Source organism: Agelaius tricolor, unplaced genomic scaffold (genome assembly GCF_023055355.1).
Source record: "Agelaius tricolor isolate 1412-34295 unplaced genomic scaffold, bAgeTri1.0.p SCAF_7, whole genome shotgun sequence".
Taxonomy (NCBI): domain Eukaryota; kingdom Metazoa; phylum Chordata; class Aves; order Passeriformes; family Icteridae; genus Agelaius; species Agelaius tricolor.
In genome coordinates, this window is record NW_027269267.1 from 17,733,980 (window position 1) to 17,805,217 (window position 71,238).

Genomic DNA, 71,238 nt, shown 5'->3' on the forward strand with positions numbered 1-71,238 from the left:
AAAAGGAATAAAAGCCCTTTTATTCTCAGCATTTTAGTAATTTCAACCTAATCAATTAAATCAGCATAAACTACAACCATTTCCAGTTCAGACTCCACCTGGTTTGCATGATGTTGTACATTGTCACTGTGGATAGAATTTTCTCAGGAAGGAACCCATTTCCCAGGAAATGAGTGCAAATGTACATTCAATAACACTTTCTCAGACACTGATGGGAGCACACACTTTGAGCTCTTGCTGAGCATGGGTTTCTGATGCCAGGCAGCCCCTGAGGCCAAGTCAGTGAAATGATGGTGGTACACTCTGCTCTGAGCCATCTGCAGTGACATTCTCCTCAACCAGTGACTACTCTTTTCCTTACCACTTTCTAGAAAAGAAACAGGAAAGTCAGATTCACAATAAATGTTTACAAACAAGCATTCCTGTTTCCATTTTTAAATCACTGTTTACTCACACTGTCCTTCCTTTTTATGGTGATAAAATTAATGTTTTCTTCTACCTACACTGGCATCACAAGTAGTTTCATCTAGCTGCCTAAGAAGAGATAATCTTTATTCTTGAATTTGTAAACAATTAGGTATCTAAGAGAGACCAGCCCAGCTCTCTCTTTCATTAGGAGGTATACAAACTGTACATTCTATATTCTATATGACAATTCTAAATGCAGTATTCTTAAGTATGAGGCCTTCTTTGGGGGAGATTAAACTGAGACCCTAATTTCCATCTCTTTTCTTCAGACAGTATTTTTTAACCAATATATAGACACCAATACCCAACCACGGACACCCATTTTAGTCTGAGCCACCTTCACCTGTCAGCCACCACCTCATCAAAGCCACCTCGGCAGTTGAATGAAAATGAAGGTAATGTGGGGAAAGAGCAGACTAGCTCAGTTCATCTGCTAAATGTGGTCTCTTAAAAAGAAAGTGGTGAGGTAAATGACACCTAACTAGCACCTAAGGTAGTGTCTGCATCTGTAGTCTCTACAAGCTGTAATAACCCAGGTACACTGTGTACATAGGAGAGTGAGAAATCTTCTGAAAACTGCAGTGCACAGAAGTATCTCTCAAAGCAGGCAGCTGTGATGGAGAAACCACTGATCTCTAGCTTTGGACAACCATGCTGCTCTCCTGATTTTTCACTATTTCCTTTTCCAGCTACTTAGCTGTGATGAATTGTAATGGGAGCCGTTCTGGGTAACGCAAGTGAGAGTGGGCTGAAGCAGGCGAGCTGCTCCATAAATTGGGCTGTTTGTTACAGCTTTTAAGTTGCTTAAACAGCCACACTGATGAAATGTTGGTAACCATCTGCTACAAACATTTGTAAATAAATATAAACCAACCTAAATATTTCCTGGCTTGTTGCTCTGTTTCAGGCATGGGTCTCTTGTCTGAGGAACCTTTTAAAATTTACCTGTAGTTTATGTACAGGCCTAATTTTTTCAGACTGTTTAGCTACCTGGGGGGGATTTCACTACACTGTTTTTTGGTACCCCTCTATGCAAATTACACATGACTGAATGGAGAGGAAAGATGCTTAATTCTGAAGGCAATGATGATGATGATTATTATTGATATCATTTATCAGTGTCAAAGCAAACTGTTAAACTTTGAATTCTTCATGGAAGACTGATTAGAGAAATTAATTTTAAGCTTTCTTTACATCATTTTTTTCTTTTAATCTGAGCAAGTGGGATCTCCTTACAAAAGGAAGAAATTTGAAAGCATTTAGGAGCCCCATCCAAAGCTCAGCCGTGTTTGTCTCTATAGAAAGAAGGGACAGAATTTTGAAAGTCTGAATCTTTAGCTTCAGCCTTACATGAGGGTCAACTGTGTTATACACAACACTCCTCATTTCAATGCATCCTATTCAATACTTCCTCTCTGGCTTGTGATCACATAATATCTCTTTTGTTTCCATAACAGATGCTTAATGGGAAAAATATTATTATGAAAACTGTACTAGAAATCAGCTACTGGATACTTCTTCAAGCATCTACCACAAAAAGTGTTACTTGTTGACTGTCACTATGATTTTGCAACAGACTGCCCCAAGGAAACAAATGCTGCTCACTCTCAGTTCCACTTTCCTTTCTGACACCTTTGTCTCTGCAACAAAAACTGCCTCCAAGCTAAGAATGCTCTAAGCAAAATCCTCAATTTGGGGAGAGTGTTTAAAATATGATGAAGAAAGGAAAGGGCTTCTTGAAAGCTAGATTTTTCTGCTAGGGTATAACTTTCTGGCAAGGGGTAGTTAAGGTTTACAACATAATTTTACAACTCCTCCAATACAACAAGGACTGTGCTCATTTTAGACAACTTTTCTCTTTTATTGATGACCTACATTGAGTTATCTCTTATGTGAACAAGACTTCTAAATCAACTGGTCAGATGTAATGTAGAAATATCTTTCCATGTTTAAAAAAAAAAGTTCAATTATTCCTTTTCCTCTAGAGAACTAGATCAAATATGAACATAGCTGTATTATTTTGCACAAACCAGTGATCTTTTTATTTCTTTTTTGCTTCCACATGATTGCAATGCTTCTGAAAGCTGCCAGGATGCATTAAAATAATTCATGAATTTATAATAAGGGCCTTGGGTTCCACACTGCAAGTATTTTGCAGTAGAAAGGATACACTGCCAAAGGATTCATCCTTGTTAATAGCATGCTCTCTACTTGTGAAACATTGGCCTTTCAGACTTGAGCAAATAATTGAATGTCCTTTTGGCTCTGTTCCACTAATGACCCTCTGGAATAGCACAGAATCCTAAAGTCAGAGAGTAAATGGGGTCCCTTCTTACTGGTCTTCTAAGTGTATTTGATATCCTGCAGTATTAAATAAATCATGATTAAAAAAAAGAGTGAGGCTTGCACGTGAAAAAAATGTTCAGGGGGGTAGGAGGAGCTACTTGTTTCTTTTACAGTGATTTGAAAAAAAAAATTAAGATTGGCATTAATGGTGTGAGAGTGGAAGTGTGTGTGTGTGTGTGTGTGTGTGAGAAAGTACCGGAAGAAGCAGTTGGATGTGTTAAAAAGTTATGTGGACAGAGAGGAAGAACAAACTGACCTAAAGACAAGGTATCAAACAAGACAAAGAACAAGTCCAGGGCAAAAAAATACACAAAGGCAACACACATTAATGAAATTCATTGATTTGTGAAAAGTGAACCAAAATAGTGAGGCAAAGCATCCCAAACACCACTCCCTCCCAGAGAATATAAAAAGTTCAAAATCAGTTCACTTGCCAACCAAGAAACCCAGACGGACAATGAGGAATAACAGACAGCATCCTTATTTTCTGTATGATCCCACACATGATCTTGGCCAGACCAATTAAACACACACATTTTGGTATTTCCCAGCATGTGGGTATGAAAGCATAAAAAGAAACAGTCAAGAGTTAAAAAAGATATTGTTTATAAAATCACATTCCCATTCCATGAGAGACTATGAGCCTTATCACACTCATTTGATATGGACTCTAGTTCTTCAAAATCTGTCAAAACCTCGAGTTCCCAGGTAAATGATGCACATATCCCCCTGGCAGAGAAGTGTGCTGTCACTGCTGTTCTGCAGCTTTGTGGAAGACTGAGGGTTGCACTGCAAAGATTGGCTTCACAAAGCCATGGCAATAGAGGTGGTCTAGGCAGCTTGAACAAGAACTCACATGGATAAAATTGTCACAAGTGGACACAGCCAGCACAATATCTATGCATCATTTAAATTCTTCTCGAGCCTTTAAAACTAGAGAGTAAATGGATTACAGGCTTTGACTATCCCCGTTTCATCATCTTAAAACACTTCAACCAAAGAAGAAAATAGCAGTAAATGAAGACCTTATGTATTGTGTGATCCCTTTATGGAAGTAGCAGAACATGCAGTATATTTTCTTTAAAGCAATAGAGGAAGTTATACTGAGTCTTCCAGAATGACTTGAAATGAAAGCTTAGTGTAATACTGTAGAATCAGTGTGGAAGTTTGGGAGATTTATGAGTTTGACTATAACATGAAAAATTCTGATTTCAGGTTGCCACCTCAGAGTCAGAGCAGTTTCCAAGTTTTCATGAAAAGTTTCTACATGCTGAAAATTAAGACACTTGCTGTGGAAGTCTGTATCTCGTGGCTACGCAAAGCAATGTGCCAGTCTGGGAAAGTCAGACGTTGGAAACTGGATTATCTCCTTGGTGCAAAAGGCAATGCCTCCTGAGGTATGTTAGATCAGTCTCCATACACAGACCAAGAGGCCTTACAGGATCACCAGTTGGGCCTGTCTCAAAGCAAGGACAGAAGTGGACACAGATGCCTAAATGAGGACTTCAGTGGATTTTGGATGACCAAACTACATACCAGAAAACCTGCTGCAGTGTCTTCCTCAGAATGTCAGACTTCCCCAGTGTCCTATCCAAAGTCATGCCCCAGTGTATTAAAAAAAAATCTTCATCCTGGGAAATATTGAGTAGTTCTGCACAAGCCTGTCCAGATACTCCTTCATATAAGGGATGGATACAGCAAACACATTAACCTGCCACATCAGCCACTTGAGAAACCGCAGTGGCAGCAGCACCTGCTTTCTTAGGATTGCCAAGGCAGGAGCAAGATATACATGAGGTGTGGTATCGAACAACTCTTTAAAGTATTGATGCAGTCTCAGAAATCTCAGCCTCCTCTCCTTTCCCCTCTCTATTCCTCTCAGCCACTTTCGTGTGAGGCTAAAAATTCAGGTTTCCTCACACACTTCCTTCAGAAACTGTTCAGTTCTTTGCTGCAGTATGGCAGAGTTTGTAGCAGTGGAGCAGGAGGAAGCATTAGCAGTCATAACAACTTCTTCATAAATGTCTGCAGTACAGCTATTTTCTTCACTTTTGGGGCCTCTGAGCACTACTCCACTATAAACATGGATAAGCAGAAGATAAGAACATGACCTAAATAAGAGAGAAATCTGCTGCTCACTAACACAGCCAGTGCTGCCAGCCGGTTCGTGCGTGTCCTATTCAAATGGCTCCTGTGTCTTGCACCAAGCTGAGGCTAATAAATATGGTAGCTAAGAGGAAGCCCTCACTGACTGGAATCTACCATACTCCCTTTCCTCATTTCTACATATCCAGATACTTTCAAAAGCAATTTTTTATTTTCCAAAGCAAAGGACACGTTTAAGGCATGGTTTAGACTGTAATTCTCATAACCAGGCTGCACATTTCAGCTTCAAACTATTCCTTCAGCTCTGAAAATTCAGCTTCAGGGATAAACCTCCATGATGATCATTTGGAGCTGTGCCTGTCACACATGTGACCTGGCATCTGTGTTCCTGGGAGCCATATGTGTCTGTTGAAAACCAACTGTGTTTAAAAGAAGAAGACAGGCAAACTGGTAACCCCTACAAAGAAAAGACAGAGGAGTAAGGACACCAGCCACAATCTGATGATTTAATAGCACCTAGCAATCAGGCTACTAGATTGCACTTAATAGTATTTCATCAAGAGGGATTGCTCACTGTAAAAAAAAAAAATAAAAAAAGAAGCAGAGCAATGAAAACTGTCCTTTGTGGTCTCATTTATACTTCCATTGGTTCCACTGGGACTAGTGTTCTGCATGAATCATGATGGGACACTGATTGCTTGGCCAATACTCAGACAGCACATCAGGGAGGGAAGGGAACTGCATATAGGAACGTAACATCCTGTTTGGAGGCTTAAGAGGCAAAAATCCAGCAGCAATCACTTCCAAGGGTAGTAACTCAGTTCTTATTGCCTTCATAATGACTCCACAGTTATTCAGTCGATGAAAATGTAGCCTGATATTGAGCATCAAGAAGATAAATTATCAGTAAAGCAAGTCTTACACACCCTACTTCAGTAGAGGACTGCAAAAACACAGCATGTACTCTTAAAGTATGTTGCCCTCCTCTGTAAGGTGCTGAGATGGCTGAAAAGGAGGCAGGAGCAAACCCTTTCTTTACAAAATACCATGTGAAGAAGAAAAAAAAAGCTGTTACAATTTAGTAAGCAGATTTTCCATTGCAATTATTGAATAGTTCATGTTATAAAGTTCATGTTACCCATCATTTTGGCTGAGAGTGAAAACACAACAAAATTATTTTATGAGCTTCAGATTTGGCAATAACAACATGGATGAAATGCCAAATGCCAGGAGGTTATGGCAGTAATTTTTGTATAAGACCCACTATTACAGACAAAACAACTATAGTCTAATTAAATAAAAGCAAGCAAACAAACAAATCCACCAAAATTGACATAAACCATAGCAGTCAAACTCAAGCAAATTTAATCTTGTTTGATGTAAGCTTCCTTCCTGCCTCTCTCCCCAGCTCCAGGCAGTTCTCTTCTGTGTCTCAAGTCATGCTGGAAATAACTTACAAAGCAAACTCTTGGCTGAAGACCCCAAATGTCTTATGGTCAATGAACATATCCCCCGAAGACTTGCCTTACATCTAAAATGGAATACAATGGATTCTCCAACTATATGAAGGATTCTCCAAGTATAGCAGCTAAAAAAAAATCCATCCAAAATAAACCAGGGGATTATCATCAAGCTGGATATAAGACAATGAACAAAAGCTAATGAACAGAAGACTCACTGTGTCATGCTAAAATTAGACTGCATTGATACTTGCACTGTCACGGGTTTGTGGAATACTCAAAGGCATATTATTGTTGTAAGCATCATATATATCTTTATCAATTTGATAATTAGAGCTAATTCAGTACATTTCTAGTTCAATGGGTAAGTGACAGGATAATGTCATAGAGGAAAAAATGATGGAGTTGGTATTAAGAGGCACACATAATGCCACTTTAAACACTGAAAAAAAAATGTGAACAGCAAGTCTTCTGAAGTTCCTGAAAGAAACAGCAGGAACAGAAGGGACAGCATTACCTCTGTCACTGTCCCCCAACACAGGTGCTCAGCCTGAAGCCAACTCCCTCAGTCACCTGTACAGCCAAAACCAGCCTTGTTGGCAATAGGAGATGCACCAAAGTGCCAGAACAGGAAAAGAGATGGGAGCACAGAGGTGGGAATGAAAGGAGAGGGTGGGAGAAGTTGGTGTTTAGATCATCTGAAACTGACATGGAATAACACCTTAAACTGTTTAAAATAAGCAGGGTCATTTTGAGAGAAATAAGGAAAGATCATATGAGTGGCAATCCCAGCAGGCTTGAGAACATTGCATTCTCTGTCTGAGATAGGGACAAGGAGGCAGGACAGGCTGTGGAAGACAGAAAGCTTCTGCCAAGTTGCACCTGGCTAGAGTTTCGACCAGTGCTTCCACCAGTGCATGTAGTACAGGTCTCACATGCCTTATCACAGCACCCAAAACTCTGTATAGCAGAGTCCTTCTGCCCAGATGTAATGAAGAAACTCCAGGCTACAATCTGAAGAAATCCAGCCAGGTAAAAGAGAGAAGGGAGAAAAGTAGTGGAACAATTGCCCTTGTATCACTGTATGAAACTATACACTGTAAATGAGCAGTAAAATCTGAAAAAAAAAAAGAAAGGAAGAAAAAAGGAAAAACAGGACTGAAAAACAAAGAAAAGAATCTGAAGCTGAAGCTTCAAGACATTATGTGTCAAAAACATAGGCATTTCTTGAACTATCTGGGTAGTTTGATTTCAATCAACTACGTGTTTGCAAAATATGTAGTTTGATCCATATGCAGAAATATTTCACTGAGCTGGGAAGTGACAAATGATAACACAGGTGTAACTCCTTCAGAAATTCATTTTGGAGCTCCCATTACCATAACAATGCTAATAAACTGGAAATTGCACAGATGAAGAGAAATAAAAGTTGGTTGCCGGCTTAAATTATGATTGAGAAGTCTCAAAGCCCCTGAAGTGTACATGCACTCAGAGAATCATCAAATACACAATGCTGAATTCAAAGATAAGCGAAGTGCTGATTAGGAAAGAGATTGTTTATGAAAGTTTTCTGAAAAGCAGGGTATTTTAGACCATGGAATAACCTCTCAGGAAGGAAGCAGAACTGTAAAGCCTGGCAACTGCTGAGGACAAAGTGACAGCCTGGTGTAAGGGCAAGAGTCTCTGAGGTAACAGATCCATGCACAACTGTTCCTGTGCTTGATGAAAGGCAGGTTAACATGAGAACGGGACAGCTGCTCAACGAACATTAAATGTGACAGGAACAAGCCCCTACAACAGCAGCTCTCATTTTCTACATGACCTCTAATACTGCAATTGCCTGATCCATTCAGCTTGGTTTCACATACGCCTCCTTGTCCTCATGCCACTTCACTCTTACAATTATAACCTCTTCAATAAAAACAGGAATACATCTGCAGTTTTCCTCAAGTACAATTGACTATAGCATTCCTTGAAACGTCAGAAAATTGGCTTTCCTTTCAGACCATGCACATTTTTACACAAAAGCATTTCCAGCCCCAGTTTCTGCTGCCATAGCCGTTTCGTAGCCAGAAGAATGGGCGCTTATTTAAAGTGTCAATAATAGAAAGTAATAAGAGCGTGACACATCCTGAGGCACTGCGAGCTGCTCCTGCGGGAGAGCTGCTTTGGGAGCACGACCCTTTCCCGGGTTCTGTCGGTCACTGTCACACCATTATCGGATGAGCTCGGTCAGGGCACTACTGTTCATTTACTGCTGGGAGTGGTGGTGAGCAGCGACGATGCTGAGAGCTTTAGGTGCTCGAAACATTGTTTTTACAATAAGGGGCTCCCTTCGGCTTGCAGACATATCGCTCTGTTTCTTCCAGCTAACTAATGAGTTTTCAGCCCACCTCCATTAGAATTTTAGCACCAAACCAATCCACAACAAAACCAAAACCGGCCAACCAACCAAACCCCCAAACGGAGCTGTTTCAGCACGCAAAGCCTCTGTAGACACATATGAATAATTTTAAAACCAAGCATTAATGAAACACAACACCGCTAAATCCCTGTCGGCGGCTGGTCCTGCCAATCTAATTGCAGCTCGCAATCAAGGTGACTTTAGAGGAAAAACTTCCCCTTGCAGGAACAATCCCCTCACAGGGTCGGTCCCCTCAGAAGGACAATCCCCACACAGGGTCGGTCCCCTCAGAAGGACGGTCCCTTCAGAAGGACAGTCGCTCCCCTCACAGGCTCGCTCCCCTCACAGGCTCGCTCCCCTCACAGGCTCGCTCCCCTCACAGGCTCGCTCCCCTCACAGGCTCGCTCCCCTCACAGGCTCGCTCCCCTCACAGGCTCGCTCCCCTCACAGGCTCGCTCCCCTCACAGGCTCGCTCCCCTCACAGGCAGCCCCACCACTCCCGCCCGGCGGGCGCCGCCTCAGCCTCCGCCCCCCGGGCCCGCACGTGCTGGAAGCAAACACGGCACAGCGCATGCGCGGCTCGGCCGCCCCTCCTTTACCCCCCCCTCGGCTCGGGGCTGGCGGGGCCGGGGGAGGAGCCTCAGTCTCCGGGCGCCTGATTGACTGATGTCATTTCCCCGGCTCCGTGCCGCGGCCGTCCATTGGCTGCTCTCGGACCGCTATCTGCACCGCGCCGCCTGGTTGGCTGTTGCCGCGCCGGCCGTTGCCTTATCGCAATTCGGGCCACGCGGATTAGGGCATCTAAACCCCACCTCTTGCTCCAGCCCCTCCTGCCGCCAACACCAGCTCCGCCTTCCCCGCTTTTCACGCCTCTCATTGGTCCAGAACGGCTTCGCTCCTCCCTCCCGCCCGCGCGCTGAGCTCTCCGATTGGGTGACAGCCGAGCTCTCCCCGCTCCCCCCTCCGCGGCCGCTGATAAAGTTTTGTCCGGAGGCTCTCGGGCCACGCCCCCTCCATCCAGGCCCCGCCCCCCGCCGTCCCGGCCCCGCCCCTGACCTGCCCGAGGGGGGGCGGCCGTTGAGGCGCGCGCGCGCTCGCGGCGGCGGCACCTCCCGTCCCCTCCCGACCCCTCCCTCAGTCCCGCTCGGCGGCCGCGGCGGCAACATCGGCGGTACCGCTGTGGGCAGAGGTGCCTGCTTCTTCTCCGCCTCAGCTCCGCTATCCCCGGGCACGGTGAGCACAGCCGCGCGGAGCCGGGTTCTCCTCCCGAGCCGCCCGCTCCGCTCCGGGGGAGCCGGGGCGGTGCAGGGGCCGGCGGGGAGGCGAGGCGGGATGTTGGGAGGCTGCGGGGGCTGCGGGGCTCTGCCCCCGCCCTGGCACCGCGGAGCCGCTGCGGGCGCGGCCGCCGCTCGTCGCGGCTGGCGCTGGTCACGCTTGTCACCCGGGACCAGGCTGGGCTTTAGCATCGTATTTCATGTCTGTCATATTGTCTGGGAAACTTCTCCAGCCCGATACAACTTCGAGCAAAAAGGCAAAAGAAAAAAGCCTGAGCCTTTTCATTTAATGTTACGGCTGCTGGAAAACACAGCCCGGCAAGTTCCTCTTAAAATATAATTGCAACATCACTCCTTTGGAGGAAGCGAGACCTGGAACATAGGACCGCAGGGAAAGCACTTAATCTCTCCTTTTGTGTAACGTGGGAAAAGACTGGGCTTTTCTGTGCCGTAGGACTCTCCGCTGGGAGGTTTGATGTCTTTTAAAGTATTCCGAGGCTTTTCAGAAAGATTTTAAGTGCAAATTGCTCCTCTAAGGCTCTAATCGGCTGAATTGGAAATGAGGTTGGGTATTGGAAGAGTCTGCTGTAATGTTTTTCTGTCATTTTGGGTAGAAAACCCAAATAAAACTGTAGGAGTGCTGGATGTGGCTGGTCTGAAATTGGGGTATATTCACTCCCCAGCCCGTGGTTCTGACACCCCTTCTGAAACTTGTGTGCGCTTTCTTCTGCCTTGGGCTTGACTGACCTTGCTCTGCAGAATCCTTTGTATCATTGCTACTTCTAAATCTTGTGTAACATCTGCCTGTGCTATAGAAATATGTACTGTAGTTAGGGTTTTGGATGTCCGACTTGCTTTCTGCTTGGTTTTTCTCAGATCTTTTCGAAACTCGGGGACTGAGATTAATGCTTTTCTTTTTTCCCCTCCTTCCAATTCAACAGATGCAGTTTATGTTGCTTTTTAGTCGCCAGGGGAAACTGAGACTCCAGAAGTGGTATGTCCCATTATCTGACAAAGAAAAGAAGAAGATCACAAGAGAACTTGTTCAAACAGTATTAGCCCGCAAACCGAAAATGTGCAGCTTCCTCGAATGGAGAGACCTGAAGATTGTCTACAAAAGGTGGTTCTGTCTCACTAACCTCGTAATTGCCATACATTACAAACTGCGTATTAAGTAGCAAGAAAATAATGAAGGTTGTTCTTGTTTTGTTGTTGTTTTTTTTTTTTTTACTTCCCTCTGCTGGTTACAGAGAAGACTGACTTTTCTCTTGCATCTAATTTGATAACCAAGCAGGAGTCATTCATGTGTGGAAAATCACTCATGCATTTAGAAATGTACTGAAGAAATGAGCTTTCCTCCTATTTTTATAAGGAGTGGCAGTTCTTCTTGGTAGTCTGTTTAGATTCACGCAGTACGTACATGCTTCATATTTGTACACATTTCAGATTTAATAAGTGATAAAAATTTCATAAATATTTACCTCAAGAAGTGGCTTCATAAATCACCTGAAAATGTAACTTGCTTTTAAAGGCTTCTAGAAATAAGGACATAGTTTTTCATAGTACTTGGTTTGGGTGTTGCTTTTTTTTTGGTTTTTTTTTCCCCCATGTATGTACAGAAAACGATTTTTCATTATTGAAAAAATCATGGCTAGCTTTCTTTTGATGAAAGTAGTATATAATTTTCTTCATGATAATTTCATTTTTCAAGTGTTCCCTAACCTTTCTAGGAGTATTTGGCAGGCATTTTTTACCTTTGTGCTGATCTTTGGAATGTATCAGAGTGTAGTGGTGTGAGAATAATTCTTCTCCAGAAATAACAGTAATCCTCCTCCTGATGTGGTATGCTGCATCTCTTCCAGCTAAAGGTGGTGCTACAAAGCCTTGAGTTATCTCTCTCCCTAGTTAGTTGTAAACCTGAGAATGTTTATGCATTCCTGTTTTCTCGTGGAGATGGTAGATAGTTTGTGCCCCACAGTAAATATTGTTGTATTCCCTGTAGATGGGACAGAAAGGACTGGAGCAGAAATGAGCGATTTGTAACTCTTCTCCAGGATAAGAAATGAGTAGTATCAAAAATGTTTAGATGTTTTCAGTGCTGCTCTCATATGTACATTGGTTTGTGTAAAGGTATGCATATGAGTATTGCTGGTCTGCCTAGTGCATGCAGTTCTTCAACACGAGGAGAAAAGAGGAGAAACAATGCATGAAGCTGTACTAATAGCATACACAGTTTCTTCTGCCTCTTGATTGCCTCACAAAATTCCTTGAACACATATGTAGACAAGCTTGCTCAAACATTTGCTGTGCTTTCTTCCGTATTAATGCCTGCAAGTGCCTTTTCATGGGACTAAATCAGAAAAATGAGACATTAGTAGGCCAGTCTGTTTCCCTCCTTACCCAGTCTTGAACGGCAGTAGTTGTTCTGGGGATGCTTCCACACAGCTGCTTTCCCTCCCAGTTTGTTGCTGTTAGCTACTCCTTGCCATGTCCTTTTGTGTCTAGGGAGCTGGTGGAAATTGGGGTAGGACTGTTTGAGTTGCTCAATGTTGTGGAGTTCTTGCATCTCAGTGGTGTGTTGTGCATCCTGTGGTCAAGGAGAATGAAGAAATTTGCTGGGAGACATCTATGTCTGGCTAAAAATGGTCTAAGTGCTGCAGTCTGTCTGCTGGACTGCTGGTGTGCACAGCTGACTGCAGTAGCTTATTTCACTCTCTGCAGACCAGTCTGGCACAGAGAGCCTGTGAAACTGCTGAAGATGAGCTTGTACCAAGCTAATGAACATCTCAACTTTTTTTTTTTCACTGAAACATCACCAGAAGGACTAGGTGTAAGAGGTGATAGTTTAAATGTCTGTGTCTGGTAACACTACCAGCTCTTAGGTTTGTGGGACTTGTTCCCATCATTGCATCATAGTTAAAGATGATGAGCACCAGCTAGATTTCTTTGTAAAGGGTGACTTTTTGTAGCTGAGAAGGTGGTGGCTCAAAGCAAAACACACCAAAAGGAACTCTGTGGCTTGAGAAATTGCAAAAGGTGCTCGCAGTTCCTCTTGAGCATCTCTAGAGGATCTCTGCTAAGATTTGTTCTTGTCTGATCTATTGCTGGGAATGATCTGAACCTGCTGGTGCAAATGTTTTACAATATAAGTTCTGAAAGTATGTGCCTATTGCTATTTTGCATCTTAAATTCTTGAAATTTAAGTGCTGTTTTTGTTTTTAGAGTGTGTTTGTTGTTCAAATGTAGGAGAATTGAATCTGGATATTGCAGCTCAAAGAATGATTGGCAGTATCAGAACTGTATTCAGGGTCTCATCATACTTTTTGAAGGAATAAAATGAATTTAAATGCAGCAGTTGGCAAGACAGTAGCTTTGACTTCCTTATGATACTTAACATTTATTAAGACTGCTGGGCTATTTTGATTTGCCTCCTTAGCTCTGTAGCATTTTGTCTTTATAGGATGCTTTCTGAATTTTCAAGGAAATAGATCTTAAAATTCATCTAAATGTAGGTCATGTAGCTTTTATTTCCCTCTGGTTTCATACATGTACCATTTATAATGGTTGCAACACAGGCTCAGTCTTTGCCTTCTAAAGTTTTTTTCCTTCAGCACTACAGAACACAGACAGAAAGGTGCCCAGCTTTTGTCATGGTGTGTGAATTGGCTTCTATGTATTCTGTAGCTGCTTTGGAAGATAGTTTTTCAGGCTGATAGACACCAGAAGATTAAAAAGAGAATGGGGGCTTCTAACTTCAAGAAGCATAGAGATTTGAAGTGACTTGCTGGGAAAATAAAAAATTAAATATGGGAAGCCAACCACAATTAGGGTTTATGAAAATAGAGGGGGAGTCATCTGCAGACAGCTGATTAGAAACTTAACAAACACAGCTGATGTGTTTGCTCTTCACAGTTTGTCATTTAAAAAGTAACATAGTGGTTTTGGAGCATATAGAGTAGAAGTTCCTGTAGCTTTCCCCCCATGACAGAAAAAATGTGTTAAATGTTAAAATTTCTAATTTTTTTCTTGGAAGACTTCTTCTGTTAACCATTTTAACTTCTGGCAATATGAGTTATTTTCACTGTGTAGTATATTGCAGTTAAAGTCAGAACTTGAAGAAAAATTTATTTTATATAAATTTTACTTTGTTAGCATTTGTTTAGCTTCATTCATGGGACATAGTTTAATTATTTAGTTATTTGACTGAGGATTGTGGCTTTGCTTTTATGTGTCAGTTTGGAACTGTATTTGGAGTAGGATATTATGAAACTACAATAGCTTTTGCTGTTCTTGATGTGGCAGTTGTCTTTTACTTTTGCACCACATAACCATAATCAGAGGTTATGTTAAAGACTTAAAACTGAGTAAGTTTTAAAACTTTCTTTCTACTGTCCCTCCACTGAAAGAAGCAATGAAAGAGCCCATTGTGCAGGTACTGTGTCTCTTAAAGTGTTGTGAACTGAAGGTACAGCCATGTGGCCAGTGGGATGTGCCCAGCTTGGCATGATCCCTGTTTTTTCTTATGTATCACTTAGCAGCCAGTCGTACCTCTTGAAAGTATTACTATGATGTTAGTTAGGTAGCTTTGTAAAACTGGCTGAATGCAGTGATTTTAGTGAATTAGATACTTGGACTTGATAAATTTAATTAGATCAAGTCTTCTTTGTACAGAGTTTTAGTTTGTGTGGCACCAGGAGGACCTCAGTATCAAGAGGCAACAGCTTTTTCTTAGAGAATTAGCAGAATCAAATTCTTGTTCATTTTGAAGCTGCTGGGGGCTATGGCCTTGCTGAAATAAGAAACTGGAAAAGTGCTTCACTTTGATAGACTATGTCCTGGAGCCTCAGAAATTAATGTTTTTTTAAAGAAATGTGTAAAGTTGTGGGACAAGGAAAAAAAAACAAACTTGGGTCAAGCACAGCTTATTAGTTGTCCCAATTTTCATTGGGTTAGCTATCAGGCAACCATAGATTCTTGGGCTCATTAAACACTTGTCTGCCTCCCCATTGTCATTTAGAGTTCTGTTCTGTTCCTACCAAGCTTTGTAAGCTTTTAACTTCCACAGTTAGGATGTACATGCAAAGTGACTTAGATGCTGACAGACTTATGGCTTGTTTGCAGGCTTATCTGGTGCTGAACTTGCAGGGATGACTTCAAGCAGGTGTTCTCTCATCCAGAAAGAGAACACCACTGTGCTGGTAGGATTTGTAAGTTGTGCTCTGCCCACAGTGACCTGATCTCTCAGCAGAGTTACTGAACTTGGCTGTGAGAACAGAAGAGGAGAACTCTGCTGAAATATTGCCTGCCTGTTTTGAGGCTTCCCACTGCTGAATTATTGCAACTCTTGAGGGGAAGATGCATGGATTTGTTTCCTATCAAAAAAGAATAATCTTGAGGCCATCTGTCTAAAGGCAGGAATTTGCATAAGTATTTATACCTGCTGTGTACCTTTTTGTTCTTTAATCCTGTATTACATTTTCAGGTGATTTGGTCCAAACAGTTTTTGGTCTCTCTGGTTTTGGTCCCCTTTCTGATAGGTGGAGGATATTTGTCATTAAATATTTTCCTAAATGAGGGTAAGCAGCTGAATTGAGTCTGATTATTATTTTAATAATGTTTAGTGAGATAAAAAAAAGACCAGAACTACAATAGGAATAAAAAAGGCAGAATGTTTCTTACAGACTCCACTTTATTTACTTCTGGGTATGTACTTTTCTATCAGGGTTTGCCTTTTCATTGGGTGCATCTGAAAGGTTTCTATCAGGCTCATTAGGAAGAAGCTGTTTCTGCAGAGCAGAAATCTTTTTGAGCCCGAGTAATCTACTTGTCTTTGTGTGGATACTGTCCATGTAAACTTCTGCACTTGGCAAAACTTCCAGTGTCTGCTGTGGATTATTAGTGAGCACTTTTTTTTTTTTTCTGAAGCCCTTTCTACAGGGGAAAAAAATTAAAATTATGCCTCTGAGAATTTGGATCTGAAGCATTCCTTTGTAGTATGCTCATACCCTTTGGTATGACTTGTTTTTACTCTTCTGCCTTTTGCCATTCAGGCTCATTAAATCTGCATTTGTTTTCTTTTGTTGAGTAGTGATCCATTAGTCGTGGTTGCTACTTAAAAAATAAATACCAAAATATTCTCTGCTTATAATAATAGATACCCAGGCCTCCATTTTGTGTTGATATCCACTGAGTAGTTTTTGTTTCTTAGTCTTATTTCTCCAGAACTGCAGTTGGCAGGGCTTGAATGTGCAGTCTACTTGCTAGCTGCCAAATACAGTCTTTTGAAAGTATGTTTTGTGCTCTCTTAAATGAGGACACTGAGAGCAGACCATGATCTGAGAAAGTATTTTGTGTTGGACTCCCTCTCTCCCCTCCTCCCTTCTTTTTCCATAAAATAGTTCTCTGTGCCAAGAGAGACTCCTATGTATTAGAGGAGCAGAGAGGGAATCCCATGTGGATAAACTTAAAATATTTGAATCAAATTTGATTTGATAAGGTCTGCTGGTACATGGTTCAACTTGTGTTTAAGCACTATAAGGAAACAGTTGAACTGCACTTGATCATAATCAGTGCTGCTCTTCTGCAGGTGATGAAAGGCTTTGTTTAGATGGATTTGGCCTGAGTGCTGGTGATTAGTGCAAATAACAAATAATGTGTCAATGCTCTTTTTTGCTACAATGAAATATGATAACATGGAGCTTGACTTAGAAATTCCTCAGTAAGTTTGAAAGCATGTTTTTTCTTTATAATATTTCTTTCCAATACTTTTAGAAATAGTTTAGGTTCCTTATACAGATTGAATGTTGCAAGCTACTACAATGACTGTAAATGTCCTTGAAAAATTAGTGAGGCATAAACAGAACAATGCAGAATCAAAAGAACTGTGCTCAGATAGGACTTGTGATGAGTTGATGCATCCCCGTGGTGAATAGATGAAAGAGAGAGGGAATGAAGGTGTCCTTCACTGGAGGTGTCTTCCTCTCTTCCCCCATCATGTTTTGTGGTAGGAGAGGCAATAATATTTTATAGTAGTTTAAAGATTTTGTATAAGAGCTATTCTGATTAATCTTTCATGTTGAAGCTGTAGCAATTTGATTTGGAGCAGAGTGGGAGAAGGGGAGACATTTTCAGATCATAAATGGTACTGGATAGGTGTCTTGGAGATAAATTTCAACATAACTGAAAATACAGCAGGGTTTTTTCAGAATTTCTAACTTCTAAAAGTCTGACAAGTCCCAGCTGATAAAATATGTTTAATGTTTAAAAGATGGATGGATTTCTCTGTATGGGAAACAACTATGCACCTTAAACTAGGTATTCATATCTGGATGACTTATTTTTCAGTAGGCTTGGCTGCACAGGAGTGCTTAATGGGGCCAGTTGTCCCCTCTAGAGGTAAACAAAAGCTGTTTCTGGTTTATGTAAATTAGCAGTTACAACAGGTGGCACTTGAAATCTGGTTTGTGCCATGTGTGACTGAAAGGCATATGGTTTTGGCATGTTAGAAAAGACTAAATGGGATTTTCAGCTTTCATTCCTGCTTTGTTTTTTTTTTCTTTTTTTAAATTAGATTTCTTTAAACTTGGCTTGAACAAATATATAATAGAGCACAGTAGAATTGGATGGTCTTTTTGTTAAAGTGGAACTGGATCATATCTGAAGTTACGACTTCCCTGTCTTCCAAGATGGAAGTGGATTGCTAGAAACTATTTGATGGCCTCTCATCTATCTGATGCTAGGACAGTTAGTAGGGATTACATTGTTGACTTAGTAGTAGTTGGGGTGGATGACTTTGGTGTTGGTTTTGGAGTTTTTGAGTTTTTAAAATTCTCTATAAAGACCAAACCCTAATTGCTAATTCAGTCTATCTTTCTTGAGGCGTTATCTATGTATAGTTTACATGATGAAAGTTTAACATGGGATCAGTTGATTAATATACTGGTGTATGGATGTTACAGAGAGAAGAGAAGGTATGTCATCTCAGAACTCTGTCATGATGCCACAAAATCAAATATATTTAGTTTTCCACCCACCTCTTTGGCTATTTTAGTTCTGTCAGCTAAAGGATGGCCAAGAGTGAAGTCATGCTTGACTCAGAGACATAGCTCCCATGTACATGTGTGTGTCTTCTGGTCTGTCAGCCATTCTTTGGTAGGACTTGCTTGGTTGTGATTTGGATACCAGTATGCTGAACTTGAGTATGAAGGACTGCTGAGAATATGATACTCCTCAAGTGCATTCATTTTGCTTATGCTTGTATGCTAACATCAGGATTATTTTGTTATTACAGATATGCAAGCCTCTATTTCTGCTGTGCTATTGAAGATCAGGACAATGAACTAATAACTCTGGAAATAATTCATCGCTATGTAGAACTTCTTGACAAGTATTTTGGCAGTGTGAGTTAAGTTTCTTTATGTTTCTTCACTTCTTTTTATGCCCACAACATTTTTACAAGAACATAACCAACTAGGAATTGAAAGGTGTATTTAATACATTTTGTGTGGCTTGCTTGGCCAAACTAAGCTGATGGTTGCCTCTATTAAAATACAAAATGAAATTATTGATTTGTAGAAGAACTTTCATTAATCTGGTGTTAATTGCCTGTATTTGTTTCATTTCATAGTAGTCTGGCTTGGGGCAGGTAAAATCTTACTCTTGGCAGGAAGCTTTTCTTCTCCCTGGCACTGCTTTAGTGTGAGCACCTCTTACATCTGCTTCCAAAGGAGGCAGTTGGTTGTGAAGTGGCAGGAATGGTAAGGAAAGGTGTGAGAGACATCTGCTTACCCAGACAGCAAACACAAACTGCTACAGTAATGTACATGAACACTCCTGGAAAAACTGGTGCTCATTCTGCCTTCCTTCGTAGTCCTTCTGACTATGAAATGCAGACTGAACAAGAAATCTGAGATTATTTATTTTCATATCTTTCTGTAAGATTGTGTGAGCTGCCTTTGCATACTGCAGGCAGCAAGAGAACTTTTATAGGCAATGTTCTTTTGTGTCCTGAGGAGCTGTCTTACAGACTGCTGTGAATTGAAGCCTTTTTAACAGTGAAAGCTTTTTGCAGAGGTTGCTGTAGCTGTTTTTAACTGAAGAAAAAATCTGATTTTTTTTTCCTCCAAGGTGTGATTTTTATTATTGCCCCAGTCCTTACAAGGTTACAGCCTTAGGCTAACATCTTGATTTGGTAAAGTTTGGTGAAGCTGTGAACAAGTTAAGTTCTGTGAGAGGATATACCTCAAGTGAGAGTATCCTTCCACTTTGCAATAATGCCTGATGTTCTTTTTAGGTCTGTGAACTTGATATCATCTTCAATTTTGAAAAAGCCTATTTCATTTTGGATGAGTTCCTTTTAGGAGGGGAAGTTCAGGAGACATCCAAGAAAAATGTTCTTAAAGCCATTGAACAAGCAGATCTTTTACAGGAGGTAAGCACATCCAACTTCTCTGGCCTAAGTGTCAGCATGGTAGGCTGGGACTCAGAAACCTCCTGTTCCTCTAAGCTTCTAGAAGGTATTTTTCAGCATGCTTAGCATGTAGTTTCAGCTAGTTGTCCTAAGTGTGCCAGTAGGATGATGTTAGCTGCTCTTTTCGTTTGGTTTGGCATGTTGATGTTGTAACCTACTGTGACTTCATGTTCTGCTAGTAAATGCAAGTGGCTGTTCTGTGTTCATACCTAGATAATTGTAGATCATGTTAATTTAACTTAGTGTTGTTCATGTGTCTATCATTCTTTCTTTTTATTTATTAACCATTAATTTTTTTCTCATACCTGATGCATGTTCACTTCTTTACTTTTTCATTGCTGAAATCCAGAAGCTAGACTCTCTTCTTTGAGACTTGCTCAGGTATAGTTCTGATTAGTTCTTAGACCTGCTTTTCTGCTATAGGCTGCTTACTGTGGAACATTTCCAAGCTGACAAAGTAGTAATAGTAGTGCCATAGAAACATACAGAATAAAGTATAAGAACATTGTTTTTTTCACTTTGAATGCTTTTGTTGTTTGTTATTATCACTGAAGAATGATGGATTGCATGTCTACCATTTAAAAAAAAAAAAACTATTTGATGTGAAGGGGTTCAATGGTATAGAAAAACATATAATTTCTCCATATTTCTCCATCCTATGCTGGTTATTTTGGGTTTATCTGATTTTGTTCAGTGTTTTTTTTCCTTACTGAAATGTACAAAGTTAAGGTCCTTGAACGTCTGTCTGAATGGGAATCAAAAATTCTGGTGTGCTGGGGGAATCATCAAGACTTGTGTGCAAGTCAGTGAACATGTTTTAACAGGGATGGTTCACCTTTATTTTTTAAAGTGTACTGAGGTTTACTGCCTAGATGCTAGATCCAAGTTGCTCTATTTCCCCCTATGTGAACTTTCAATTTTTTATTTTCTCCTATGAATTAATTGCTTAATTCTTCTACAAGCCGTCTGTGTTCCACTGGGTAGTCTTTTGTTGGACGTAGTGTTAGTAGGATGGGGAAACACAAGGTATGCTTTACTCTGGTAGCTGTTTTTTTTAATCCCTTCAGAATACATGCAGATCCACTGCACATTAAAGTTCTTGTCATGAACAAGGTCAGCCATTACACACAGATTTGCTACCCTATTTTTCTAGAAAGGAAATACATGCACTTATTTACTGCTTGTGTTATGATTCAGTTTAAGTCCTTCTTTACTCTTTGTAGGGGATTATTTTAACCAGAAGTCCTGTTGCAGGTTACAAAGATGGGAGAAAAATAATCTGTTCATTCTCTTAAAATCTTTTGTTCTTTATATGAAAACAGATGTAACAGATTAGTTATATATTCCAGTTTGTCTCCTGCAAATACAGTTAATTGTACATAAAGTAGAATAACTATATTTTTCTCATTGTTACTGTTTTTGAACTTTATTTTCACTACTTTTGTGGGGCTGGTCTAAAGAAAAAAATATATTTCTAGGAATTCTTACTATTTTTCTTTCCAAGCAACAAACATTCTCTTTTTACAGAGAATATAATTTCAGATTAATATAACTTCAAGTTAAAAGTCTTTGGCCAAGGGAAATATAGCTTTTCCAATGTGAGACTTTTCCTTAACCCTGGTGGCTTTACTCTGATTACCCTTCCTTTCCCCATCTTTAGGAGATTTTCAGTTGCCAATGTTTATTAAATAATTCTGATTAACTTGAAATGTAGCCGTTTATCACAGCACCACTGGAATCCTACATTGGGCTTCTGTGTTTTTCATTCTTAGTTGTATTGACTGTTGATCAAGTATAAAACTACTCCCTATACCTGTATTTTAGTTTATAAATCCTGTAAAAGTCAGGGTTTATATTAAATTGAACTTCCAATTTGGACTATTTTCTATGGAAATTTGGTTTTGTGTCAACTGCTGCTATGTAAATTCTGGGTTTGATGAAGAGAGTTGTTAAAATACGTTTCTCACATGTGGAGAATTTTTAGTATTTTGAGTTAGTATCTGCTTCTCAGAATACTTTAGAACTACCAGACTGAAATATGGTGTGATTCCAAATGCAAAACATATTTCTAGCAGGTTTGTCATGTGTTTGTTTCTGACCATTCAGATTTTAATTATGTGCAACAAAGTAATTATTTGGCCCTGAATACTCATATTGCCAATATATATATGTACATATGTACACACATACATATATATCGATAAATACACAATATTATTAATTAAATACACAACAAAATTAATTAATAATGTTACAGGCATTGGTGTCTGAAGTACCTTAAAGATGAAGAGCTGTAAAGAATACTTAAACAAAAGAAAATCATTACAGATCCATTAAGTGACTGTTTGTGTAATGTTAAGAGGAAATAGACTAAGGCACGAATTGCTGAGTAGTGAATTAGTTCTTAATAGCCTTGCCTACTTGTATTTTCTGTTGAAGTTTCCCAGGATGTACTTCTATGTCTGAGCACCTTCTTCAATTTGTCATAAAGTTCTTGGTGCTGTGAGCTCCCTTCACTAACTGCTACAGTTTGTGTGATGGAAACACACCAACTTGTTTAACCCCTCTCACCTTCACATTCTTGTTAGTTCTTCAGGAATGTACTTAGTTCAAGTATTCATTCCCTACCCCCTCCCCCATATTTATTACCACCTGATAACTTATCAGCAGTCAGTCATCAATATTGGCAGTGGTACCCAGATGAAGGGTAGTAAAAGGTAATTAACTCCAGTGCTTCCATTCTTCCTTGTCTCTCTCTTGTAGAAATGTTTCTGTTCAAAAGAATGCTGATGATTTTGTATCTTGTTTGCTAGAGAGATTTTAATACTTAACTAGTGATTACAAAGGCATGCACTGCTGAAAAGGTGGTTTTTGCTTGTGTGAACAACTCAATTATACTGAAGAAATTGGTAGATGCAGTGTGTTGTTGCATGAATTAAATATGTACATGAGATGTGTGGAACAGCTAAAAGATGAGCCTGTGCATCAGTTTGTGACACTTGAGTTTTTTAAGGTGTGGAACTACCAATGATAGATGCTCTATACAAAAGAGAGGATTTGATTTATTTCTCTCAAAAGTCTAATTGCTCAGGGTTTTTTTGGATGGCTTCAGTAGTTCAGTATGGTGCTTGGAGGTTTGTGGTCATTTCTTGTGCTAAAATGCTCAAATCAAGGAGTTAATGATAATATTTAAACAGAGCAGTCATGTATCTATTTTAAAGCAAATCTGTACAGACTTGCTCCTCTTCATTTGAAGTAAGAATAATTTCCTAAACATTGGCTATGAATGAAAATGGTTTTTGTTGATCATCCTAGGTAAATTTTAGGAAAGTATTTTGGAAATCATCCCCATTTTGTTCACCACTCTTCTTTTGTAGGATTTTTTGTGTAATTTTTAATACTTGGTTGCAGAACATTTAAATAGTTAAAATACATATTTTTTAAGAGATTTCTAAACAAAAAGGCCAATGAGTCTGTCCACAAATCAGACTTGCTTGTTTGTGTCACTACTTCAGTAATGATCAAAAATTTAAAAGCTATGTGAATGGTTTTTTTTTCTTAGGCGCTTGCAGTTTGGCCTCAGGCAGTATTTACTAGTCCTTCCACATGAAGAATAAGAGATAAGCTATCAATTAACCTTATTTTCTTTGCTTTCAAACCCTTGCCTCATCCTATATCCAGAAGGGTGCTGACAGTGTTCATGTTGGCTGACTTGCCTCAGATGCTTAGGGTTGGTGCATAGGTTTAAGCTTTTGGTTTTAGAATGAGCATCTTTGGAAATGAAACTCTAGTGAATTTCCTGCATGTGCTATGAGAATTTTCTTATTGGAGATGAAGTGTGCTTATTGGAAACCATAGGTTTGAAACTATGCATAATTGTAGGTATTAGGTTGTTCTTGAGATGTGCCAAAACTCCTTCATTTTGTCATTAGCACTGGCAAAATTCTTATATTTAAGCCTCCAGTGGGTGGGAGTGAGTATAAGGGATTTTGTCTAGTTTAGGAAACAGTCTTTGTAAGCACCTTTTTATTACCATTTGCCTGAGAAACTGACCACAATGAATGCAGTCAATTCAGTCTTCACTTAATGTTTTTTCTTAAATATGGACTGTTGAAATGGACTGCCTTCCTCAATTGGCAGTGGCATTATTTGCCTTGGCTGTACCTGTGTTCCCCTGAATGTGAAACAAGAATGAATAATGGAATCTTTATTATCATGGAGATCCAACTGCCTTGACTGCCATCTACTCTTCACATATAACTTCAGTGTGAGTTTCAGTGGTCAACTTTGTTGATCAGTTAGTCACTGCAATTTTAAGACATGTATCTGCTTGATTTTAGGCACTGATAATGATCTACAATTACCTTTTAGTAGATACATATATATGGAGACCTATGAGAGTTACTGTGAATGAGAAATGATAGATTGTTAGTTCATTATTTAGGGATTAGGAAATAGCTATGATTTTTATGGATTTGGAATCCCTCCCAACTCACAGAAGAACAAGTTGTAGTGTTTTGGTAGCTGATGCTTTTGTAAAATGTGTTTTCAGAACTCAGTCTCTGGAGATGTATTTATAGAAGAAAGGGGTTGTAGTGCTGTTAGAGTGTTTGGCACTCTCCATGACACTCAAAGTCATGGCAATCAGATGCAGTCCCAGGTGACTGGGAAGAGGGAAGCTTTGTACTCATTTTCAAAAAGGTAAAAAGGAGGACTCTGGAAACTACCAACCTGTCATCCTGACTGCTGTCCATACCTTAAGGATCATGGACCAGATCCTCCTAGGAGCTGTGCTAGGGCTTGTGGAAGACAGGGAGGTGATTTGGGACAGCCAGCACAGCTCCACCAAGGGCAAGTCCTGCCAACCCCTTCTCTGGGTTGGCCTTCTGAAATGCAGCAACTCTGTCAGTGGGCCAGGGGAGGGCTACAGATGTCATTTATCTGGGCACAGTTCCCCATACAATTGCTCTCTCTAAATTCAAGAGAGGTGGATTTGATGGGACAGTTACATCCAAAGGATAGCAGTCAATGGCTTGGTGTCCTGATGCATTTCAGTGGTGTTCCTCAGGGGTCAGTAATGGGACCAGTGCTGTTTGATGGCTTGGTTAATGACATAGAGGGATTGAGTGCACCCTCAATAAATTTGCAGGTGTGGTGGTGTAGCTGAGTGGTGCAGTTGACACACATGAAGGATGGGATGCCATCCAGAGGGACCTGGAAAAAGCTGGAGAAGTGGGCCCCTAGGAATCTCAGCAAGTTCCACAAGATCACATACAAGATTGTGCACCTGGGTCAAGGCAATTCCTGTTATCTGTACAGGCTGGAGGGTGAACAGGTCAAGAGCAGCTGAGAAGGACTTGGGGTGCTGGTGGATGAGAGGCTGGACATGACCTGTGTGTGTGTGTGTGCAGCCCAGAAAGGCAGTTCTGCCCAGGGCTGCATCAGTAGCAGGTCAAGGGAGAGGATTCTGCCCTTCTACCCTGCTCTGGTGAGACCCCACTTGGAGTGCTTCATGCAGCTCTTAGGAACAAACCTCTAAAGGTTTCTGAATTTAATTGTAGCAGACAGGTCTGTAAACCTTGATATTTCTGTATTTTTAATAGATCATTTTAAACAGTCGTTCTTGCACTGCAGAATAGGCTTTCCTGCAAATACTGACCAAATCACACTTCAGTGTTTAAAGTAATAGAAAGTATTCCAGAAAATGAACAGTAGAACCTGCATCTCTTTTTCCCAAATAGTAATGGGGGAAGAGGAGGTTAACATTTTAAGATTTAAATATCTTCTTGAAAAAGTGGCACTGAGTATCCAGGAAGTTAGCATTATCATGCTTTGACCTCTTCCCATGCTCAGTCTGATTTTTTTTGTTGTTTCTTTAAGTGTGTATGTGTGTAAGATATGACTAATTCTATTACATCAAAGAAATCAAAATTAGAAGATCTTAAGACTCAACAAGTTGAAGAAGTCTTTCATAAAAGTTTTAAATATGCATTCATTAAGCTTTGCAAATTGAAACATCAGAAAGTTTCAATTAAAAATAAGACAAATTAGCATAGGCAGTCCTTGCTATCTCCTAACTATCCAGTAGCCTCTCTGATGTGAATTCCATTACTGATCAGTTTGCAAACTGTGAACTTGATAATTTATTGATATAAGCAATTCTTGTAGCACCGTTGAGGGTATATTAACAATACACTGAACTCTTGTAGATTATAATTCTAATAAGGATGTATTTATTCTGTACATTCAACAGATAGATTTTTTTTTTCCAGAGACATTCTCCTGTCCTCAGCAATAGAAGCACTGTGTCAGGGTGATGCAATGAAAATTTTAGCACTGCTGCACGTGCCATAGCTGTTTTCAGGAGTTTAGTCATGTGCTGCTCATCAATTAGCATAGTAAATTCAGGGAACAATTGCAGAAGGCCACTTGAGAGTAAGGAGTATCTTATCTTCAAAATCAGGTGCTCTTTCTGAATGCTCACATTAATCTGCATTTTAATAGAACAAGTTCATTGGATGTGGCAGGATGTTGAAAAGATCAATGTTAATGTTTGGATCTTGAGATTGTGAGGAGAAAATTCCATTTTTACTCTTGTTTTCTGAGATGTATCATGTTGCAGTGCTACTACCCTTTCCTAGAATTTTCACTACCTGTGAGATGGTCTTAGAGTGCCAGAGAATATTAGGTGAAAAGAGCATCAATGTCCCCAGGCGGCATCCTGTTGTGTTTGGTTTTAGATTTTCATTTCTTTGTGGTCTTCTCTGTGTGTTGTACAGATGTTGGGGCACATTGCTGGTATGTGTTTTAGGGCTTTTATTTATTTTTAAGGGAGAAGCTATATTTTTTGTTGCCAAGCTGTCTAGCAACAGTAGTAGTTCTGGTGATGGATATCACGATACAATAAAAGTGTATATATTAAATTTTATAAAGGCTGAAAACTTGATATTAAAAGGCAAAAAAAATCTGAGAAGACCTATTGTTCACAGCTCTTTGAGAATTCTAAGTATGTTTGATTAACAGATGGATTGATTCAAGTGAAAATGTTGAACTTTTTGCACTAAGCAATACAACATGAAAGTGACTACTCAGCAAGTAACAATGGTGACTTAATAAATATGAATTTTGAATTAAATTGTTACATTACTTCAAGGATGATAGGCTGAATGAAACTTTTCTTCATGAAACAAGTCTTATTATTAATGTTAATAATAATACTGTGTGACAGTTAATCACTGAATGAAATATATGTAAATTTTGTATTCTATTACGCTTTTAATCTGTTCCAGTAATGAACGACTGCTCTTTAAAAAAGTAAAATCTTTGAATTAAAATTCCTTCATGCACAACTGAAGCTTTCTAAAAATCTCTTTACAACATACTCTTTTAAGATACCGATATCCTGTACCCGGTTAAGAAATGAAAAGTAAACTTTAGAGTTTTTCTAATGCATCTCCTTGAAGTCTTTGAATAGATGTTTTCTTCTGGTGCATTTGTGTTTTCTTTCTTAACAGTGGACTTTTAGGAAAACCTATTGAAATAGTATTAATCTAAAGAATAACAGCTGAAACAGATTTAAGTGAAATAACTGAAATTACTTTTGTATATTGTTTAGAATATTTTTAAGTCTTATTTTAAATGTAAATAAGCTATACATGATTGGGTGAATGTTGGGTTTTTATTTGCCTTTTTTTTTTTTTTTTTTCATTTAGTAGTTGATACTACATTTTCACTGCTGCTTGATTTTGTTTGTAGAGCCAGAACGAAGACTGGGGAGGTTTGTCTGAGGATATCTTATGATTAAGAGCAATCTAAGGCATTAGCCCTTTTGACCATCTAAATGATTGGTAACTACCAAGTTTACCATTTTGGTGGCATGGATTAAATGGGTGCTATGCAAAGAGTGCTGCACGTGTAATTAAGTCCTTGCAAGGGTAAACAGAAAATGGGTGATGGGCTTAACTTTCTGCAACACTTGCATGATGGTCTTTGAAGAGTGCTTTGAGTGTTTTTATTTTCCTTTTATGTACTAACCGCATCAACTTGAAATCTCTGACTTCTACTGGCTTTCTTTGGTGTTGGTAATTAAGTGGGATAATGCAAGTTAGAGAAATGGATACCAAAGCTAATAACTAAACAGATGTTTGGCTTTGTTTACTTACAATCAGCCCATATAAACATGTATTTATTGGAAAATGAGCTGTTTACATCTGCTGTGCAAAGAAAATGGGCCCTAAAAAGATTGGGTGCTGCTGCAATTGACTGTGTATCAAAATGCCGGATGCTGCATGACAGAACAAAGCTTATTTGCATATATAGTGCATTGCAACATATTTTTGTCCAAAGCATAAGTGGAATACGTTGTGGCAGTCCTACTAATAAAGGTAAGATTTTAATTTGCATAAAGCAAGTTTAAAACATACATGAAAATGATTTGCTGGGAAAAACTTAATTAGTCTGCTACTTATTTGATATAATGATAAACAAGTAGTTCAGTAAACAGATTGGCTTTTGTACTGTGGAACTGTGGTAATAGATCTAATTTCATATGGAGATTTATAAATACCAGGATTTAGTTTCCAGATAAAAGAAAACAATTGTAGTAGGCAAAAGTATTTGTAATATGTTCAAAACCAAATTCAGAGCTGGTGTATGGGTATTTTTATCATTTAAGAGTTTCCTAGTATATGATAGAGCCATTGATTTGTGTTGGGAAGAGGAGAGCAGCCAATAATCTGCTTGCATATTAGACCTGAAGAATTAGAGCAGTCAACAAGCAATTTGTTGAAAAAGATTTCTTTATGAGCTTGGACATATTCTAAAGCAACTGTGAGAAAAACTTAAGTGCTCAAGCTTGATACTTTCTACATTTCCCCCCCAATTTTATTGCTTTTTCTGTGCTCTTATGGTGTGATTCTTATGGTGAGGTTAGAATTGAAACTGTGCCTGTAAAACTTTCCTTGTGATTAGAACTTTAAAAATTACCTACATTGTTCAGTACCTGTGCTATGAACAGAGCTTAGAAATCCTAATCTTTTTTTTTTTTTTTTTTTTGTGTCTCAGATGGCTACAAAGACCAATTCTGACACATACAAACTCAGGCTTAGATAACTGTGTGAATCCAGTTTACCTACCTACAATATGTCCCTGGGTGAATTCTGTGTGTGGGCATAGTTTTGGTTGAAGCAATGTGCTTTGTCCCCATGAAATTAAACACAGTTGTATTATCTGATGCCCATGGAATGCTACTTCTTGGCCTGTACTGTTCCTTGGAAGGAGTGAAGGAATAGTTGCTGTGTTCAGATCCTAATTTACAAGGTTGTTGTGGTTCCTCAGAATATGGAGAAATAGAAATGGCATCTGCTGGGCTGAGTGGAGAGGGAGAGATAGATGGTTACACATAATCAGAGATGGGGAATAGATAGCCTGCAGTAAGGAGCTGCAGGTTGTATATAGGAATGAAGTTCATCTGGGTTAGAGAAAGATCTCCTGAGGTAAAGGAGGTTGCCTTAGGGCAAGGGGAGGAGTTTGCCTCAGAGCTTCGGTGTTTGGATTAACCTGATGTTTAACTAATTGGTTATACAACTTTAAATTACTTTAATCCTTGTTACTCTGAGGCATAACCAAGCCTAGAATGAGTAGAACTTGTTTTTCTGGTTGTCTCTTAGAGAGATTTTCTGTAAACTAGAGTGTTGAGTACTACGTGCTCCATGTGGAAGTTGTAATAAGCCACATATTCAGTAGTCGGTTTCATAGAGAATGTGGTGAAATTTATGGTAAGCCTTGCTTAATATTGAGAAATCACATGAAATCTTGATATACATTCAAATTGTTCTGTGTAGAAATTCTGCTTTCTACAGAGAGCATTTTACAGTGGTAAAGTCATGGTCTTGAGTCAGGAGGCAAGGTAGCTCATCACCCAAACTCATGCTACATGACTGTTGTTGAGAAAGCTGGATCTATTCTCACTCTGACCTTTGTGTTGATCTGCTTGACCTGTGCTTCTGGGGCTCCTAGCTTGTTAGCCAAAACTTGAGCTCATGTAGAGGGAGCATGAGGGAAGTGCCAGGAGGAGAAAACCGGTGGCATTGAAAAGGGAAGTAAAAAGCAGCTGCTTTTGGCAAGCCAGGACTTTTGCTAAAGTTGATAGTACAGCTTAAATTACGTCCTATTTTTTAAAGAATCACAATATCTAGGTGCTTTAAAAAGCCAGTGTTCCACACATCTTGTCCTGACTCACTGTGTGCTGTGAACCCCCAAGTCAGCCTGCAGAGGTAGGGTCTAATTTACTTGTCATATGCTGCACCCCTGCTGTTGGCCTGAGTCATAGGAGTGTAGTGAGGAGCTTCAGCAGCAGTATTGACTTTGGGAGTTTTCAGCTGTCCTTTCTCTCCCTCTTTCCTTGTGCCAGGAAAGCTATTTATACAACCATTCTAGAACTGGATTTCAGATCCATTAAAACTAATCCAATTCAAATTGTTTATTTTAAAAAACATATAGTCAGCAGCTTTTCTTTTCTGTGTTTACAACTTGTGCCTGCAAACATTTGTCCAAACAATTGTAAGAATGCAAAGTGCTGCAGTGCCAGGAAGGAAGGGAGATGCTTAAATGCCATTGCCATGGAAGCTGAATAGTATTGGACGTGACATGGCTTGTTGCAGCAGTATATTCTGGTCAGCTCTTCAAAGATAACAGCCCTGCAGTTTAAGAAATGCTTCCTTGAGAAAAAGGAGATTAAGCCACGCAAACCTGTATCTGCAGTGCTGAAAGAAAGCATTAATGAATCCTTGCGTGCCTAGTTTGACAGTTTGCCAAGCATCCAGACATTGTCAGATTATCTGATGGAGAAGTCAGTGATTTTTTAAATAATTTTGGCTCTTAACTTCACAATACAAAGTGTTCAGCCGTAATACGTGCTTAAAGCATTTGTGCTTTTGTGGTGGCGAGGTGGAGCCTCTGATGGATTCTTAGAACCATCCTTGCTGCTGAAGGCTGGGCTCTCGATTGTTCCTGGCTCGCTGCATAGCAACTGATTGGCACATGTGGAGGAGAGCCCCAGAGCGATTATCACCTCTGAGCTGGCAGATCAGAGCAGCAGCTCAGAGGCAGGAAGCGCCTGCTATTATCCGGTTATAGAGCACAAAGCTTCAGCTGATCTTTGCAGTGCTCTTGGGAGAGAGGCAGGCAGGCACTGCTGTCATACCCCTCTGGTCTGTTGAGGTGATGTTTTAGAGCTGAAGTCTGTTTATATGCTTGGATGTTTTGCTGAGTAACATTTGCAGGACAACTTGCTGTTTCATATTCTAGTTGAGAATTCTGTTGACTGGTTTGCATCGATCTTGAAGATTTTTTGTTTTCTCTGTATAGAAAGCTGCAGACAAGATCTTGACTAGGAGTTGGTATTGATGAAGTATTCTTTTTATTTGTTTGCTTGTGGGTTCTTTTGTTTTTTGTTCTTCTTTTGTAAGAGCATTATAGTTAGTACTTGTCTTTGAAGATGTTCGTGTTTCTAAGTTCTCTGAGATAACACTTGGGTCTTCTTTGAAAGTAAAAACAGAATTTTGTAATAAAAATGCCTTAGTGGGAAATATCAAGGCCAGACTAGATGGGCCCTGAGCAACCTGGCCTATTGGAATGTGTCTGCCTATGGCACAAGGGTTGGAACTAAATGATCTAAAATATCTCTTCCAACCCAAACTCATCTTTCTAATAGAAGCCTCTGAACAGTTAGCTAACCAAAGATTGGGAAACAGGTACTCTCCTGTTTTGAAATCCTTGAAAAGGCAAGTGAACAGCAGCAATTTCCTAAAGCAGCTGTTCATTAGAAATATTGCCTAATAACGATTCAGAAGTAGAGTGTAAAAGTAATTGCTTTTGAAATTGCTAAGGAAGTACTTGTTAAATGTGAATTTCTTCCTACTGCAAAAACGTCATGTTTCTAAACATAAATCCTCATCCTTTTCTCTTAATTTTCCCATAGCCTGCTTCTGTAGAATTCTTCCCAAACTTCCATGCACCCCATGGACCCTCATCTTGTATGTTGTTCAAGGTAGGGTTTTGTTAGATGCTGAATGAGGAAAAAAACCAAGTCTTTATCAAACAATGGCAGTTGTAATTCTTGTGTGCAGTTTAACATGGCTTGCCTTCACAGACTTTGTGCTGGGTTTGATGGGAAAGAAGTTAAAATAATAACCTAAGCAAACTTTTCCTGAAAAAGAAGTTGTGTGAAGTGTTGATGAAGTCTGTGTCACTGCCATGAGAAGTCATCAGTAAAATGGCAGCCCTGCAATACGCTGAACTTGAGACAGTTTGGTATAGACATAAAGAATTTCTTTTCTCTCTCTTGCCTGAGGAAATAGCACAGTTTTTTTGTCCATGACAGACTTAAAATACCTTAAATTGCAGCAAGTAAATAATTCAAGGTAGATGTTAGGCAAATTTTCCAGTGGAGATAATAATTTAGCATTTAAGTAGATTGCCTGAGGCACAATAAAAAGGCATCACTGGATGCCTTTAATAGATGAAATATCTCTCAGGAAAGTTATAGGTATACTGTTAGGGGGACTGGATTAAATGAGGTCCCTTCTAATTTTATTTTAGCTATGATTTTTAATTAGTTTGGGTCATGACAGAGTTGGCTGAGAAAATGTCAGTTGGGTTGGACTGGCTAAATAGTTCTGTTTGCTCAGATCAACTCTACCATTTTTCTAATTTAAAAAATTTCCAATGACTCAGGCTGACAATTTCAGAGAGTATTATTAGCTTTTTAAAATGAGTTGTCAACACAGATGTCGTTTTGAAGAAGATTAATTCTAGTAACTTTTAAAATACTGCAATTCCACAATGTGCAGATTGTGTTGTAGAGCTATTACTTTTCTGGCAGTACTAGGATCTAAGACCTTTGTGTTAAAGTCAGATAAATGGTTTACAGCCAAAGTTTTACGTGATGATTTTTCAGAGGTGTATTTCATGTTAGTTTGCCCTTACATTGTACTGTAAGGATACCATTGTCTCTTCCCTAGCTTTTAGATCAATTAATTAAACTTATTAGATCTAAATTGTTATCTTAAACAACATCTGAGCCTGTGAAGTATGTCCTTGAGGTCTGCACAGTCCCACCAAAGGAAAGCAAGGTAGTCTAGATACTGATTGTGGAATTTGACAACTGTCCCTTCCCCATATTGTCTTTCCTGGTGTTCAGACCAGCAGACCAGCTGCTCTGGAGACAGTGTAGTGGGGGGGGGGCACAAAAAAAGGTCAGTCAGAGCTGAAAGTTGTGAGGTGCTGTAGTTCTGTGATGGCAAACAATTTGTCAAAACTTTATTTTGCTTTTGGTTGCTTGTCAGGCAGCCCACAGTGCCAGGCCCTTTTGTGGCTTGTCCTGGGTGTCCTTGGTGGGGTACAGAGGCCTCACTGGAACACCAGTTTTCCTTCTCAATATTGCTGTGTTATCACTTTGTATCTCCATTACTGTTGTCTTCCATTTAATCCTTTACTTCTAAAGGTCAGTTTATTGCTAGTCTAGTTGCAGGTGATGTTTACACATTCTGTTAGCTAAAATGGAGTGAAATCACATTTTTCCTATTGTTGTCTGACCATCTGTCTTGCTTTATCAGTAAACCATAAGTTTCTGCAAAGATGAGACACTGATCTCACAACAGAAATGTGAGTCAATCCTCTAATTTTGTATACCATGATTTTAACATCAAAGACAGCAAAATCCTCGAGGTATAAACCACTGAAAATACAATCAGGGTGGGAAATACCCCAGACTGTGTGGGACTGTGCAAATTGGGAAAGGACATGAAGTGAGCACTTCCATGGCCTTATTTGTTGATGTTTACAGATATGTAAAATGGGACATGGTCAGTGTTTCCAGGCCAAAGAGGATGCCTAAGAATGTGTACACACAAAATCCTTTAATACAACAGTGGCTTGCAGTCAGCTTCATAAGAAAGAGAATGAGCTGTTCTTCTTCTTTCTGTCCAGAGAGCAAATGTAAAGTTAAGGAGGAATTTATTAGGAGATTTAACAGGCATTTCAGTGAAGACACCAACTTCAATGGCTCCACATTTCCAATGGTAAACACTGGAACACATGAGTTTTTTTCAAGGAAGAGGGGAATCGTGTATGCATATATAACCCAGATAAAAATTGGACATTTTAGATTATTACAATATGCCTGTTCTTCAGTTGTCTTCTCATGAACAGTGTAAGTAAAGCAGAAGTTTTCCCTAGGGACCTTTCTGGGAATATTTGTCTGTGGGAATTCTAAGTTTAGTACTTTATTCTTTTTAGTCAAAACTCCTACTCCCTAATAACATACACTGTTACTATGCAATGCCTTTTCCAGTTAGGAATATGCATCAGCATTTTGTTTTTAATGTAGACTGATGATTTCTACTTAGGCCATGCGAGAGGTGCTAAGTGTTGAAATTTATGTTTGTAATTCTTTATTATATACCAAATTCTTTTGAATCTAAAAATTACAGCATGCATCATATAACTTATTTGTAACTGTCACAGAGTTATTTAGGTGCTATTATTTTGTGAACTACTGGATTTGTAGTTAGCTTGGTCAGGGTAATTTAAACTACTGTGACATGATCTTCAGATTACTGATACTGAAAAACAGAATAAAAAACTGTGCAGCTTCTGGAATATTTTTGTTGTGCTTTTTTCGTAATTTGAGAATAGAATTTAAAAACATGCAAGCTTGGACATGCAAATAAACTGAGATGGCACAGAGGAGACAGTTTTAGAAGTCCATGGGAACTCTTCTCAGTTCTGTTTTAAAACTTCCGTCATTCTGGGAAGTGGGATACTAAAATAGATTGAAGATTGTAATTGGTACAGGATCAAAGATGGAAACTGACATGCAGAGAGTTGAGTTTTGTGTGTTTTCATCCCAGAAAAAGTTAATTCTGCATATATGGGGATGATGCTCCTCAGTTACTGTTACTCCATTATTGAGTGTTGCTTTCTTTCTAGCTCATCTTTCAGCAAATTGAATACCAATGTTCATGCCAATCATACAAGAGTGTATTGAGTTCAGCAGCATAATCCAAAGGCAAAGAAAACTTTGCCTGCTTTGAGAAGTGTATCAGAGGCCTCCATTTTTCTAAACAGACTCTCTTTCAAAAAAAGGAATTTTTGTCACCAGTAATGCCACTGCTGCACTACCCTGGCATGGTGTGTTCAGAGCCATGTTCTGGGGGCCTGATGCCTCTCTAAATGTGTGTTTTATTAGAGCAGATGTGGTGAGTGATGTCAGATGTCACTTAGCTCAGTGCCTGTCTCTGACAGAAGCCAACAGTTGATGCCTGATGCAGAGACAAGTAATAGATAGGGTGGCCCATCTCTGGAGCTTCAAACTTTTTTTGGCTAAGAAGAAACTCTGAGCTTATGTAATAAAGTATTTATGATATGAAGTTCCTCTGTCTGTTGTTGGACACAGCATGCAAGTATGGGGGGGTAAAACAATGATTCTCCCCACTACCCTCACCCCCTGGACATCTAGAGTAGTCAAAAATACCATATTGTATTTCTGTATCAAATGTCCTTTTAATGTCAGAGATACAATAGCAGCAAGGTAGTATTTTTGTTTTCTTGCATATCTGTCCACCTTTCTATTATGTATAAGAATATGTACATTTCTTTTGTAGCCACGTCATGAATACTTTAATGTACCAGTGTACTAAATGGCTTCATTCATCATGCATGCAGAATTTCAGAGGAGATAGACCTGTGACTTACTCATGACAGAACATTATCATCAGCTTGCTGAATCCAGTCATCCTGAATCTAATAGAATGCCACAACCATTCTCTGCTGTTGTACTTTCCTCTTCCCCCTCTGTTTTACAGTGTTGTCTCTTCACATGTCTCATTTCAACAAAACTTGTGCTTGTTGCCATATGGTTTAACTTTTTTATTGTGTGTAAGCTTGAAGTCTTATGCTTAAGAGTTCTGTAGCATTTTCTGAGCTAAACATCTATATACTGCAATACCTATATTGTAACATTACTCAACCCACATTTATCTTTTAAATAGGTTGGTGGTATTTAAACATATTATTAAATTAAGTCTGTAGGTGAAGTTAAGACTTACAGAGAAAGTAGTGAAGGAGAAGTATCATGTGAAATGTGTATACACACAAGTATTAAATGATGCTGAATTAAATTCTACCTAGACCATGCATCTTAATTAGAGGTGCAAATAACACTATCCCTTTCTGAAGACTGGCACAATAGTGTGACTGACCTTACAAAAAGGAGAGGGGCATAATTGATTAGGTCAAAGAGAATGATGGGTAAATCTGAAATTAAAACATTAGTATTTAAGTGTGCAGAATGCTCTTGTGAGTAATTTAAGTTACTGCCACTGAAAGAGAGAACAATACCATTGCTTGACAAATGAATAACGGAATTATAGAAACATTAAGGTTGGGAAAGACCTCTTAGCCTATTGAGTCCAGCCATTAATGATTAGGGTTGGAAAGATCCCAGTCCATTAACAGTATACTTGCAATTAAATGCAGGCTGCTTTGTGTATGGGAGAACTGCCACGAGGGTGAATATAAGTGCATTCAGTTGAAAAGTGGCCAGTGAGAGGGCATGTAATGCATCCTGTTTGTAACCTAAAACCAGGGCTGATTCTGAAAATTGTTTCCATGAATTATCAAGGAGGCAGTTACTAAAATGAACCACAAACAAGCTTAGTTCCCTGTACTATATGTGGTAATGCACTACCTTCCAAATGTTAAACTGACAAAAAAATGAGAGATTTAGGGGATTAGACAAAAGATTTGGATTGGATTTGCAGCATTCTGAAATCTTAGAAAACAAGATCATAGGAGTGGTTTTCCATTTCCAAGTTTGCCTTTTTTCTGTAAGCCATTAACAATGTGTTTGGATGTCTGGTTAATGCTGCTTTAGCCTGCATTATTTCATGCCTGTTGGCTTAAAATGCTGTGCATTGAGCTGTAATGAGATGCTGTTTTTCTTGTTATCTGTATACAGCTGCTTGCTTCTAAATGACTAGGTAATGAATTAGCTTTTCTGGCATGTTTGAAATAAAGTATTGCATGCACTTTTGTCTCATGTGAATGACTTTTTTCCTCATCTGTGTTCTGATATTTCAAATTTGTTGTTTGCCTTAGGTGATTCTGAGTATATAACACTGCAGAATGTTTTACCTAAGAATTGGATAAAATGTTTGACACTTAGTAAAACAAATTATGTGAACAAAACATAATTCTATTTGTTTCTTAAAAGTAATAATTAATAAAGTTATTCTTCTAGCAAAAGACATTAGCCTTTAGGTGTTCCTTGAGATTATATTGTTGATGAGGAAGGCACATCTGTCTCAAGATTACTGCTTTAGTAATAAAAAACATTAAAATACGTCTGAGTTCTATGGGTGATGTATCTGTGGACAAGTAGCTGATGTCCTTGAAATAGGTGGCTTTTAATGGTTAGCCAGTGACCTTGATTTACTTGTATGTAGAGTTTAAGTTTATGCCTGCTGAAAATCATCTCAGACTTTGAAATGGCAGTGAAAACAACAATACTAAACTGCTCTAAAAACAGTGGCAGCACTGCTCTGTTTTTCTTCACAGCTGTAAAGAACTTTGTTTTCAGGTACCTTTGTAAATATCTTGTTGCACTCCTGTGTAACTCATAAGTGCCCACTGCTGTCTAATCAATTTAAAATTAAAAAGTGAATTTATTACAAATATTTTGAAGACCTTGAAGTGCTTGAGAAGTTGTATTCTTGTATGCTCTTGAGTTCTGGTCCACAGTTAGTTAACAGTATAGGATTTCTTGAGTAAAATGCCTTACCTTGATGGATAGTGGAGATGTGTGTTCTTCCAGAATGAATGCAACAAAGTAATCTGGGAATATAATACAAAAAGTTATATTAGAAATGCTACATAGCCATTTCTTCAGTCAGTGCCTCCTTTTGGGGATTCGTTAAAATACACGTGTAAATCTTTAATCCTGCCATCCTGTCTGGCTTTGTCAAGGTCACTGCAGTTCTAAGAATACTTAATATTGCATCTGTGAGGGAAAAAAACCAAGCCAGCACTACATCTTTAATACACCAAGTATCTTGTTTTCAGATTTAACTTGCCTTTTTATTGCAATTTTTTATTTCCTTCTGGATTTTAGAAGCCATCTCAATATGCCTGTTCCAAGCTCTGACTGATTTTTTAATGAAGTTGACTTAAAGTATCATAGCTTCTTCCTTCACTGCTGAATCACCTTATACATGAGCTGAATGATCATAGTAAACTTGTTCATTTTGTGCCACATAGTCAAGGCTGATAGAGACAATATTCTGATGTTACTTGCAAGGTTTGAGGTGTTTAATTTTGTGTTTTACTGACATTATTTTTCTAATAAATATTTGCAAAGCAGTTGAAAAATAATTTGTTGGCTGCCTTAACTGTTATCTGCTTTTTTTTCTGCTGCATGATATGTCTTGTTTTAGGATGCTAAAGTAAGTTTATTCATACTCTTGATGTTAAAGCTTTTGTTTTGATACAGACACAGTATCCCCTTTTATTTATCATGGCATTGTTAATAGTTACTAAAAAAAGCTCAGCCTAATGTTTCTAGTTTAAACCATTTATTTTCAGAGGCTATGGAAGTAATGAATACAAAACTGATGATAATTTTTTGGAATTTGGTATTAAACAACTTTCTCTGAATCTAAGGAAAGCTTTCTAAGATTAGAATTAACTTAAAACTTTATGCCTGGAGTGGAATAATAAAATTCCTGTCCTAAAAACTCTTCCCTCTTTGAAAGGGATCAATTTCACACCAGGCGTACCAAGGTACTGTGACCTGCTTTTATTAATTAAAAACATGGGATCACTGTATAAAAAACCAAACAAACCCAAACTCTTTTATAAAGATCTTAAGGGATACTGTATCTTAGTTGCATCTGTAGATTCATTCATCCACTTCTTTGTTATTCCTGAAGAGATTTTTGAAACCCTGGAAACAATTCACCACAAAATTCACTGACTCCATTGCAAGCTCCTTCCCCATCCCTCCCTAGCTCCTATCTCTGTTACTCACTTGTGATTTGTTCCCTGCTGGTAGACCTAAATTGTTTTATTTTTATTATGCTTAAGGGCAATAAAATCCACCTGCTATCCTTGTGAACCATGGCAATCTAATTAACAGCTCTGTGAAAAGTGCAGCTATAATACCATGTTTGCAAACTGCAGTGCTTCCATGTTTTCATGTCTTTTCAGCTTTCTTTTTCAATTCAGCACCTTCCATACTAACTCATGTACAGCTCTGCTCAGTAGAAACAGTGTTCATTTACTACTGTCTCAAATTTTCCCTCCGTAGGAAGCAGAGACCCCACGTAGTGTACTTGAAGAAATTGGATTGACATAAATCTTCTCTTCAGCTGATGCCATCTCAGTGTTTCATACTGTAAATGTTCACTGCCTTCATTGTAATGTTTAGCTAATGGTGTAAGATGCTGTTTGTCAGTATTACTGTTTTGCTAAGCTGCTTCATTCAGGCCTACAAGAAAAATACAGAAATACTTTTTTTTGAAAAGGGAACAAGAAACCTAAGTTCAAAATTTATAAATGAAAGGGAATTAGATTTAAATTGACTCAGTGTTTCCCTTCACTGCATTTATAGGAAAATTGCATTTGACTTCGATAAGCCTACTGTTTTTTATAAGCGAACTTGACTTCAGGAAATAAATGTATTATTATGACATAAGCATAGTCTACCTAAATGAAAAGAAACTACATGGACAACTCCAAATATGAAATGTTCTGGTGTAGAAATTGTGTTTATGCAACCAAAGAATCTGTTCATCTACATTTTAGTCACCACTTGTGATTATTCTGCTTATTTCAGTTGTTGCATAATGATTGGAAATATCTGTTTACTACTGAATTTGTCATTATACCAAAGAATCCTGCCAGGATCTGCATATCAAACTGGTAAAAAACTGTTAAGGTGATAACTGCTTTTTTAAGAAAACTGATCAACTCACTAGAGATGAAGGTGTATTTTAGTGTAGCTACCTTGAGCAAAACTGTGCAAGTTACTATACATCAAAGGGAATGCATATAGGAGAGAAGGAAAACCAGCCCAGACTGAATAAGGAAACTGTTTTTAGGTCTGATATTAGCTTGCTTTGACCATGAACACAAGGAAAGCTTTCTAACTGAATAGAGAGATGCATAATGAAAACTGAATACTTTCAAAGATGGGAAAGAAGAAGCTTTACAGAAGGGACCTTTTATTATTTTCTTTCGAAGTCTAACAATTAATTTGTATTTTTTGGTGTTTTGTAGTTACGCTTTATTGGGTGTATAGGTACTTTTAGGACACACTAAGTGTCAAAGTCATTTAACTGCTTTTCTTGATCAACACATTAAACATGTGATACATCCCTTACAGTACTCCTGCATGATGTAGTTGAACCAACTAATTTGCAGTGAGAGCTCTTATCACTACAAATCATGTAAACTGATATCCAGAAATATTTTGACAGTTTGAACAGACTCTCAGGACTGAGCCTGTTTCACTTGCAGAAATGTGATCCATGTGTGATTTTGAGGGAGACAGGGGGAGTCTGCACCTGAGAGTAGCCAAGTTCTGTTGTCTGTCCCCTCCCTCTCCACCCAGACACCTTCCCCTAGGAGTTTTGGCTTGTTCACCTGCGTGGTGCCATGTTTTCACAGAGCTCAGCTCCAGCAGTGGCCAGCTGCAGAGTGGGTTCAGTAGTACCAGCCAAAGGAAAGGTGCAGTGGTGCCACTTCTAAGGCCCTGATCCAGACCCCAGCACCAATACTTGAGCCAAAAGAGTGGCCAGCCAGGCCCAGGCTGTGTGTGCCACTTCTGTGGCAGTACCAGCGTGGTGCCTGTGAACTCAAGCCATTAGAACTTGTCTATGGATGCCCATTCCAGGATTTACACACAGATTCCAGATGACCAGAGACTGTTTTTTGTCCCAGAGCATTTCCCCAGTGGGCAGGGGTAGATGAGGGTAGAGGGGTGGTGAAAGGACCCTGTGTGTGTAGTGGTAAAATGGATTTAAGTCAAACCAGAAGCAATTTTATATGTATTAAACATGTTTTTAAAGTTTACACTGTCACTTGTATGTGCTTGGCTGGATTAAGCTTCGTTGTGATTGTGACAAACTGTTTGACCTCTGTCTGTCACATTGGTTTAGTTGTAATAAATGTCCATTTTTACACCATTGCTGTGTTTATATGTAATTAGTGCCTGTATTCACAGAGGAAAGAAGAGGCCACTCAGTGCTGGCTTAAAAAAAAGGGAAATTTTATTACAGTGCTTAACCTGTTCTTGAGCACTTCATTAAAAAATGTTGAGGATACTGTGTCCAAGTTTAGTTATTTACATCCATTTAAATTGTAGAGAAAGCAATAAATTAGCAAGTTTTTGGAAAGCTGGCCACATTAAACATGAAATTTATTTAAGTGAAAGTTAAATTGATGGGGTAGTACCACTTCATTTGAAAATTAAACCACATGTTGAGAGAGAGTTCTGGATAATAGAGACTGAATATTCAGTTCTTTTCATAGAATTCCGAACAAGTCAATGCAATATTTACAATCCTGGTCTCAACTAAAAATATGTCAGATGAATCTGTTCTCCACCTTTCCAAAAGAACTGAACTGCTTGATGTTATCAGCAAAAGCATGGGGAAAAATTAACATATTTGGGCATTTCTGAAATTAATCTGAAATGAAATTCCGGTTTTTGAATTTCCTGTCTTGTGCGGAAGGGTTGGGGAGAGCTAAAGAATAAGTAGGAATTTCTGGATTGTTCAGGCAAGTTGATTGTTGTCTTAAATGTCTTCAACTTCACTGACTTAAGTCTTTAACTCGAAGAGGCCTTCCTGAACATCTGCTGTTCCGTTTGGGGCGAGGCCACAGTGATGCTCACCCCGTGGCTGCCTCTGTCAAGGTCCCATGTACCATGGGTTACGGCTGTCCAGCTTGCTTTGCAGTCTGTCCCACAGCTCGACAAAGCGTCACCTGTCCATGCCACATCAGTTTTGGTTTTCAGCCATAGATACTCAGTTCACATCACTGCTGAGCAGGAGTGTATGTGGAATAAATGGGGTTCATTTTAATTACAAGCTTACAGTGAAAGCAAAATGAGCTGCACTCTTTGGATGATGTAAGAAAGTAAATTAAGCTTTTAGGTTATTAACTATCATAAACTTCCATCTTTCATGTTTTGTAAGAAGTGCTGATCCAGGACAGGAAGCAATAGCATCTTTTAGCAGGCTCTTGCATATCTTTAGAAAAGACCCCAAGTTATTTAGGGCACAGGAATGTCACTGGTAAACTGGAGGGCAGTTTCAGTACACTGAACGTGCTAATGCAAAACTGGATGCAAAACGGCCATGCTGCCATCACACGGCATAAAAGTGGGAGAGGAGTCATTTGGGATGCATTTTGGACAATGTGCCCTATACACAAGGGCTGGGGCCAGAGAGGGAAAGCCTTGTTGGGTGTCCACAAGAAATGCCTTGCAGTCAACACACGGACACGTGCCAGCCCTGACAGGGGTTTGCTGTTCTGGACAGGCAGACAGGGAATGCAATCCCACAGAAGGGGCCACCAGCTACAGTTGGAGGGAAGGCTCTCTGCTGCGAGGGGACAAGCCCAGTTCCCTGATGCTTTAATTCTGCTGGGCAGCAACAGTGCCCATGCCTACAGGGGCTGTTCCCCCTGTCCTGCTGAACAAGGCAGTGCTGCTGCCTGCCTGGGCTGTTCCTCCTCCACTGAAGGGCAGGGCAGCACCTGCTCCCCGTCCTGACTGAAGCAGGGCATCTGGCAGGCCCTGGCACTGCCACCCTGAGCCTCTGTGTAAATGCCAGAATTACTCCAAAGCACCTCCGTGATCCCTGCAGAATTCACAACTGAAAAAAAGTATTTTGAAATACTGCTACTTTTAAATAGTCGTTGAAGACAAAACAAAACTCGGCCCCTATTAATTCACTTTATAAGGTCCTTTCCTGTGAAATATGTGGAATAACACACAATGGGAATAGGCTGTTCCTTACAAATTTAAATCCTTTCCATGTTCTTCTGGGGCTTTTTCCCTTTGGGAAAGAAAATAATTAAGCTTAACATTAAAAAACTTCTAGTCTGTTTGTCTCTCCAGAATAAAATAGCTCACTCAAATAATAAGGAAACACAAAACCATGCATATAACACTACTTAAGATTATGAAGCAGAGAAACAATACTGAAAAATACAAACTCCAAAGTTAGAAAACTGGTGGAATCCCAGGTTTCATGCTAACAAATGCAAGCTAAATGTCAGATCTACAGCACTCAAATTCTGTGTAATAAACAGTGTGTGAAAGTGGAGGGCAATCACAGCTACCAGTCCTACACTGTACAGATACAGCCAGCACATTTGGGTCCAGACCTCAAGAAAAACAAGCTGAAGCTTCAGCCATTGTAGTAGCAGAAATAAAGTATATTTAAATCTTTACATGCATTTCTGAGCAAGTTTGGTTTTTTTTGCTTTTTTTTAAATACAGCGACTTAGCTTCTGAAATCCTGTTGCAGAACTGTGGGGACAAGGAGCCTAATCACCTGTGGAATTCTCACATGGTTGTTAGTGGGCACTTAGTTTCTAATCCCTTGGAGGCCTGGTTGCTTATTTCACCTGACTGGTCACAGGTTCCCACCACCCACTCCACATTTCCTTGAGCTGGACAGCTGATTTTGCTGCGCTAATGCTCCGTGACATCTGTCCATGTGACACGGGGTGCACAGCAGGGGCACAAGCCAGCTCTCCCACCTGAGAGCTCTGGGAAGCAGGGCAGCCCAGGGAATGGAGGATGGAACCAGCCTGTGGTGGCCAACTGAACCAGAGTTTGCCACATGCAGTGCAAGTGACCCAGCGAGACAATTGAGCATCTATAAAAATAGAAACCTCAGGGAAGATTTGTCTCTAAGGCGTGGTGAGAAAAAGGTACATTATAAGAAAATGGCAGTAACAAATTTTTCAAATGGAATTAAAAACTTCGTGCTGTCTGTCCTTTGAAATATGCCTTTTAAAAAGTTATTATTTCAAAAGTTATGCTAATTAATTACAATTCCTACATCTGTTAATAACTAAAACATTTAATCAAATTAACTAAGCTACAGCTCTGCCTACAGTTATGACAATATATCATGGAAGTTGGGTTTGAACTGAACATCACTTTTGTTGTATTACTCCATATTGGACAAGTTACACATGAAGAAAGAAGGAAAAATATATAATCAGCATGCTAGGTGCACTATGCATTTAGAAAAGCAAAAATATATATATCATATCCAGAAGCAATGTTCACTTGATCTTAACTATCCTGGGGAAAAGCATTCTTGCTGTGAGGAATGCTGTTTGTAAAGTTCAGATACATAGATTTTCTAAGGGAATTTATGTTACATTGCTGGGAGTTGTAATGAATTCCTATTTGGGAGCACTTCATGCCTGCTTTAGGCTCCTAACTCTTGGGATTGATTGGCTCTCTGAAGGCAGAGGCCCAGTTCTTTGGAGAGGCTAAAGACAGGGAGGTATCTCTAGAGACCATTAGGGCACCTGCACCTTTGGTGCTACAAGCTCTCTCTAAGCATCTGAGGACACTGAGGTGCCCAAGTTAAAACCTGAAGATAAACCATGTGAAATACAGTACATCTAACAGCACAAATCTTTTAAATAAAAGTGAAAAAATATTGGTAAGGATTTATCTAACTGCAGGTACTTCGCTAATATAGCTGTCATTTCAAGGAGGTTTTGTCGCAATTATTTCATTTTTATGTACCCTACTCTTCACCTTGGCTGTAGGAAAGCAAGGCAGTAGGGTGCCTTAAACTATTTCTAAAATAAACCTCAAAAGGCTCTAAGTCAAGTCCTCCTCTCCCAAAACCATGAAATAGTCTTTCATGTATAAACCCTTCAGTTTCTTCAGCCACTCTGCAGCCATCTTGACTGAGCCTCCACAATCACATCTTTGGTTCCCTGATGGACACTTTCCACCCCTCCAGCACAAGTCAGGCAGGTCCTTTTCACCTACAAATGGTGTGCAACCAAGAGGTATGCAAAGCAGTTCTGACCTCACTCAAGGATTACAGTTGCATGGTCTCCAGTCTCACTTGGGGATTAAGGAACTGAATAAACTGATTGTTTCTCTGTGTACTTTCTGCTTGGTTTTAGTCTACTGCAATCCCTACAAGCCATCAGCTCAGCAGCTCAGTCAGGGCCGAGAAAAATCCAACACTCGTGACCAAAAAGCTCCTACGGGGCAAGTATTGTACAATCAAACACTGATGTCTTTGAGATCCCTTTTCTCCAATTCATAAAACAGTTATATTTTCTTTGTCTAGAAAGTAATTTCCAATAAACAGATGAAAAATACAAATGGCAATCATCTACACAGACCTGGATCTGCAGTGTGCTGGGGTGTGAATTTACTGCACACTGGCTGTTCTGTACTAACTCCTTACAGGAACAGTAAACACTTAACATACACATAACAGAAATAAGCATATACCAAAGAGGCTTCACTTCTCTATTTGTACTCAGTGTGCATCCAGGTATGGCAGCTGTTCAGAGGGACAGAGTAGCTAGAGTACTTGACATTCACACCTTCTATAGGACTGAAAACTTTAAATTTTCTCAAGCTTCGCACACAGTAAACTACGTTCCTTTATTAGGAAGAAACATTTTAATGTGCAAGAACACTTTTATTTGAAATTCATATATATCTGGTACCCTATTGGGAAGATTTCTTTTTCAGCTCTATTTTTATCAATTAGTGATTTCTGAAAGTAATTCTCACTTTGTTTTGGGAGTTTCACTATTTTTTCCTCTGCTGCTTGATCTCTTTTTACCCCTGCTCCTGGATCGAGAGGAGCTCCTGCTCCTGCTCCTGCTCCTGCTGCGTGTCCGACTGTGACTCCTGCTGCGGCTGCGGCTGCGGCCTCTCCTCTTCCTGCCCCTGCTATGGGACCTCCTCCTCTCCCGGCTCCGGGACCTCCCCGAGTGGCGCCGCCTCTTGCTTTTGCGGCGACTCTTTTTCCTCTCCGATTCTCCGTTTCTGCGGTGGGAATGGTCCGGGCTGGGGCTGCTCCTCCTCCTGGAGCGGCTGTAATAGTCGTCACGATGGCTCGATCGGTTTCTCCTCTCAGAGTTTTTAGACGATTGATGAGTCCGTTCAGGAGAAATACGTATGTCTCTATTGGCCTCCCAAAACTCGTTGTTTGGATTTTTGAATACGTGAAGAAAGTTGCAGTGTTTCCCTCTTGGACACTTCTGCCTTTCAAATAAACCTGCAACAGATTAGAGTTTGCTTTTTTATGAACCAGACCTGTTAAATCTCTTTCTTCATTATGTACCAACTGAAAGAAATGTAATAAACAATTTTGCGTCTCCAAACAGAAGAACATACATCTGACCACTATCAATTTAACTCACACAGGATTAACTTTCATTGTGTACTTTTCTTGGAATTAGCTTTTAAACTGCTATGAAGATTTGATTTTAGCTTATAACAAACTTAACTTTTAATTTCATTAAATTTTATTTACCTTAATGTAAGAAGGTAAATAAGGAACATGTTATATTTACTGTTTAGAACTGTTGATAGTCCAGAAACTGCTGTTGCTTCTCAAGAGACAAATTAGTACTTCCTGGAGTTTCACCTTAAGATTATTATTTCCAAAGCTAGAATCCAAACCTTTTTTCCTAGATCACGATAAATTCACTAGAAAAATTCAGACACTTATGTGACATGGTGTAATACTCCCTTTCTTTCCTGGATCTACACAAGCAAGTTAGCACATGTGTCTTCCAAACAGAAATGAATACAACTTAGGCAGATCTGAAAGCTACAGCCTAATCCCTCTTTTTCACTTCCATGAGTGAGTATTCTTTCAGTAACACATACTCTCTTTACAAGACTCACCACATATGGCAGTTTTCCACCTCGTCACAGGACAGAATTCACAATGAAGCTGCCTGCCTGCATACCATCGTCCACTGAACAGAGCCAGAGCTGCCTGACAGTCCTTCTCCCTTTAGAAAGGAAAAACAACAGATGGCATGACCATCACACAATCATTTCAGACACCCCTTACCAATTCTGGGTTCCCACTACAGTGTGAGAATGAACTCCATGGATGATACTAACACTTCTTACTCATTACTCAGCTCTGGAGTTTAGCCCTTGGTAAGACTGTGAGTACTTACGACTGGTACTGGACGTACACATTTCCTCGCAGGTGGGGCTCATAGTTGCAACTGACCTGAGGGGATAGAAACATGAAGTCAGGGAAGTCAGGGCAGTGGAAGGTTTATGCTGTACAGCAACTCACACATTCTGACATGGGCAGTTCTCATTTAAGACAGTTCATCCGTATCAACTTAGAGATGATGTTTTTCAAAACACTAAGTGTTAACCAAAAAAAAAAAAAAAAAAAAAAACCAAAAAACCCAAAAAAAGCCTTTCTGGCTTAAGTTTAAATTATGCTTTGATTAACTCTGGGACCTTGGCTCACTTAATCCACAAGAAAGCTTGTGGTCCATTGTCTTGCACTTGTCTGGGCCAACCCTATGCACAACAGCCAAATCCTGCTCTGACAACAATTATTAGTATCCTCACATGGAAATGAGGGATTCATTACAGTAAGAGACTCTAGAGCAATACATCTTCACAGCATCCCTTTAAAATGGCTTCAAAAAGCTGGTGACACCATCTTTCACTGTACAGTTCTGAAAAACCTTTTTTGTAATAATTTAGCATTCAAAGTAGATCTAAAGCTCTTAAAAATTAACTTTGAAATTTGCTGCTAGTTACAAAAGATTCCAACATGCAGGTCCAGGCAGGTGGAACCCAGTTCTCCAGGACAAACTGTGATTCCAGCCTCTCTTGCCTGCAGGCCTCTTCCAATATTTGCAGCAAGCAAAGTTAGCGGCTCCTTTCATCCCTGAACCCTGACTGACCCTCAGGGAATACCTCTTTGTGTGCTGCATCAGCAAAGGGCTTCAGCCACAATAACAAGCACTTGTATAATTAAGTATTACAGGATAAGGAGTCCAACTATTTGAGATAAACAGTGTCAATACAAGAACAAGTGAGAATGATTTTGCCATAGACAAAATGGTAGGAAAAGAACCCTAGTGTTCTAAGGTAGTGTTTTATCAGGACCTTCCAGATTCTGGAGCAGCTTCCCAGAAAAAACAGCCAGAATAAAACCTTGGGCTACACTGGAAAAGTAAGTAAGCTGACAAGAGGGGGGTGTGTATAATCTGATTCTTAATGGTCACAGAGGCTCAGCTCACTCACAGTTAAGATCCCTGAAGCCAACATGTTTTTCTGAAGCATCTCTAATGTAGCGAAAATGTGCATGAGAATCATCTTGCTGTGCACAATTGCCTCAGAAGCCAAGGAATGCCACACTAATAGTCACAGGGACCCAAGCAGGTGCAGCTTAGCACACCTGCACAGAACCATGGTACAAAGCCAAGGACCTGACTTTGCTGATAAGGCTTTTCAAGCCATGCTCCAGAGGGAATCTGCATCCTGTTTTCTAGTAGAAGACAACTGGCTATTATTCCATGAGTCAAAATACGGAGGGGATGCTCCACTCCTCCAAACAAGTGAAGGTTTCTTGCCTATAAAGCTCATTATACAACTACTGAAAACTCACTCCTTCTACCTTCCTCTTGCTTGAAATGCTAATGCCATCTCAGTCCTGAGGCAGCTGTCAGTAGATGAACACAAAAGAAGAAAAGGCACTATATGCCTCCTGGTGACTGCAGGAAAACACTCAGGAATGAAAAGCAGAAAGGGATGCTGCAATAGATTCAGATACAAGGAGACTGCACCTTCCAAGCTGCATATTTTTGGGGCAACATGGGACTGTTAGCACACATCATTCATCTCTGAGGTCTCCATTTACAGATCCCTCTTTATCCCCATAAGAAACAACAATATAAATGGGAAAAAAATCAGTACAAAACACTGAGCAAATCAAATGCACAAACTAAGGATGGATGACAAATCTCAAAACCATTTATGCAACTTACCTTTCTATAATTCTTCCTACTGAAATATCTGCTATCTTTTCAGTTCATTGTAATCTGGTTTTATTTTATTCAGCCAGTCCTAAAATGACATTGTTTGGGTGTACACTCAAATGCATTTTATACCCCAACTATTTCATTCCTTAGGCCCAAATACAGTAGCTCAGAGGTATTTATATTGTCTAACAGTCTAAATGGACCCTCAGGGGCTTAGCACAGGATAAGAAAAGAAAGGAATATGAGATAAGTGAACTGTTGAGTACTGTGAAAAGCGTGCATTATAGAAGCCCAAGCTTTTGTAACACTTCAGAGGAATGGGAGAGAAGATTCACCCAGAGTAAGATGGTGCTCTGTAAGAGCAGTGACAAGTTTATAGGTGCCATGAGAGATACACAGTTTGTTGTAAGGACACAGCATAGTGCCCACAGGATCTAGCTGGGGCATGCTGGACAGAATTCCTCATAAGGCTCATAAACTGCACTTAGATGCATACCTTGAATTGAACCACCTTCCCCACATTCTGAAATTCAGGGAGCACATCCTCATAGAACTCCAGGAACTGCTGGTAGGTCTCCTCATCACTGTACTCCAGACTGGCATCCGTGTCATAGTCGTCTCTGCGGCACTGCTCCATGCCAAAGGTGATGAACATCCCTCGCACCAGCAGCGTCTTGCTCGATGTGGGGTAGTTGTGCTTGCGAGAACACCTGCACAGGTGCAGTGAAGAAAGAAAAGTGGAAAGATTGGCACTTCCAGCAGAAGATACACTTCTTGAAGCTTCAAACATTTGTCATTTTCAGTTACAGTTATTATAAAAGAAAATCCATTAATGGAAGATCAAGATTTTTCAATTACTAAACCAAATATTTTGGAGTGAGTTTGTACATAACCTTAAGGCTTCCTCAATGCCATTAACAAACACATTCTTGCTTAGGAAGGCAGAACTACAAAAGTTATAGATACCAGTGTCACAATGAGAGCTGAAGTAATTTCTTTTAGGCTACAAGGGTTAATGTGTTCCCATTTTCTGAAGGGTTTAAAAGATTGTCAGGAGTATCTCTATAAAGAGATTTTAAAGCAAGTCCCTGCTCTTCTTTTTGTAAACTGAACTTTTACTGAAGTTGTTTTCATCAAATGGGAGTGGAAGTTGGGAATGTGGGAAGAGCAGCACATTTAGACCTGCACCTGGATGAGTGTAAGACTGGTATTTTTCCACTTCTAACAGAAAAAATCCCAAACCAAAACAAACGAAGGAAAAAACAACAACAACAAAAAAACACAAAACCACAAATCCACAAACCAAAAAACCTACAAAAACCAAAACCCAAACAAAAAAAAAAGATTCTTCTAAATCAGTCATATCTTAATCTGCAGCTTCTTGGCAGCCATAAAAGCATTAGATCTCCCTCACCATCCATCATATTCAGGCTACCTCGCTAACATGCTGAAATACAGTTCTCCCCTAGACATCTTTAGATTCAGTAAGAACACAGATCTTCTCCATGTTTATTTCACTGTGCTTTATGAATCCCATTCAATATATCCCCAAGCAACTGGGTCATGCACTCTCCAACACTTTTCTCCTTTTCATGACATGACCAGAAAAACATCCAGACTAGTCTAGTCTCTTTATGTCACTGGGCAGCACAAAAGAACTGCAGGGAGGTCATGTCTCAAAATGGACAATTACAACCCAGACTTCAGCTAGGAAGTTTTTCTGTACCCAGTCAATCAGAAATGGACTCTCACCTTCTGGTTGGCCCCTTAGACTTCAAAAAGCAAACAACAACAACAAAAAAATCCAATCTCCAAACCCAAAACTAAACGAGGAAACAATTAATTTGATGATTATTGTTTTTTACATTTAGAAGCTGCCTCCTTTTGCTGTTCAATTTCAATAATAGAACAGAAAATATGAAACCCCCCTAATATTGTCTGTACACAAAATGCCAGAAAAAAAGGAACCTTGAGGAAAATGAATGACCCAAGAATCCAATATTACTGCAAAATGTTAGGGTTTGAATTACTGGGGAAATTGGTAGTAGCAAACTCAGCCAGTTTCAGCTTATTCAGGACATAGTAAGCTTTGACAAGATTCAATAGTTATTTGTTGATAACACTGGCTCTTAGTTTTTCACAACTCCTTTCAATCCATCCTTCCAGTCCTATCCTAGCTGTACCAGTCCTTCAACTTAGAGACAGCACCAGATGTTAAAATGACCAGATTATGAAGGAAGCAGGTATGTGAAGAAAAAGAAGGAAGATTAAAGGGAGGTAGCTCAGATCAATAGGGGTGAAAGAGGAAGGGCAGAATATGATGTTTCTCAGTATTTATTTTCCAAGGGTTATTCGTAGTTCAAATGCAAAGTTCAGAGCAAAACTGAGTTTTATGCAATCCATAAATAATCCATGGAAGTTATCTCCATTAAAGATCACTACAACAAAAATACTGCAAAAACTACGAAGACCCAGACATTTGAAAAAAATGCTGTTTGCAGTGATATAGCTGGTGAAATTTTTATTATTGAATTCAACATGTATTTCAGAATAAAAAAAAAAAAAGAGATGTGAACTTGAAGCTTCCATATAGTTGAATTATCTTATAATTATCCACAATATACATCACACTGGAACAAATTACTCCCAGGATAAAGAAAACTACAATAGCTAGACTGCACATGTTTCAGTGATACAAGTTAGTAAAATAACCTTGTAAGTTTTTGCTGAAGATTCATGTAATAAATATCAGAGTCCTTCGCTGCTAAGCTGTTGTTTCTCCTTAGCACAAAAAAAAATCAGGGATTCTCAAACCAGAAGCTGCATTTGGGTCATCATTGTTCCTGGATGCCAATGAACATGTACTCCATAAACTCATTTATACTTCCAGTTTCCTCTGCATCCTCTGGGAACAAGTTTGCCATTTGTTTCATATGAGAAAGTCTTTCCTGTGTCAAAGCTGGTGCTCAAACATTCTGAGACACCTGACTAAATTGCATGAATGATAATAATCATTCCCACCCTAGTCCTGAGTTTGCTGTTTATTTACCACAGTCCTCTTCCATCCCCCTCTTTGAAAGCAGAGTCTGGACTTGTCAGCCACTTCCACAGAGGTGCTCCTCATCTCTCATCATCCTCATGAGCTTCTCTGTTCTTCCTTTTTACTGCACTTCCCTCTTGAGACAGAGGCACCCTGTCAGTGTACCAGAATCACAACTGAATGCATCACACATTCAAATACTGAGAACTCTGGACACCACCTGACAACTTTCCCAAGTGTGCAGATTTACCTTAACTTACTTTCTTTAGTCCATTTGGGATCTGAACATATGCAAATTAGAAAATATAAAAAACTAGCATCTGACATATCAGACATCTACTGTACTAATAACAGACCATATACATTTTGTCAGAATATTTCTGTGCATGAGTCTAAGCCAAGGAAAACTCAAGTCTCACCAATGTAACCAGAATGCACCATCAGTAATAGCCATAACAATAAACAGCTCAATTCCAGCCAGGCAATGCTCTGCTCTCAGTCCACATCCAAATACACAGAAGTTTTTATGCAGCAATTTCTCCTCAGTTTGCTTATGACCTAATTAAGTTGCCTTTGTTTTATCTCCCCAACACACTTCTATCCTGGTAAATATTCAATGGATTACCTGTCTCCAAATCGGCAGGAACCTGTTTTAATATAAAATGGGCAATTTGCTCTATCCTTCTCTGTTCCCAGATTCTCTGGGGGCTCTGGGTTATGCCAACTCACACCATTCTCCAGCTGTAGAAGAAACATTAAAATAGACAAAAGTCAGAAAACAGTAAAGAAATGGAGTGTCAAAAATAAAACTTAACAACTGAATTCACATGCAGTTATGAGCACTATGTTTCTACAAGGCAAGCTGAACCTATTTAAAGCATTGTTTTTCAAAGCTGCCCTGTGCCTTGGGTCTCACTTTATACATCTGTGTCATGCTTTAACCCCAGCCAGCAGCAAGCCCCAGAGAGCCACTTGCTTACAGCCCCACCAAGTGAGATCAGAGAATGGAAGGGTAACAGATATAAAACTCATGCATTGAAATAAAGACAATTTAAGAGGGAAAGCAAAAGCCAGGCAAAAAAGCAAAGCAGACCCAGGAGTAAATTCACTGCTTCCCAGAGGCAGGCAGGTGTTCAGCCATCTCCAGGAAAGCAAGGCTCCACCACATATAACAGTGATGTGGGAAGACAAACACCATCATGCCAAATGTCCCCCCCTTCCTTCTTCTTCCCCCACTTTATATACTGAGCATGATGTCAGATATCCCTGACATATATCCCTTTGGAATATCCCTTTGGAGAGTTGGGGTCACCTGTCCTGGCTGTCTCCTCCCAACCAACCATGCACCCTCTGCCTCTTCACCAGTGTGGCACTATGAGAAGCAGAAAAGACCTTGGAAGAAAAGGCCTTGGGTCTGTGTAGGCCCTGCTCAGCCATAACAAAAACATCTCCACCTTTTCAACTCTATTTTACATATAAATCTGAAACAAAGCCCTATACTAGCCACCATGAAAAAAATTAACTCTACCCCAGCCAAAACCACCACAACCTGGCAGAAAGAAAGCTGAGACTATTTACTTATTTTTCTCTGCAACAGCCCAAAGCTCAGTAAGCTCATCATTATCACTGCTATGTGCATCCAGAAAAAGCTAAAATAGAAGTAACCTGCCAAAGGACAGAATTTTAAAAAATGAAATTCATAGTTAGCACTGGAAGTAAGTGTCCATACTGATCATCTTGGGTCATTAAAAATTCTCTAATTCAAAATGGCCTCACCAAGTAGCAAGCCTTGAATGACTACAACCAAGACACATATTTTAAAAGGAATTTTCATTCTAACCAAACAATCTGTAAAGCTGACTGGCCTAAGTTCTCATTTTAAATCAACTGAAAATTCTTTTTACTCACAAGCAGCATTTGACCCAGCTACCAATTCTGCTCATGACTTGCAGCCATAATTTTCTATCACCAGAACAGCCCTGTTATGTCAGCAGTAAATGAACCCTGAACTGCTACTCTAATGCAGTATCCAACATACCACACTTCTGACTATTCCTTTGCAGACATGACTGCTAATGCATCTTGAGCTCTGGGCAGGCAGCAGTTCAGAGCAGTTTCCTACCCATCTTATGAAACAGATTCCCTACCTAAAGAACTGTTTAAACATGATTTGGAACCAAACGTAACTCCAGTGTAGCTATGGCAGTCAATAAACAATGGATAACTAGGTTAAAACTTATTTTTCCAATTCGTGCAGTGGTTTAAACAGAGCAAGAATCTTCACAAGTTTAACCATGTGACAGGGATAAAAATCCAAATTATTTTAAGGTAATCTCTAAGAGTCTCATGAAAACTGCAGTTTTGTTTTCTACACACTGCCAGCTTGAGATCCATGCTCTTCCAGGCATCCAAGCAGTCAAGCTTCTCTCTCCCCCACCTTTTTTTCTTTTCATTAAGGATCTGTGCCCTTCTCTACCACTCAATCCTCTTATTTAGAGCCTGACATCTGCTTAAAAAGACAAGTTTATCTTGCCACCCAGGACTGACAGATTTATTTAGAATTACAATTCACAAAATAAACCATCATGCACAGTGGTTTTTAACAGCACACAGCAGTATTTCCAGGTTCATTTTGACTCAGACCTCCTGAACAGTCATCAGCATGCACAACTGCACTGCCACCAACCAGCCAGAAATATGCTTAATTATGTTCCACCCAGTAAATAATTGTTTACAGCTCATGCAAGCCACTATATATTAAATTTATTCAGGCCATTAGGTTCTGGAGAGCAGATGGACAGCATGCTAGAAGGCAAACACTGGATGGAAATTAAATTATTTTTCAGTTCTTTTTTCAGAAAGTCTCTGAGCATACCTGGCTTTCAGCTTGATCCAGCATCCTCTGCACAGCTGCCTATAAATGGTGCAAACACAGGACTAGTGAAAACCCTGAGGACACACAAAACATCTGGTTTCTTTAGTTAAGAACCTAATTTACAATGCTCAGTGATTATGCATAATGAAAGTGTGATGGGGTTTGCTTTAAAAACAGGAGATTTACTTTGGCTCTGCAGCAATTCAGGTACTACAAAGCTGTTAAAGGATACATCAGACAAGACCCTCACGCAGATGATCTTCTAAACTAAATGACAGACAACAGAGAAGTTTAATTTTCTTTTTTAAAACTATCATAGAACTATTGATGCTTAAATCTATCTCCTGCTCTAGCACACAGCCTGAGTCCATAGCACACAGGTAAGTCCATAATCGTTTAGTTGCACAAAATGTTTTAACTTACACATTTTATGGAATACACAGAAAAATGCAATGCTTAGTGAGCCTCTGTTAAAGCAAGAGATGTAACTGGTAAGAAACTTAAACATTGTAAGTTAACCATATCTAGCCTTCCAAATACAGGAAAGCAATGAGGATATTCTTTCCCTTCATTTTTCTAAGTGGGCTAAGCATAACAATACAACTCTCCAAAACTGGCTGGACACTGGTTCTAATAAATTGCTCTGTGAAGTTCCTAGAAAAAAGATATTTTAATATAATCAGTACAAGAAAATATGCTAGGACTGGAAGAGAATTAATTAAATTTAAAAACAGCAAATAAAAATTAAAAAATGCAATTAAAGATGAGGACCCAGACAGTATCTGGTACTGATCACCAAGGATGTTAGATAGTACCTGCCCTAATAAAGAAAAATTAAACAGAACAAACAAAACTCCCTGAACCACACAAACAAAAAAAAATCAAAGCCAAAACTAATCCTTCACCTTCTCCAAAAAAGCCTCTTATCACCATCACCCATCAAACCAGAAAATCTATTTCTTCATTTTAGGGAGGGAAATTAGTTTTTTTATTGTATCACTGTTAGAACTTGAATAAACTGCTGTTTTAAGACACGGGCAAAACCAATTAAACAACTTTCTGCTGCTAAAATGGGTGGCTCTGCTTTTAGCTGGGTAATCAGTTTTCCTCTGGGTGCCTGTCATTACCCTCTACAAGCCAATTTAACTCACTATCCCCAGAAATAATAACCCAGAAAAACACAAAGCAAAGAATCCAACAACCAAATAAAAAAGAAAGCTGCTTCCATCTAGTTCAGGGACACCAGTTATCCCACGGATGGCTTGGGCACACCCAGACACAAGGATAGAGGGGAGGATTAAAATCCTGCTGTTAGCATGTCAACTCTCTCCAAACTGTATCTCAACCCTAAATAAAGGACATGAGCATAATTTTCTCTCCCTACTCTGCAAAGACAGAAATGGACACCTGACCACCAGAGGAAGTAAGGCAGGAAATACAATAATTGCTGTTCTTTGGCATCCCTCATTCAAGTGTTACATCATCACTGGCACAACCAACTATTACCTGCAGACAGCCACAACTGTCTGCTCACGGCTCCTCTCCTGCTGTGGCTATCAGACACAGCTCCCAGAGAAATGACTGGAAACTTTGTGACTCTGGAGAATCTAAAATGACCAGATCCTAGAAAGCTGCAGTCACTCTTCAGTGGCAGTAAGAGGTCAGTCCTCACACTGGATTACTGTACAGGACACCTTTCATCCAGGTCACTGAACTTGTAAAACTGAAGATGAATGTATCGTTAACAGAAATGTCATTAATGACTTGTATCTTCAATATCATTTTTATTCCACCCAAGGAGCTCTGAAAAAAGATACGTCCTGTTGGATGAGTCAGGTAAAGAAGAGCTGTAACACATCTTTTGATTAAGAACTGTGTTAAGGAACAGCAGCAATGTACTTCCATATTCCATATCCACTTTAGGCATTTTCTTCAGCACTGACTGTGTTTAACTGGGACATCAAGGAAGGATTATGTTTAACACATGATGCAGAAAGTGCACTTATCAGAACCTGCATTGGCACAGTACCTCTGTATTTACCTGATGTAAACAATTACAAACAGTGAACAACCAGATAGGTTCACAGGAATTATACCTCAAGTATATGGAGACCCTGGATGCTCTTTAACACTGAACAACAGTTTAGGAACTTAGACAAAATGGGTTAACTAACGCATTTGCTAATTATAAAAAAATCCCTTTTCAACATGCATAACTGTTGCATCTGATCATGTCACAGGACATAGAACATACATATCCTCCCACCACCAGGAATCACCTCTCTCTCTCTCTTCTCCTGTTGCTTCTGCTGTGCCACTTCTCTCTCTTTTCTTTGCTGCTCTTCCCATTCTTCTTTGATCTTCCTCTTTATGACAGAAAAAAACAAATTAAGGAACAATGCTTTACAATCAAAGTCAAAAGCATCATGTTGCATTCTTGACCATTAAGTTTTCATCTAGGCAGAAGCAACTAAATCTGACAAAAACCCTTTTAAGAGCTGTTGTTTTCTTTTCAATTCTGCTTTTCTATACAAGAATGGAGAGTCTATGCTTTTCAACACACCAGCATCAAGAAAAATGGGTCCATCACAAAATAATGAAAGTTACTACACTAAGCTACCTTGTTGCCTAGCACAACTCTAAGGTTTTTACATCTTTATACCTCTTCTTCCTCTTGACGCTTTCTTGCAGCCTCTTCTTTTTCTTTCTTTAGCTTGAACTCTTCTTGGGCCTTCTCTTCTCTCAGCAACCACTGCTCATGTAGTTTTTGTCTACCAAAGAAACCAGACACCACTCAGACTACCAACTTAAAAACTACCCATGACTGCTGCAACTGTCATAAAAACAATTCAATACTGTATTTATTGCTACAATAACAACTGCAACTTACCTAATCTTATTTAAAAGAGAAATTTCCATAAAAATCATTCAGGCTTTAGAGGAAAGGACTGTGTAGCCTGACATATTCAATAAAGGCTGTGTTTCACAGAATATATTTGAACTTTTCAAAGTACTAAAATGGAATTGATTACAAAAGTGTTTATTGCACATATACCATTTTCTAGATTTCTCACCTTTCTGCCTCAAGTTTTTTTTCTTCCTCTTCTTCCTCTTCTTCTTCTACTTCCTCCTCTTCCTCCTCAGACACAGATTCATCTTTTTCTGCAGCTTCTGAAAAAAAGCACAATTTAACACATCTACATAACTGCATGCTACGGCAAATCACAGATACACAAAATGATACCTTTAAAAAACCCCCAAAAATCCCCAATCACTTCTAGTTCCACTGACAGTACCAAACACTTCAGTTACCTGAGTCCCTTAGTTTGGCAAGTGCCTGCCGCTTTTTTTTCCTCTTCTCCTTCTTCAGAATAGCTCTGTACTTTTGATGGCTGAGGATGAGAGAACATTGCTTATGTTAAAACAGCCAAGCAAATAATTTTTACTGTCATACATGCACTTAATTTCCTTCACCAATACAAAATCCCACTAACTGCAAAATTAACAGGCATTTATATGAAACAGTAACTGCACAGCAGCATCTGATGTGACAATGAAATCTGTAAATCTGTGGCTGTGCTGTTCAGACTTGCACATGGGCAGCAGCAAGAACACCACACATGGGGTCTCATCTTTTTTAAGCTCTGCAGTACCTGACATCATCACCAACTCCATGAAATCTCCTTCAGCTCCTGAAACTTGGTCACTAGATAAGGGAGAAAAACTTGGGGATCTCCTACCCTACAATTCTGGTCCAACTTTCAGCACATTCTAGTCTTTCTTTTACAGGACATGAAATTTCAAGTCCTTTCTTTTCTCCTTTGTTATTTTCCACAGGCAGCAGTCTCAATGCACAGCTAACAAAACACACTCAACAGCCCCCACAGACAATGCTCAGCATGGCTCTTCTGCTACAGAAGCTTGGCCAGATTCCTCCTTGCTTGTCTGACACCTTTGAACAGCTGCCTACAAGCAGCACCATGTTTTCACTATGGCTAAAATGCCTCTAATGTCTAAAAGCATTTTCACATCAAGCTCTTTTCTGTCACGTTTCATTCTATCTTTCCTCTTCCTAGGCAGGTGATAATGGAAAAATAGGAAGGAGGGATCATCTTCTGCTCTTGTCATTGTGCCACACCAAATGCTGATGGGAGATTAATACCTTCCCCTTTTGGAGTGTGTAATTTTAAAAGATTCCACAAGTGTAACTCAGCCGGCCAGAACTTCACGCACATCTCCAATCCTCTTCAGGATTGCTCACATCCTCACCACCTGCACACCTGTGACACCACGGTGCTTGTCCCGGCAGCAGCGCCTGCCCACACAGACAATGTCACCACCTGGATCCTCTGCCTCTGCCCCGGCCAGCCTGGCCGCTTCTCACCTCGTGTCCCTGCCTGAAATGGATCGCATCCCTCAGCAGGTGCCTGAGGCTGACAAGCGAGAAGCTCCTTCCCAGGTCCTGGGAACTTCTTTTTCTTGAAACCCAAGGAAGGAAGGGCCGGAGGGACTCCCCTTACTCCCAGGCCAGCACAGGGAGGACGCGCAAGGAGCAGCGGCGCCCAAGCCGCTCCAGGGCTGGGCATCGCCTTTCCCTCCAGCCGCAGGACACCGGAGCGAGGTCTGGGCAAACGCCTGCAGACCCCGGCCGGGCAATCCCCTTGTGAGCACAGCTGCCCTGCCCACGGTCGCGCCGGGGCTGGACGGGGCTCAGCCCGGGCACGCACAGGCCGCTCCCTCCCCGCACCGCAGCCTCCGCTGTTCCGCACATTTCCCAGGGCCGCCGCTTTCGCGGACGCGGATCGCTCTTCCGCCCCGCCACAGCTGGGGCGGGCCGGCACGGCGGCCCCGCTCCCCCCGGATCCGGTCGGGGACGGGGCCGGCAGCGACCCCCGCCCGCGGCTCCGCCGCTCCGGGCCCGCTCGCCGCCCCCAGCGCGGCCGCGTTCCCGTCCCGAGAACCACCGAGCCCGGTTCCCCCCGTCCCGCCGGGCCACGGCCGCGCGGGGCTGCGCCACTGCCGGGCCCGGCCACGGGGCGGCCTCAGCCGCGGCCGTCGTGCGCTCGGGCGGTCCCGGCCAGGACGGGGCCGAGACCCTCCGCAGGGACCCGCGGGCCCTCCCCCTTGCCCAGGGGTGTCCCAGCGCCAGCCCGGCAGCGGCCTCACCTCGGCTTCCCCAGGGGGGGCTCGGGCACCAACATGGGCGCCGCCATCTTGCGGGACCGTCGGGACGTCACGTGACCCCGCGGCGGAAGGGCGCGCAATCGGTTCCGGTGGCCGCGCGTGGGGCTGGGCGTGCGCCGAGCTCCCGGGGCTGAGGGCGGCGGGGCCGGTGCGGGCTGAGGGCACGGACAGGCGGCACCGGGGACAGGGAAAGGCGGCACCGAGGGCACGGACAGGCGGCACCGAGGGCACGGAAAGGCGGCACCGGGGACAGGGAAAGACGGCACTGAGGGCAGGGAAGGGCAGCACCGAGGAGCCTCATTTATCGAACTCTCCCAAGGACCGCAAGCGAGGGAGTGCAGAGGACGTTCCGTTGTCACGGAATCCCAGAGTGGGTCAGGTTGGAAGGGAGCACAGTGGATCATCTGCTCCAACCTCCCTGCCCATACAGGGCCATCCCAGGGCGCAGGGTTGTGTCCGGACGGTTCCTGAATATCCCCAGTGAGGGAGACTCCACACCCTCTCTGGGCAATCTGTTCCAGTGCTTGGTCACACGCAGTAAAGAAGTTCTTGCTCATGTTCAGGTGGAATTTGCTGTGCATCAGTTTCTGCCTGTTCCTCTTGTCCTATTGTTCGGCACCGCCGAGAATATGAATCCCGCTGGACCCATCCTCTGACACCTCCTTTTTAATATTAATACGTGTTGATGAGGTCTCCTCTCGGTTGTCTCCTCAAGGCTGAACAGGCCCGATTCCCTCAGCCTTTCCTGACTGTGCAATGTCCTCAATCCTGTTGGGTACCTGTGTGCCCGTGCAGCGGTGCCTGAGCTTGCCTGGGGTGCTGCTGCACATGGCAGTACCGGGCAGTCACTCCCTGCCTACAGCCTGTGCTCTGTGTTGGGAATTGTGTGCGGGAGCAGGGTGTTCAGTGCCTGCCATGAGGTGAGCTTTCAGTGTGTCCCTTGGCTGCTGTGAGCATGGCTGCTTACCCCACAGCCTCTGAGAGCTGGGGGAAGCCACAGTTCCAGTGTATTGATCAATTTAGCTCACGCTGCTGATGTATTCCCATCATCATCTCTGAGGCATTGTACCTGACCTGATTATAAACGCATTTCATGCAGGAAACTCTTCCACACAGACCCTCCTGGGTGTGATGGGAGGAAATATGCAAGTTGTCAGTAATCAATTTCTCTGTGACAGGAGTGATAGATTGCAGCCTTTAGAGGCAGTGTGCTTGTAGCTTTCATTTGGGCATGTTTTGCATAGCCATTAATAAAGTACATTGTTGATTAAGGTCTAAATTGTTCTCCTAAACCACAACGTAGGAGCTTATTTCTTACATCCTGGAGGTAGTGCACTGCAGAAACAGCCAGAGCTGCTGACGGTGAAGCACACCACAGCAGGCTCTGTCAAAATCTGACTAATTGACTGTGCTGTTCATTAACAGCATAATGAGTATCCTCTTTCTTACTCTGAAGCTTAGTGAAGTTATTCAAAGCAAGCATGTGACTGCTGTAGTCAGCAGTTACATTTGCCACTTGACCAATGAATATTCAGACCATGACCTCTCTGCTGTTACTTAACCATGTGCCCAATCCTAGACTCTCTTAAAATTAAGGAGCTGTCATCAGGAGTACTTCCCCTGCTCCTTGTGCAGAACATACATGTAAAGTAACACATAATTTGCTGTTTCTTGGATACAGAAGATGGCAGTATTGGGCATTTAACAGCTGATGAGCCATTGGCACCCATGAAAGTTTTGAAAAAAACAACCAAGTGTTTCATAATCTTATTTCATTAAGAAATTATAGCTTTCATCCTCCCGTCAACAGAGGAAATGCCATAATATTAACCTTCCTTTAAGCTATTTATGAGTCAAAATTGAGAAATTCTATCATTTGTTTCTTTTGGTATGCTACACTTCATCATGGCATTTTTCCAATGTTCTTGGGGAAGGCACCATCTTAAGCTTATATATTTCAGCAATTAAAAGTAGGATCTCATTTTAAGAAAACACAAAACATAACAGCTATTACTGATATCCAGAATGATGCTGGAAAAAGCTGTCATTCTTTTCAAAACAAGGATACACAGTTGCATTTTTCTCTGTTTATTTTTATTAGTTTATACACATATAGCAGCTTGGTTTTCAAGTGTAGGTGCAGACTTCCATACAATTTAATTGTTAGAGTGTCAGAAAGAAAAAGATATGGCAATTCCAGGCAAAAGCCATTCACATATCCAAAGTAATACTGCATTCCAGTCAGTAGCTGTTAGTCCTTACACTGGAATTACAGACCACAAGCCTTCACAAGCATAGTTTATTTTTGTGGCAACCTTCAGGTTTTGGAACTCACTCTTCCATATTTTCTAAAGAAAAATACTCCTTCATGGTCCAGTACCACATGAACCCTCTCATGAGAAGGTCAATACAGGATGCACAGATTGTACTGTATGGAAAGCCTAGAAAAGAGAAACTTTTATCTGAACAACTTGTAGTTATGTACCATGCATGTAGTAACTACCATGCATGTCCCAGCTTGCACTGCAAATCTCTGGGTGTCTTTCCATGTCTTTCCAGATGTACACTCAGAACTGTGCATGCACAGTAGAGCAGCTCTCTGTTGGAGTGCAGTGACTCTCTTTGGCACACATTTGAACTTCCTTTCCCTGTGGCTCTTCTGGTTTCCATTTCTTGTATTTTCTGCCATTGTAGAGTCACATAAGCAGATGAGAAGGGTTCACTCTCTTTGTTGTATGCCCCAGCCCTCTGTGCAAAAAAGAAAGATATATTTGATAAGCATACAAATTATGTAAAATTGTCCTCACTGTAATATTTGCCATATGCTCCAGGAGGAGAGTGGCACCTTTTCTCATGGAATTGTAGATCTGTTGGTTTTGGTTTTTTTTCCTGGATGATGCAAATGCAAATAAGAAAATACAAGGGGCAGTCAAATGTCAGTAAAATCACTAGCTTGGATTTGTCTGACCCAGAGGATATGTGCTAAGTAGGAGACATCCAGGAAGTGTGGGTTTGGGATGGGTCAGTTTTCATTGACACTTCTTGGTGTGTTTGTATAATAAACGTGACAATGAAGGGGTGGCAGCAGCACCATTCTCCCCCCCACCCTCTCCATGCTGGAAGTCTCTGCTCACTCTCAGTGCCAGCCCCACTGTGGGCTGTCCTTGGTGCTTTCCACTGCAAAGTGCCCTTTCCAAGGTGATAGATGGGAATGCTGGCAAGTGCATCCTTGCCCCACCTGCACTGCTGTCTGCAGAGCTAAATGGTTTCTCACCCACTGTCTGCTTCTGTGAGCACTGATAAAAGCTTGGTGACAGCCAGGTCACTTCTGCACTGTTACAGTGATGACTGTGGCAGTCCTCATTCAACACCCTGTTCCCCCATGTCTTCTGGAGGTGACAATGCAGTGTTTTGTCATTTCCACTGCACCCAGGGAACTGCACAGCACTGTTCACCACTGCAGATCGGGTCTGCAGTTCTCCAGGTACATTTCCATGAGTGACTAAAGCTGACAGTCACACTTGGACTCTTTCCTCTTAAGAATTGGACACAACTCTTTGAGACTAAAGATTAACTTTCTCAGAGTTTAAAACTGTTAATTTGTCAAATTTGAAAACTGAGGTTAAGTTTAGCCATAGTTGTTAATTAACTTATACAATAGCTATCAATATTTTACTGCCCTGGGATTTTCCATTTCAAAGACATTGAAAGGAGCAGAAAAAGTACTTTGCTAATCACATGGAGAAGATTGAGGGGATTTGTTTGTTTGTTTTACCAAGTCATATGCTTTCTTGACTTTTCAACAAATTTCTCCTGATTTGTTCAGTAGTCCAAATTTTGATGTATTTTTAAATATGTAATACAGATTATACATGAACTTCTGTAGGTCAAAAAGTACTGAAAAAAGAATTACAGAGATACTCTTATTTTCAACGAGGCAAACAAATTCATTTGGTACAATAAGAGAAATAATTTTTTACACTAGTTCAGTGATATTTATGGAATGCAGATTGTGCATGAAATTCTTCATGGCTATGACCTGTAGCTCCACAGTATTTAGAAAAACAAAGATTGTATAAAAGAGGAACTACTTAGAAATCTAACACCTCACAAAGTAGCCAGTTAAAAACATGCCTTGCATATGTGCCTGAAGATTGTAATTTATTCAAGCAAACTGATGCCTGACTGATTAATCAGTGGCACACAAATGCAGACATGCTTAACAGTGCTGTGTATCTGGCCAAAATGGAAGCAGAGAGGCTGGGCAGAAAGTTATCCATGCATGTAGGTTTATTACAAGGATATGAAGTGGCAGAATGCCTGTCTGTCCTTTTAGATTATACAGATATACTCCATTTGTAAACTGAAAAGTTGCGGTGCTTTTTAAGACACTATTTAAAAATACCATTAATTTGAAGCAAAGTTATCTTCCTGCTAACACCTGGTGTATTCTTGCATGTCCACCTGGCATATTTAAAAACTGTGCTGGCTTTGGGAGAAGATTTATAGATGTGTAGCAATTGGTTGCTGATGTGCAGCACTCTGTGCATGTACAATTGGATATGCACGTGGGCCTTCAGCTGGATGCATTTGGCACACATCCACGTTGCTGTGCACGTATATATCAACTGCATGATGCTCTCTCCCTGTGAGCTCTGAGCTGGGGTGTTTATCACACTGCTTCTTCTCCTGGCCTCCTCCCCTCTCTGCTGGAAAAAATAATTTGTCTTGCTTCTTGCCAGCAAGACAAATTGGGGAAAATCAACCATCCTGGCTGGAATTCAGCAGCTCTGATCAGGGAATCCAGTCATGTCCTCTGAGTTTGTTCCTGCTGGGTGTCGTGTCCCTTTGCTGTACTTTGACACTGGCTCCGTGCAATTCTGAGGGGAAGAACTGATTTGTGGTGTTTTACAGCAGGAAGAAGTGGTGATGCTGTGTATCACATTCAGTTCCATTTGACTTCTGGCAGCAGGGAAAGAGTGCTTGGCTTTTCTTCTCTCTTCCCAAGTTCTCCAGTGTTTTCCCCAAAGGTACAAAAAAGTTCATGTGTTTGCTATTGAAGCAATGCACATGAATTTACCATGAAACTGACTGCATTCACATTCTTTTAAGATTTTTCTAAGTTACAAATGCTACAGAAACCTGATAGTCCTTCATATATCTGTATATTTTTCAGTGTGCTCCTTTTGATGTGCATACACACAGCATGCTAATTTAAGCTGTCATTAGAAATGAATGCATCACTTTTTTGTTTTCATAGGCATAGATTGAACATCTGAGCAGATAATGTATCCAATAGTTTTGTACCCAGGCTGGGTTGCCTAGTGAGAGCAAAGAGGTGCCTGGGAATCAACTTGGTGAATGACTTTTAAAGATGGGCTATCAAGTCCTTTAACAGTGGCCTATAAAACCAGTTTAAATTACGGAAACAGTAAGTTCTCTGTTACCTAAAAGTCTGAGTATCTAATGCAGTAAATATTGGGGTTTTTTTTTCATAAATTCAGCCCACAGTTAAGTCAGATTTTCTTACTGTTTGTCATTCATGTGAAGCTCTTTGGGTTTGCAGTCTCAAGACACACTTCTTGGTGCTAAAGGACCAACTGAAAGTAATTCTGAAGTGATCTTCAAGGTAGGAACTAACCATTAATCCGAGTGGCTACAGGGGGAATACAGCAACATAATGAAATAAAGTAATCCTGTCTTGCTGCCTAGATTGCAGACACTGTTCAAATATCTGCAATACATTTCAGTTTCTGAATTCTTTTTCCTCCATATTTATTTATTTGTCTTGCTAAACATTTGATACTAATCTGTACTTTGAAAGCATTCTGTGCATCTTTTACAAGATGAAAATCTTTCCACACGTGTGTGTACACATATACACCGTGGGTCATGTCTACAAAACAAAAAATATTCCTTTTCAACATGCTTCCTACTAAGTCTTTTATTGCACCTCTGCTTATTCTAGTTGCTACCATAATAAGCCCCTGACAGGAAAAAAGTATTTCTCCCTATATGTAGCAGTCCTTTTCAGGCAAAGCAATGCCTCAGATGTAAGGTGTTTTTGTGTAGAGCAAGGCATTTGCTCTGCTGGGCTTGAGCAAGGACACAGGAGTGGAGCTGGATGGGGGTACTTGGCACTGTGCCCATCAGGCTGGCCCTTTCCAAGGGCTGTGGGTTACAGGGAAAGTGAGGGGCAATGCCTGAGCCCTGGTTTTGGGTCCAGGTATTCTATATTCATCACACATTTCTTTTGGTGAAGTGAAAAGGATGCCCAGTCTTCCTTTGTCCTCAAGGACCCTCAGTGGGGCTAGACAGTTTCCCCTGGAAGAAAGGTGGCAGCTTCCTTTGGGATCTAGTGGCAGCCAAGTTTCAGATTCACCTGCTGTGGGGAGCAGTTGCCAGATGCTCTGGTGTGACATGCCACAGACACTTTGTGTGTCTGACACTACGCCTGTGAGAAAAAAAGATTGGCCTGGAACACTCTGTAAAATGTTATATTTTTCTAAAAAGGAATAAGGAAAATTAAATACTTGATGCAGTTATTTGGTTTTGTTTTTTTTTTTTATTTTTTTTTACTACAGAGAAAGGTAGTAAATAACTAACAGACGACAGTTGTTTCTAGTGCCTGTTTTTAGCTAAAATAACGGGGGTTAATTATTAAACCTTTTACTTGGTCGCTCACTTGTGCTCCTGATGCTTTAATCCTGGGTCACACAAAGTTTAAGAGTGCTTTACAGGAGAGACTCACTTCTTTTTGCCTCAACGTTTCCATGCTGACGGGATGTTACGGGCTTTGCTGCTTATACTTTCTGTAGTTGCCATTGCTCATGCTGAGCTCTGCAAACCAGGTAAGATTTGGAGCTGATTCCCATCTTGCTTTAGGTAAAGTAGCTATCAGTTTAGACTACAAAGCTGCCAGCTTCTAAGATTTTTATTTTAACTGGTGGTCTTCAGTTTGAAGATTGAAATGCTGAGTATTCACTTCTTTTTTTTATGAGTTTGCAAATTAAGTATGGAAGTTGGTCGCACTTCAAGAGGTCATTGTAACCTCATTGAGACCGTGTTGGATTTATTTTCATGCAGGTAACTTCTGTTCTCCTAAACGTGTGGTTTCTTAAGACACATTTAGAAACTGACATTTGTGAAATAATCAGGGAAGTAAATGATTTAAAATCCTCTTTTGAGTGACTACCAATATATGTTTGCTTTTTTCTCTTTTGTCAGATGCACAGAATGCTTTCAAAGTACGGATTAGTATCAAAACAGCTTTGGGAGATAATGCAGTAAGTAAAATATCTTCACATATTCTTCCTAACTCAATATCTGCCAAAATAGAAGTAATGTGTACTGTAAAATTTGTGAATGCAATGCAAGCAATTTATTCTGCAATGTTAATTGTAATAGTTTGCTCATGTCATGATCCAGGCCTCCATTTCTTGACATTTGACTAGCCCACTTCTTGAAATGTCTTTCTTTAGGAGAAATATAAAGCTTGTTTGTTCATAAAAATAATTTTCTGGTCAAAGATTTTTTTTCCCTGGAAAAGCAGTAGGCATGTTACACTTTATACATGAGAAGTGCTGCATAAATGTAAGTCTGCATTTTGGGAAAAGCACTTCTGTTTGGGAGTACTAATTGTAAAGTCTGCATGTCTAGGAAGAGAAGCAGGAAAAGATTTTTAGGTCTTTATGAAATGGGACTTTATATCACGCTCTCAGACAAGCATTAACTGTAGAGATCATTCAAGCATGTCTCATCAATTCCCTGCTAATGGAGGGCTGCAGATCATGGCCTTTCTTCTCTGCCTGTGGTGCACAGGCTTGTCTCATGAAATGCGGTGGCTTAATTCAGATCTTTGGGCTTAATGTAGAAATACTGGTGTGAGCAATGAGAGCTATGTAAGAGATTGGGACATTAGATGACTGAGTGGTCCCTCCTGATCTAAAGCATATTTAATATGTCAGAGCCCAGTACTTTGTAGTAGTTTAGAATACTTGGAACAAATCTGCAGCATGTTAAGAGGGCTCAGCAGAAAATGAGGTATGAAACATCCTGGACAGTCATGTCCACTGTAAGTCTGATCATGTTATGAGCCCTGGGAAACAAAAAGCAGTAGGTTACATGTTTTAAAAGACTGGTGATATGAGAAACTCCCTGTGACTGGAGAAGCTGTTCTAAAATTACCTTGAAAGATCAGGTAATTTAAACTAACATTAGCAGGGACTGAAATTTCACTGGTAATTTTATAACCCAGACAAAATACAAAGAAATATTTAAGATACCTGCTAAAGTAAATGTCTTGAAATTCATAGTGAAGTCAATTCTCTTGGGTGGGAGACTTTAATTAAACAGTAGTGCGAGCCTAGGGGTTTTTTTTAAGAATTAAAAATAGAGTAATACTATGGCTGAAAATATGTCAAAATCGTTATTAAAGCTCTTCTTGATGATAAGTGCTAGTATTTTTATTTAATCTTGGGTCAATGTAGTAGCAAAGAAAAAAAATTGCAGTTCCTGGTAATGCCCTTTTTTAGTGCCTTTTCCTCTTCCAGCTGTAGCAAAATAAGGGGAGGTTGTTTGATCATTTATAATTTTTTTTGTTTTTTTGCTCAAAAGGGGTATGAGACAAATCATTACCCTTGAAGGCTCTTTGTATTGCTGGGAAAAAAAGCCATAACTGAGGAGTCTATTGGTTTTTTGTAGTTGTTTATGTCATAGAACAAAGTGTGTGAAAGCTCAAAGAATGGGGCAGTCAAGAACAGTATTTTAGAACAACAGCTTGCTGAAAGTGGGATGATGCCATAGAAAATCATCCACAAATAATAAACCATTTATTAAATACACAGGTGGTAGTAGTTCCTTTTCACAGTCATTCTCTGTGAATGACTGAAATTGAAAACTAAAACTACTATGAAACTGAAATTCATTTCATTAAAGAATTTGGGGCACTTTACTTCTTTGTGTTGTTTATTTTAGCAAAGAGAAGTGTAATACTATCATTGTGTCACAGCAGGACATGGTCAGCTTGGTTCATTTCCAGGTCACTTGAAGCTCCATGATAATGGAAAGCCAAGATGCTGTGGAAATTTTTCTCTAGGAGTGGCAAGATAATTCCAGTGTACATTCAGGGTCATAGGAAATAGGTTGGTGCAGGCTTTCTCATGGTGTAGTGCATTCCATCCCCTGTGTGTGAGACTGATGAAAACAGGACACCAATTTTTGATTTGTTCACCAGGTAAGCTGTACTCTGAGGCAGGGAGTTCCATTTGGTGTATTTATTTAGTTCTTATCACAATGGAGCTGGAAAGACCAGCTCTGATGCAATAGGTATTCAGCTGTTATCATTTTATTTGCAAATAATGGGTGTACTTGACAGAGGTGTTGTTTGCTGATGTGTGGGAGGAAACACAGGGCCTGTAGGCCTAAATGGAAGGTGATTTATGAGGCTCTCTGAGGATGGTTTTGACTTTATGAGTGGCTTCTGGAATAGCTGCTAGTCACTAGTTGCTTTCTGTTCATGGAACCAGAAGAGGGGTAGAGAGAAAATTCAAAAGGGACAGAGGCAACTAGAGAGTGAGAGGAAGTGATGGGCACTGACAAGTCTCTCTAACTTGGTGTCACCACTCATTTTCACCATAAGAATCAAAGAGTTGGCTCCTCAGGGAATGCAGCCAGATGAAGTAGACAGTGCACTTCCCTTCTGGTTCTTGTATTCAGGCTGCTTCCAGGGTAGAGGATGAAGAGGAGGAAGGCTGACATACACCTTGTGTTTTGCCACCAGATGGGATCCAGAAGTGTGTGTCTGTAGCCACTCTGCAGTTTGAATGGCTGTAAAGTTAAGCACAGAACCATTCAGGAGGGGAGAGATCTTGGATGGTCTCTAGTCCTTTCCTGCTCAAAGCTGGGTCAACACTGAAATCAGTCCAGGTTGCTCAGTGCAATCTTGTAATATTATATTCTCATATCCTAAATTTGGTCTTTTACAGCACTATTACAGCATTTCACCCCATCAGCAACCTACACTCATCATCTTTCATGCATTATCTCATCATCTTTCATGCATTATCTCATCATCTTCATTCAGTAAGAGGCATTTAAGACTGCCTTTCACAGTTAGCTGTGTCCAATTCTGCTCCTCCTTAACTTATAAAAGATGCAAGTACAACTGAGACAATGTTTTTGGGTTGGTCCCTTTGTAGCACAATGAAGATGGTAAATTTAACAGTTCTGATACCATCATGTAGTGTTTCATTGATAACAGTTACGTTTACAGCATGTGGTTCCAAATGATATTTAAATACGGTTGCAAATCATATTTAATGTTTCCTCTAGAGCAGCAGAAAGTGTGCATCAATATCTGCAGTGCACAGGGACATCCTCAGTCATCAGCTGTGCTCCAGGCCTTTGCATTTGGAGGTTAAAGATGAAGCTGAGAAAGCCCCATCATAGAATGAATCCGGTGTAGTGGAAGGTGTCCCTGCCCGTGGCAGGGGGGTTGGAGCTAGATGATCTTCAGAGTCCCTTCCAATCCAAATCATTCAAGGTTTCTTTGCACCTCTGATCAGAGAAAGCTGCTGATTAGAAACAGTTTCCTGGAAATTCATGCCCACCTGTCTTGAGTTCATACAGTTTGTTAGCTCAAAGTTGTTCTGGCCTTACTTTTCCTCCTCATTATGTTACCTCCCCCTTGTATATTCCTGTATGCAGTCATGTAGAGAGGTTCTTGTTCACCTGGAGCCCACAGCCATGTCCATCTCCTCTACTTCCTGTTTAGTCTCCATTTTCTCAGGTCTTCTTGCCCTTCTGCCCAGAAGGTTGTCTGCAATATCTTCTGACTCAGGCAGACCCTTGATTTCTGCTGAGCTTTTTCTGCCAGTCTCCTCCCCTTCTTTCTCACAATTTTCTGTTTATTCTGTCTCTTTTCCTACTCTTGAAGTTCCTACTCTTTCAACTGGGCCTGGAATTCCTCACTATATATTATCTTCCCTGATTTGAGATACCCTTTTTGCTACTCTGGCTTAAAGAAGTGCTAGGCTGCTGCATTATTTATGAGAGCTGTGACAAATTGTGCATGGATATATGCATTGCACTAAACATAAACATACCGAGTACATGCACTTGGTAGTGCTGCATTGTATTTGTGTCCATGTGAGCATGAAATGGAATGTGCTTCATCATTATCTATTTTCAAGACAACTGATTAAATTATCTCTACAGCTGGTTTAATTCACTGGCTAATAAATGACGTCTTTTCTGTCCTTTTGGACCTGTTCTCAAAGACTGCAGATGGCATGTGGGGATTCAGTCAATAGTGCCACACAGAGAAAAAACAGATCTTCCCTTTTAGTGATGCAAATTGTGCTTCATGGTTTAAATACAGATATCTTTAAAATGATGATAAAGAGTTCTATGGCTCCAATCTGTATTAATTCCTTTACTACACAATCTCTTTCTTTCAGTATTAGTTGCTCTCATTACTGTCACATTTTCATCAGTGCAGTGGGATCAAAAC

At 40.3% G+C, this 71,238-nt stretch overlaps 3 protein-coding genes and 1 long non-coding RNA gene across 9 annotated transcripts in view; 3 read left to right on the forward strand and 1 right to left on the reverse strand.

Moving 5' to 3' along the window:
* The first annotated feature begins 9,837 nt into the window (after positions 1–9,837).
* AP1S2 (adaptor related protein complex 1 subunit sigma 2) lies at positions 9,838–40,772 on the forward strand. Of its 4 annotated transcripts, none has more exons than XR_011679709.1 (6): positions 9,838–10,017; positions 11,000–11,178; positions 18,349–18,457; positions 19,351–19,488; positions 27,283–27,385; positions 38,894–40,772. XR_011679709.1 is itself a non-coding variant. In XM_071430482.1 (6 exons), the coding sequence occupies exons 2-5, from the start codon at positions 11,000–11,002 to the stop codon at positions 27,325–27,327; spliced, it is 471 nt and encodes a 156-aa protein (XP_071286583.1). In that variant the 5' UTR covers positions 9,838–10,017; the 3' UTR covers positions 27,328–27,374; positions 38,894–40,772. The 4 variants fall into 4 exon arrangements, 3 of the variants coding, with proteins under 3 accessions (XP_071286583.1, XP_071286582.1, XP_071286584.1); XM_071430482.1 differs by having other exon boundaries at positions 27,283–27,374; XM_071430481.1 differs by lacking the exon at positions 27,283–27,385 and having other exon boundaries at positions 9,839–10,017.
* On the forward strand, positions 27,394–34,188 carry LOC139591652 (uncharacterized). Its single transcript, XR_011679710.1, has 2 exons — positions 27,394–27,911; positions 28,591–34,188. It is a non-coding gene; the product is annotated as an uncharacterized lncRNA (long non-coding RNA).
* A 62-nt stretch (positions 40,773–40,834) lies between the features above and the next one.
* ZRSR2 (zinc finger CCCH-type, RNA binding motif and serine/arginine rich 2) lies at positions 40,835–59,834 on the reverse strand. Of its 3 annotated transcripts, none has more exons than XM_071430478.1 (11): positions 59,709–59,834; positions 57,855–57,934; positions 57,617–57,713; positions 57,205–57,313; positions 56,822–56,908; positions 54,543–54,581; positions 52,293–52,408; positions 49,124–49,337; positions 46,795–46,850; positions 46,511–46,620; positions 40,835–45,875 (listed from the first exon to the last, which is right to left on the reverse strand). In XM_071430478.1, the coding sequence occupies exons 1-11, from the start codon at positions 59,753–59,755 to the stop codon at positions 45,382–45,384; spliced, it is 1,449 nt and encodes a 482-aa protein (XP_071286579.1). In that variant the 5' UTR covers positions 59,756–59,834; the 3' UTR covers positions 40,835–45,381. The 3 variants fall into 3 exon arrangements, with proteins under 3 accessions (XP_071286579.1, XP_071286580.1, XP_071286581.1); XM_071430479.1 differs by lacking the exon at positions 59,709–59,834 and adding an exon at positions 58,927–59,145; XM_071430480.1 differs by lacking the exon at positions 54,543–54,581.
* Positions 59,835–65,706: 5,872 nt separating this feature from the next.
* CLTRN (collectrin, amino acid transport regulator) overlaps positions 65,707–71,238 on the forward strand; it is a 24,122-nt gene continuing 18,590 nt past the window's right edge. Inside the window, exons 1-2 of the mRNA XM_071431144.1 lie at positions 65,707–66,577; positions 66,954–67,012. Of these exons, the coding sequence (XP_071287245.1) occupies positions 66,511–66,577; positions 66,954–67,012 (126 nt within the window). The 5' untranslated portion in view covers positions 65,707–66,510. The remainder of the gene's footprint in view (positions 66,578–66,953; positions 67,013–71,238) is intronic.

Bases quoted from the DNA above. Each gene is read 5' to 3' on its own strand.
- AP1S2 (XM_071430481.1), top strand. From the start codon at position 11,000: ATGCAGTTTATGTTGCTTTTTAGTCGCCAGGGGAAACTGAGACTCCAG. The intron at 11,179-18,348 runs GTGGTTCTGTCT...TTGTTATTACAG, and splicing joins CTGAAGATTGTCTACAAAAG to ATATGCAAGCCTCTATTTCT. The intron at 19,489-38,893 runs GTAAGCACATCC...TTCCCTCCGTAG, and splicing joins AAGCAGATCTTTTACAGGAG to GAAGCAGAGACCCCACGTAG.
- ZRSR2 (XM_071430478.1), bottom strand. From the start codon at position 59,755: ATGGCGGCGCCCATGTTGGTGCCCGAGCCCCCCCTGGGGAAGCCGAG. The intron at 49,338-52,292 runs GTAATCCATTGA...GCACCTGTGCAG, and splicing joins TCCTGCCGATTTGGAGACAG to GTGTTCTCGCAAGCACAACT. The intron at 46,851-49,123 runs GTATGCATCTAA...CTATCCCCTCAG, and splicing joins GGAAGGTGGTTCAATTCAAG to GTCAGTTGCAACTATGAGCC.